This window comes from Marmota monax, unplaced genomic scaffold (assembly GCF_021218885.2).
Source record: "Marmota monax isolate L192 unplaced genomic scaffold, Marmota_monax_Labrador192_F-V1.1 WCK01_AAM20220418_F8-fsc00482, whole genome shotgun sequence".
Taxonomy (NCBI): Eukaryota; Metazoa; Chordata; class Mammalia; order Rodentia; family Sciuridae; genus Marmota; species Marmota monax.
Window position 1 is genome coordinate 250958 of NW_026694066.1, and position 72089 is coordinate 323046.

The window sequence follows — 72089 nt, forward strand, 5'->3', positions numbered from 1 at the left end:
CCTTAGTCACACTAATGAAGAGAAGGAGAGAGAGAACTTAAATCACCAGCCTACGTGATGAAAAAAGGTAATATTGGGGCTGGGGATGTGGCTCAAGCGATAGTACACTCGCCTGGCATGCGCCGGGCGCTGGGTTCAATCCTCAGTACCACATAAAAATAAAAATATAAAGATGTTGTGTCCACTGAAAACTAAACAATAAATATTAAAAATTCTCTCTCTCTCTTTCTCTCTCTCTCTCTCTCTCTCTCTCTCTCTCTCTCTCTCTCTCTATCTTTAAAAAAGGTAATATCACAACAGACACTACAGAAATACAGAGGATAATTAGAAATTATTTTGAAATCTTATACTCCAATAAGATAGAAGACATTGAAGGCATTGACAAATTTCTTAAGTCATACAATTTGCCCAGATTGCTTCAGGAAGATATACACAATTTAAACAGACCAATATCAAGTGAGGAAATAGAAGACTCCATCAGAAGCTTACCAACCAAAAAAAAGCCCAGGACCAGATGGATACACAGCCGAGTTCTACAAGACCTTTAAAGAAGAACTAATACCAATACTCTTCAATTTATTTCAGGAAATAGAAAAAGAGGCAGTAATTCCAAACTCATTCTGTGAGGTCAGTATGACCCTGATCCCCAAACCAGGCAAAGACACATCAAATAAAGAAAACTTCAAACCAATATCTCTAATGAATGTAGATGCAAAAATTCTCAATAAAATTCTGGCAAATCAAATACAAAAACATATCAAAAAGATTGTGCACCATGATCAAGTGGGATTCATCCCAGGGATGCAAGGTTGGTTCAACATATGGAAATCAATAAATGTAACATCAATAAACTTAAAGATAAGAATCATATCATCATCTTGATAGATGCAGAAAAAGCATTTGAAAAAATACAGCACCCCTTTATATTCAAAACATTTACAAAATTTTCTAGAGAATTTTTGCCATTATTTTTCACTGCTCAGCATTGCCCCCCCCCCTTTTTAAGCAAGTTTTGAGACATCATTGTCAGGCCCTGCACTAAATGGAACTTTATTACCCATTGTTAACTTTTCACACTCTGAATTGGTAGCACTGTATTGCCCATTATTAATATTTTACAGTCAAAAGACTGCTGGCCCAGAGGACATGGACAGCTACTGAGTGGGTGGATATCATCTCGACCACCATGTCTGGACTGTAAATCTCCTTCTCAGACTGTGCCCCCTCCTCCTGCCAAAGAAACTGAAAGACCCAGATACTCATTGTTATGCACTGAATTATGTTTCCACAAAATTCATATGTGGAAGCCTCAATACTGACTAAGAATGTATTAGAGATTAGACCTTTAAAGAGGTGATTCAGTTGAAACAGGGTCTTTTGTGTGTCTCTCATCCAAAATGACCTGTGTTCATGTTAGAAGAGGAGATTAGGGCCCAGACAAGAGGCGGGCCATGTGAGAACACAGTGAGAAGATGACCAACTGCAAGCCAAGGAGAGAGGCTCAGGAGAACCCAAAGCTGCTGACACCTGGATATTTGGCTTAAATCCTCCAGAATTGTGAGAAAATTTTTTTGTTGTTTAGGTCACTGGATCTGTGGTATTTTGTAGTACAATCCTAGCAAAATGGCACTTCATGTATGCAGTCTACTGTGCAGGTGGTTGTGGGTACTTGACTGGGACCCAGGAGTCAGGGGCATCATTTCCAATGCTTACTCAGGAGCCAGTTATGGAATAAATGAAAGATTCAGAGTTTCCTTTGGGGCAGTGGGAGTAATTACAATAACACAGGATGACAGGGCTGCAGAGACAGTGGAATTGCAGCTGCCTGAGCAGCCTTGCAGGCACCACCTGCAGAGTCCAGGGCTCAGAATAGGAACCCATGGATGCTCAGAGGAGGGCTTCTCCAGACTTATTTTCTGTGCTGTGTTGATTTGGTAGATTTGAGCCCAGTTCCCTGAACCTATTGGGGATTTTCAGGCAAACCTGGTATTCACTAATTTGTTCCTTTTTAATTTAATCAAATCACAGTCCATTTCATTCTCACAAAATAAAAACTCTGTCTTATATACTTTCACTCCAACATTAGGCAAAAAAAAAAGTCAGATCATCTTGAAGATACATTTGTAGAAATTGTAAGAGTGGCAAACTTAACAGTGCTTCTCAAAGGTATCCAGTAGTTTCTGGGTGCTGACATCCTTCCTTCATTGAGTTCTTACCAGAAATCAACTGTATCTACTTTTACTCTAAGCCAGAACCAGAATTCTATGCAGCCAGAGAATGGACTTTATTTCAGGTTCCTTCTGCATCAGTTCTGCGCACTTCACCATCCAGAGCCCATTCCATCAGAGGGATAATGTTGCCACCACCAGATGTCAGTATCTCCCTCTTCTTAGATCTTCTTTGAATCTGTGTGTGTATGTATATGTGTGTGTGTGTGTGTGTGTGCACGCACACACACATGTGCCCTTGCTTGCTTGCTTGCTGTTTGCATGTGTGTTCAAAACAAAGGATTGAGTTTGCTGCTGACTGGGTAAAATCGAGACTCTGGGAGTGGACTGGAAGACTAGATAAATGTTCAATAATGGGAATTCTTCTGACTGAGGGACTTGGCTCCTTTTTAGGTGCCAGAGTTGTGCCTCCTGTAATCCCAATAAGGAAGGAAGATGCAGAAACTCCTGGGAGTGTGTTTGGTGACTCTGTGGCTTCAGCTGGCCAGTGAGTGAGGGGCTGGTGGAGATGGGAATAGGGAGACCAGATTTGGAGGTAAAATCTTCCTATGATTTGGGGAATAGGATTTAAAAGTTCAGTAGTGACTTCTGGTCTCTGGCCTCATTTCTGCCTAGGGGTGAACAGCCAACAAGAAGAAGAGAGCCCTCGGGTCCTGAGCATCCAGGAGGGTGGAAATGCCACCATGAACTGCAGTTACAAAAGTAGTACTACCACTCTGCAGTGGTACAGACAGGACTCAGGTAAAGGTCCTGCATTGGTGATTTTAATACGTTCAAATGAGAAAGAAAAACACAGTGGAAGACTAACAGCCACCCTGGACACCTCCACCCAAAGAAGCGTCCTGTCCATCACGGCTTCCCAGACTACAGATGCTGCCACTTACTTATGTGCTACAGATGCACAGTGATCAGCAGGCACCTGCAGCCCTGATGAACACCCTGCCAGGGCTGCTTCCCAGAGGCCCTAACCATGGGTGGACGTGATGGTTTCACATCCTCCATGCAGTGGGAAGAAAGTCCGTTCAGATTTGTGGGGGTTTTTTAAAGCATTTTGGAATAGTCATGAGATATGGAAAGGGAACAGCAATGCCAGGCTCAGCTCTGCCCATCTTGGCTCCATGTCCTCAGGCTCATCCTCAGTGTAGGTGCCTTCTATATCCTAAGGTGACTTGAAGGATTTTTATCACCGACTCCAAATGATTCTTTTTATTCTAATTTTATCAGGAAAAAAGTAAGCCCTGAATACCAGCAGAGGACCAGGAAGGACTGCTCAGTATTGGAAGGTGTTTTGTTCAGTTGTTTTTTTTTTTTTTTTTTTTTTTTGCTGTGACTAAAAAATCTGACCAGAACAATTTTAGAGAAGGAAAAACTTATTTGGGGACTCACAGTTTCAGAGGACTCAGTCCATAAAAGTCTGGCTCTTTTCCTTGATGCTTGATGTAAGGCAGAACATCATGGCAGAATAGTGTGGCAGAAGGAAGTGGCTCACATGATTAGGAAGCAGAGAGAGACTCCACTCACCAGAAACAAAATATATATTCCAGTGCCAAACCCCCAAAGTCACACCTCCTCCAGCTGCACACTACCCACCTTCAGTTGCCACTTAGTTAATCACTATCAGGGGATTAATTCACTGATTGGGTTGAGGCTCTCACCACCCCATCATTTCTCCTGTAAACATTCTTGCATTGTTTCACATGTGAGGTTTTGGGGGACACCTCACATCTGGCTCTGACATTGAAACCTAATGTAAACTACACATTCTGGCTGACAGCGATGGGTCCATGAAGTTTCTTAAGTTACAACAAATGTATCTCTCTTTTGCAGGATGTTGATAGAGGGAAGCTATGTATGAAGGGGTCAATGTCAGTTTGTGACTCAAGAGACATGATATGAAATTATTCATTAATAATACAGTATTTCTGGTGATTTTTGCCAGATTCCATGACTGGCAAGGTAGGACGAAATGTTGAGACTAAAAGTTTTACCTTCTTGTTAGAGAATCCAAACTCTGTTTTTACATTTTACCTTAATACCATCTGTAGGAAAAAAAAAGGCATATGGAAGACCAAAAGACATATGACCATGATAGCCCATGACTAGAGTTCATAATAACTTTAAGTCTTCCATTTTACATCAAAGAATATATTAAATTTTACTAAGATAAAGCAGCTGCTCAGAGTTGTCAGGCATCTCCCACTATACAGGAAGCATGAGACAGGACCCAGGCAAACCTGCCCCATATCTGCTAACTGCATTTCCTGTTAGAGCAGATGCAGTGCATATCCCAGTAACTTTGCTTGTACCTCTTGAGCACCAGGTGCAGAATTAAGATCTGGATTTGGGACAAAACGGAACATTTCTCTCGGGGAAGAGCTACCACTATGCTGGCCACCAGCCTGCTGGGAGCAGCCATCGCCTCCATCTGTCTTGGTAAGGATGTGCACAAGCACAGGGCTCAGGCTCTTCTCAGCCCTTAAGGTCTGCAGAGACAATCTTTGTTTTCTGATGAGGTTCTGAGGGATGAATAAAAGGCAATTGGATCAGAGTGCTGGGTCCTTAGTCACTCTATCTTTTTGACACACATAGCTCCAGATAAAGGATTAGTCTATTTCTTCTTCTCTCCTGCAGGAACCAGCATGGCCCAGAAGGTAATTCAAGCTCAGACTGCAATTTCTGTGTTGGAGAAGGAGGCTGTGACCTTGGACTGTGTGTATGAAACCAGTGATCCTACTTATTACTTATTCTGGTACAAACAACTACCCAGTGGGAAACTGACTCTCCTTATTCATCAGGGCTCTTACAATGAGCAAAACACAAAAGAGGGTCGCTATTCCCTCAACTTTCAGAAGGCATCCAGTTCCATCCAGCTCACCATCAAAGCTTCACAGCTCATGGATGCAGCAGTGTATTTCTGTGCCCTGAGAGAGGCCACAGTGTGAGGGCTGCCTGTGGGAGTCCCACAAAAACCTCAAGAAGAGCTAGGGCCTCTGGGGGGAGACCCCACCACAGACAGGGAGGAGCAGGGTCTGTGTCAGCACAGGTGGGGGTTTGGCAAGGAAACCTGAGAGCTGTTCATATAGAATGTCCAGATGTTCACTTGTGAGAAGGATGTGTAGCTCATGTTCTATGTGATAGATTGAGATAGAACATCATGTTTTATAGCACATAAAAATTATTTTCAAAATAAAATTTAATGAGACCTTATTAATCTTATATTGATTTTATTGAGTTGAAAAAGTTTTCAAATTACCTTTATACCAAATGTATGATTTGCATTTGAGACATTTTATTGATGAGTTGTTAAATTTTTAAAATCGTAAATGCATTTATACATTCATTAGTATGTAGAAAGTTTAACCCACTTGTAAAACAAATGCCTTTCCTTTTTTTTCTGGAGAAATTTTCTTAGTATTTTTTTTCTCAAAAATAATTAATCAAGTAGAATAAGTTGGTAATCAATCAAGTAGACTAAATTAAGTTAGAACTTTTCCCATAATACACTAGCACCCTTTTCTACAAACAGAGTAGTCTTACAATGTTCCCAAAGTTACCACTGTCTAGCTTCTCTCTTTTGTGATATGATTATGATTTTGTAAAAGCATCTAACTTTATTGCTGCATACAAAAGGAGATGGTTAGTTGAAAAATTGACCTGACCTATGGATTCTCTTGTCTTCATCCTTTCTCTTCAAATTACTGCCAGTTTGAACATAAGAAGAGATCAAGGCCAGAATGACAGCTGTCATAGCAGCCAACACCGTTTTATTTCTTTTTCTCCACATATGTTTTTCAAAAACCTCTGAATTTGATTGTCATCATTTAAAACTCAAATATCATAATAAGAACAAGATTTCCTGCTTACCTAAAAAAATGGGAGATCTATGAATGCTAGGTCCTCTGGGGTAGAAGACAAATGTTCTGTTCGAACATGTAAAGACTTTAATGAATTTTAAAGACTTTTATGAATATTTAATGGATATTCATTTCAAAATATGCAAATTCACCATTTATTTCATAATATAAATTTATCTAAATTTAAAATGTTAAATTATTAGTTACAAAAATTATTTGTATCTATAAACAAATCCATAAGACAGACAAATCTGACTTAACATTTTATTACACTACATCTGTTTTTCCACATGATTTCATGTATCACCCTGTATATTCCAGTCTGGAAACTTAAGTGGAAGATATTTATCAAGGTATAATTAATTTGAAAGATATTTAGTTTCTATGGTAGGTGTTAGAAAATCATTAGGTAACAAGATTCCTGCCTTTATAGATGTCATATTCAGTGGGTATAGTGGTATCTAGTATAGAATATCAGGCAGAAAGAACACTGAACTGAAGTTTTAAAGATCATTACATAAACAACTAATGTGACCTTAAGGCAATTAACTTCTTTGAACATCTGTTTCCTTAGCTGCAAAGTGTGGAGGTTTAAAATAGGCAGTGCTATTGAATAGTTCTTTCCAAAAATTTGCTGGCCTCACAAATCACTTATTTCACCTTTTTTTTTTTTTTGAGTTCCTAATACCTATTAGCTACCCCTCTATATTTGGAAGAAGACAACTGAGTGTCATATAAACTTTTATAGTACTCTACCCACTGCAGGATAGTGTAACAGGAATAACCAGAAGCCAGAGGGAGTGGGGAGAGAGGAGAGTGACCTGGGAAGTCACCTGCTATCAATGCACAGGTGTCACTGTTCTAAGTCGGTATAAAAGAGAGGAAGAGGAAGAAGGAGAAGAGAAAGGGAGGGAAGAAAGTAGAAAGAGTAGGGTAAGGGAAAGAGGAAAGGAGAGAGAGAAGGAGGAGGAAGGATGAAATTGAGGGACCAGAGGAGGAACAAAGGAAAGAAGAAGAAGGAGGAAGGAAGAGAACAGGTTTTCACTCAATAAAGCAGCTTCTATTTAAATATGCTGTTGTGGTCTCTTTCACAATTCACCAGACACACTTTCTTTCTTCTGTGTGGGAGAATCAGGATGTGTAGAAGATGCCCATTTGACAAACATGAGGTAACTGACATTTGCCAGCTAGCTGGAGCTCCAGATGACACACCCTCTCGAGAAGTCCTAAGGTAGATGGAGAGACAGGCATTTTAAATCATAGCAGTGCCAAATGTCCCTTGTAAAGTGAAGACAATTCCCTGTTCCTAAAGGAACTAAGAACTTTGTGGATAGTTGGGCCTCCTTCAGCCTCAGAGCCCTATTAGAGCTGGGTTGCAAAGGCTGATGCTCACAGGTGTTTACAGGAGACTGGACATCATTTTATTAAACAGATGTAGTTTAATAAAATAGATGTAGCTGTCTAGGTATTTGAAGAAGAGGGGAAACCTGATGCTGTATCAACTGGCACTGGACCTTACTGTCAAAAGATGAAAGAAAGTGACATGGTAAACTCAACATTCTCTAAAGTACAGTGGGGCTGCCAATAGGTTATCCTGCTAAGAGCCAAGTATATGATGCATGCCATTTTTGGTCGAAAGGTGACACCAGCTAGCCATTGAGATGATATGATTATGTTAAGATTTGCATTCATATGGATACTGGACTCCTGCTGTTCACCTTGGCCTGCTACTGGACTCCTGGAGAGTTCCCATTGGTTGGGGAAGCACAGTAGGAGGGAGTTCCGGGGGAGGAACTCTCTCTGGAGTTTCTGGGAGAAGGTGCTGTGGGTGGATCGCGATCTTCCCGGGGGCGTACAAAACATTGGCGGCAGTTTCAAAAAATAAAGTTTGTTTCTGCTTGAGTGGCTCGTGATTTTGTGCCCAGCCAGACTGCGGCATTATCCAAGATTGAAGGTTTTTTCACGTTGTCCCTGATTCCCATCTGAGTCAGGCTGCAAGCTTATTGCAGGTGGAAAGGCACGGTGAAGAAGGTGATTGATAATGACCATTAGGCTCCAGCCCTGTTGCCTCCTTTACAGGTGCTCTCTGAAATTAGTCAAAATTAGTGAAACAAATTCTGCAGGACAAAAAACTCTGATTTTTTCAACAATAATCTTCAGAGAATGAAATGGAAGGAGGAGACCTAGAGATTAATGGGTCTGAAAATGAATCAGTTAATCACACTCTGTGGCCCTTAGGTATATGCTGAATCAAACAAACTATAAAATAATTGAAAAATTGGGGGCTGTGCTTGTGGTTCAGTGATATAGCACTCGTCTAGCATGCATGAGGCCCTGGGTTCAATCCTCAGCACCACATATAAATAAATAAAATAAAGATATTGTGTCCAACTACAACTAAAAAAAATCAAAAGAAAAATTGAACACATTGGAAATTCAATTGTATTAAGGAATTAATATTAATTTTTAGGTGTGATTGGCCTTGTGATTGTTTTAAAAAGTAAAAATTTAGAGATTTGTAGCACAAGTATTAATGACACAATTTTATAGCTGGAACTTTAAAAATGGTTTAGGAAAAAGTAGTTGGGTAATAAGTGAAACAAGTTGGGTTATAAATTAATAATTGATGAAACTGAGTGATGGGTACATGGGGCTTAATATTCCATGCAGTATACTTTTGAATATATTTGAAATTATCCTTAATATAATAAAAAAATAGAAATTGGCTAAATTCAAACCATATCATCTTGATTGCAGAATGACCTTTGATATATTCTTTAATTCTTATTGATGGCTCAATTTCCTCCTTTGTGAAATAGTAATATGTAAATTATCTTGTGGAGTTGAGTTGGGAATCAAACAAAATCAGAAGACTATATAAATTATGTGTATCTATCTATATCAGTTATGTATACACAATATATGTACATCAATATAAATTATCATATATATACACACACTATATATGTGTGTGTACTAACAAGCATGAGCATAGAAAGTTTTAACAGAGGTACACAACATGAATTTTTTTTTTTTTTGGATTACTGGAGATTGAACCTAGGACCTCACACATGCTAGGTAAGGATTTACCACTGAGCTATTTAATTTTTTTTTTTTTAATTTTGAGACAGTGTTATCAAATTGCCCAGGCTGGCCTTGAGCTTGAGATCATCCTCTCACAGGCTCCCAAATAGTTAGGATTACAGGTGTGTGCCACCATACACAGCATGACATCTTGACACAGTGGGAACTCAATTCATGCTAGCCATTATTAATATAAAGGCTAGAGGTGGCTCTTGGACCAGCATCATAATTTCAATCAGGTACTCTTTTCATTACACTATACTGCTCATTGACATGGTTTCAAAGCAGAGAACAAATAAGGGAGGAGTTCCTGGCACAGTCTGAAAAAAAACACCCCAGCAGGGAAATTGTCCCTTGGTAAGTTCCCCATCCACAGCTGCCCTTCCACCAGCATCTACCCTCCCAATAACTCAGGTCCTGTCAGAGAAGCAGCTTAATATGATATAGTCAATATTCACACCAGCATTCATACTGATCTGGTTTCAGCCTTTATACTACTGAAATAAACAACTCATCAATGTTTCACAACAAGATAAAATCTAACAAGTAATGGTATCTTTTCCCCTGAGAAATATAGAACTGACAGATGAGTTCCAAGACACTAAATCTCTATAGGTCATGGAGTTTTCCCCTCCTCTTATTTTAAGAGTAGATTAATACTTTTTCAATATACTTGAAAAATCACTGATAGCTTTAATTACTTCTTCCCTAAGATGAGGCGATTATTGGTAGAAGAAATTCTCATCCTGTACCCAGTTTCAGCACTAGCCATCTTGGGAATGGGATGGGGTTTATAACCTGCTTCAGGAAGACATGAAAAGGCTCACTCACTCCCAGAAAAAGACACTTCTTTGTTCCCTGCTCAGGAACAAGAAATTGGGGGCCACTTTGGTCACAGATTTGTGTCCTCTGCTTAAAATGTTCCCATTAAACAAGGGTAGTCTCTCCATCTCTGATGGCTGTACTTCTGCCTCAACCTCCTGTGACTCTACTTTCTGGGAGAAGGAACACAACAGGTAAGGAAGGATGCCTGTTTTGCTGATTGGTAGTCTGAGAGACGTGGTCTAAACTCAAATCATTGTCATTTTACAATTATAAGTACACTATAAAGTCATAGAGTGGCACTGGAGAATGCATAGTTGCCATTCTTATCTCAGGACTTAGGTCTCTTGACATAAGCACAAGAGGTGAATTCCTCCATTTCTAAACTTCCAAATCATTCTTTAATACTTATTAGTACTTGCCACTTGACCCTTTGCATAATTTTAAAATTTTATATACATGAACATCATATCTAAAGTGAGAAATACTGACAGCAATAAGAGTTGGCAAAAACATGGGGCAATAGGAACTATCATAATCTGCTAGAAGGAATGGGAACTGGCCCAACATTGAAATCCATATGGAAGCATCTACTGAAACTGAATATATTTATTTCCTATGATCTAACAATTCTAATTCTAGGCATATGTTCAATAATAGACAACATATATTTATTCATAAAATATATATACAAGAATTAGAAAATTTATTGCATCTGTAATTATAATACCCAAATCTGGAAAATAACCCAGATATCTGTCATCAGTTTCAATGGTATCTAAGTTATGATAATGGAATAGAACAGAAATGGAAATGAATTAAGTTGCTATATACTCCATGTGTAATGAATCCCACAAATATTATAGGTTTAAAGATGTTAGATACAAAAGAAGTTTGAAAATAAGTTTTGAGTAGGACACTGGGGTGGGGTGCTTTTATGAAGAGATAGTTGCTAGTCACTAGGAGTTAGGACAAAGGAGGCTCCTGGAATGTTGGTAATGGTCATTTTCTCTATTCCTGGATAATTACACAGGTGGGTTCACATTGTGACAATTCACCAAACTCTGCACTTAGATTTTGTGCTTGTTTTTGAATGTATGTTATACTTGATTTTTAAATTATTCCTTATCTTCCTCATCGATTAAATTCTGAAATATTTCATATTGAATCTGCCTTCACATTTTTGTTTCCCCTCATGCTGTGCCCTCTTTTAAGCAATGCTGAAAAAATGTTCACCCAATAAAGGACTTGACTGTTGCTATGTTTATTTGCAAAGATGCCCTGCTCCCAGTCCCAAGAAACGAAAATATTACCAGGTGGGCTGGAACTTCGCTCTGCTGCCTGCTGAATACTTCCCAGTTCAGACTCGCAGAGTCTCTGGTGTTCAGTAACAGCATATGAACTGGCCTCCCAATTTCCAGGGTCTCCATCACTAGTCCATCCCATTTCCCTCTAAATGGTTTATTCTTGCAGAAAGCACAGTACGAATCACATATGTCACCTGTTTGACATCATTCAGTAGCCATCCTCTGCTCATGGAGTAAGGTAGGCCTCTTGATGAGGCTCTCCATAGTCTCTATAATTTTGTTATGGTTTAGATATGAGGTGCCCCCTCTATCCCCCACAAAATTTCATATGAGAGACAATACTAGAACATTCAGACATGAAATGGTTGGGTTATGAGATCCTTAACACAATCAGTGAATTAATCCCCTGATAGGACTTTACTAGGTGGTAATTGAAGGCAGGTAGGGTGTGGCTGGAGGAGGTGGGTCATTGGGGTCATGCCTTTGGAGTGTATATTTTGTCCATGGTGAGACAAGCACTCTCTCTGCTTCCTGATTGCCATGTCCTTAGCTGCTTTCCTCTGCCACGCCCATCTGTCCTGGTGTTCTGCCTTACCTCAGGCATGGAACAATGAAGTTGGCCACTCATGGACTCAGATCTCTGGAGTGGTGAGCCCAAAATACATTTTTCCTCCTCTCCATTGTTCTTGTCAGGTCTTTTGGTCACAACAATAGAAAAGCTAAACAATTTTTTTCATGTCCTTTCTCCTTTAGCAAATGAAGTCTAACTTAAGAATGAGGCAGGGAAACACCCTCTGTCCTCCATCACCAGCTCTGCCTATGGCCCCTTGCTCCCATCATCACTGCTGTCTGAATGCTTGCCGTCATTCTTCCTCCTGACCCCAGATACTGTCCAGTCATTCTTGCCTCATGAAGAATCCCTGATCTCTCCTGCCCACAGCATCTCTCCCTTCTTACAGTAAGTCCTGCCACTCAACTGCTGCTTCTGATAAATCATCCAATTTTAAAAAATATTTCAGTTATGCCACCTAAATTTACAATGCACTGCTATAAGCATTATCTCATTTACTCCTCAGGATACCTTTGAGAACAAGGCAGAGTACAGAGAATTAAACACATTTCATAAATAAAACTGTTGTTCAGAGAGGTGAAGTGACTTGATCCAGTGAACTCAGTCTAGTTAGAGCCTGTTCTAGTCCTCTAGGTTCCTACAGCAAATTCCCAGTGTTTGAGCTTATGTCTTATAACCCCAAAATAATATGGGTCTTTTGAAACATGCCTACACATTTATATCCCTCACAGCACTAAAAAGGTCACCTGGGCTGTTTTGCAGAGGTGATTAATTTCTTTCAGCATTGTCCTCACTCAGCTGAAGGACAGACTTTGGCACGCCACCTCTGCTCCATGGCACTTGTGGAGCAAAGGCTGAATGTTGGATGAAACCTATCACTGCAGCTCCAAAGTATTTAGCTTTGGGGAGTAGGGAAGACATATGTGAACCAGCCTTTTAAGGCGAGGGCAGCCTTGATTTTACCTCTGAATCCTGGGCTTAAATTGAAAACTGGCTTAAGGGAGGCTAGCAGAAGGAGTGACAATAGGTTCCAAGAATCACCATTTTTATCACAATTAAATCTTAAAGCTTTAGGTAGATTGAAGTCCAGAAATCATTCCCTGAATAATTCTATTTGGAAGTAAAATGGAGAACTTTTAGATGTTGAAATTGTTTAATAAAATTAGAAGGTATTAATATGAAATTTAACCTTTGTCCCAAGTGTTAGACAATATAAAATATATCTGAAAGCATTTAATAACTAATGTGGTAAAACAGAGAGAATGGAGAATGCAGCAGGAAGATGCCTGGGTAAGCCCTGAGGTTAAGCTGCCTCCTCCCACAGCATGCTCCATCCTGCTCAGTGGGGTCAGAGTCCATCAGGACAGCAGGCCTAAGAGAAGGAAGGGAAGTGGAAGGACAAAAGCAAATCTAAAGACTGGAACAAGATATTCAGACAGGCTTTCCTTCATTTTCAATAAGTCCATCAGCTATCTATTTCCAGTCCTTTTCCTCATTCCACACACCAGGGCCAGGCTAGTGAGAGCACTGGTGTGGAATAGGATTCATTTTATTTACCTCATTTTCACTGTGCAAAAAGCAATTTGCTTTTTTTGTGGATAGTGGTGGGGGACCAGGAATTGAACTCAGGGGCACTCAACCACTGAGCCACATCCCCAGCCCTATTCTGTATTTTATTTAGAGACATGGTCTCACTGAGTTGCTTAGTGTCTTGCTTTTGTTGAGGCTGGCTTTGAACTCAAGATCCTCCTGACTCAGACTTCTGAACCACTGGGATTACAGGTGTGGCCTTTTTAAAAATTTTATTTTAATTTTATTTTTTTAACAGACTTTATACATCGTAGGTAACTCTGTCAGATTCTGGAATGAATGCTTGAGTTTAGGGCTTCCTGAGCATGCACAACAGTGTGAGAGCAGCTGGGTCATCTGCTTATCAGAGAATCTTGCCTATGTAGTAATTATATTCTAGGTGATAATTTAAGTAACAGTTAAATGGTCTAAGTTCATATGAATTGGAGTAAAAACCCACTTAGAGAAAGTATTTATCATCTGGAGATGACTGTTGTGTTAACTGATTGTAGTCATGGCCACTGTTTTTACCTGGGTAGCAGAACCCCTCAGAGTCATGTTGAAAAACAGCATAGCTGTCTGCAGTAGTCAAGTTTCAGGGCTTCAAAAATGGTTTATGTAAGCAGAGAGCCACACCATGGCTTCCTCCTATGATATGATCATCTCTTGCATAAATAAAATTCAATCCTAGAGAAGCAATGAGCTCTGAAATTAGTCTTCTTAATTCTTCTACTGAGCTGGTTTCACTAGCATGAATAGCTACAAAGCAATTACCCAACAGAAGAACAGACACCAAGAAAACAGTAACTTTAATTGAGATTCATGAGACCCCTAATAAAACAAATAAAAGGGGGACAGTTAAATACCAGACAGTACCAAATGAAGAGAGCCTGGCTTGTCACATTAAGCCTCGAAAACCCAGATTCCAAAGAAAATACTTATTTGAATTATAGCAGAATCATGACCTACCTGTCAAGGCTGTAGGAGAGGTTTGCTGCCATCCAGGTGTGGCCAGGGACACCTAGGGAGACCTTTGCATGGCAACTGTTTGTATAATGGCATCAAAGCAGTGTCTGCTTCTTTCTTATGCACTCTCACAGGTGTTTATGCACATTTTCCAGAGTCCCCATGTGATGTGGATGACTGCCTTGCTCTGATGGTTGATGGAATTTACCTCCATCTCCACTCCATCCCGCATGAAAAAAACCTCCCTGTTGGAGCCTCTTTCTGACACCACACAGGGATCCTCAAACCCAGACGTTTGACAGCTGATGGTTCAGAGGCTGTGCATTTAACTTATCCCTGTCTGACTTTAAATAGTACTTCACCCCTTTACATGAAGTGCAGGACACACAGCATTCCTCCTCCAACCTTTTTCCTGCTGTTGCCACCCACTTTTCTTTGTGTATGTTAAAAACCGATAATGCAGTTTTATAATTTTGCCTTTTAAACAATCATCTTTTGGAGGATGTTTCCTCTTAGCCCTTTAGTTAGGTTCTGATGTGTGCATTGTTCTGGTTAAAAGCCAAAAGTCATTCTTAGCTTTGATCCTCTGTTTCCTTTCCATTTTCTCCCTACCTGAACACAGCTGATTTTTAAAATTTTTCTCTTTATTACTGGGTTTCAGAAACTTCATTTACTTGTTTTCTTATAGTTTGAATGTGAAATGTCCCCCAAAAGCTCATGTGCTGAAGGCTTGGTCCCCTATACAGTGATGTCCAGAGGTGGGGTTTTAGAAAGTGATAGGGTCCTGAGGGCTCTGACCTCATCAGTAGATTAATACACTTGATGGATCAATAATTTTAATGGACTAGTGGGAGTAGGGTAAAACTGGGGCAGGTGGGCCTGGTTGGGTTAAGTAGGTCACTGTGGTGTGCCCTTGGGGACTATGTATGTTCCCTATCTCCTTCCCCACTCTTCTCTCTCTCCTTCTCCAGTCCCTGGCTGTCCTGACCTGAGCAGCTGTCCTCCACCACGCCCTCGACCATGATGTTCTGCCTCACCTCAGGCCCAATGCAGTGGAGTCAACCTTGGGCTGGAACCTCTGAAACAGCGAGCCAGACTAAATCTCCCTGCTCTAAGCTTTGTCCTCAGATGTTTGTCACAGCAACAAAAAAGTGACTATCACATTTGAATGTGCTTGTCCCCACTGAAGCTCATCTTGAGGCTTGATCCCCAGTGTGGCAGAGTGGGAGTGGTGCCTTTTAGGGATGAATAGATCACCACAGCACAGCTCCCATGAATTGATTCAGGTTTTTCTTGAGAGAAGAGGTCAGTTTTCCCAGGAATGGATTAGACTGAACTGGGTCTCTCAGGAGTGAGTTAGGTCTGGCAGGACTTGGTTAGTTACTGTGAGGCTGGTTGCTAGAAAATGACTTTGGCTTCTTTGCTTGCTGCCTTGCTTCATCTTGCCATTGAAGCTTTTTCACACATCACTGCCCACTTTAATACCTAATTCTGTGGTGTGATGTGGCTAGAGGGGCTTTGCCAGATGTTTAGATTTTCAGAATTTTCAGATGTTAAACATCAGAATTGTGGGCCCAGTGAACCTTATTACTTTTAAAGCAACTAGTGTCATGTATTTTGTTATAACAAAACAAAATTAACTAGACAATCATAATTGAACTTGGAAAAAATTTGTTCTTTTTATTCTGTCTTGTATTGGTGGTTTAATAATTAAATCTGGAACATTTTAGCTGTTATTTCTTTAAATATTTTTATTTCCCCCTGCCCTTTCTTCTTCTCAGGCTTCAGTTATACATATATAAGACCACTTGACTTTTTACCACAGCTATGGGTTATATTCCTTTATATTCAGTTTGTTTTCTGTTTGCTTCAGTTTTAACAATTTTTATTGCTTTTTCTTCAGGATCACTGAAAATTTTCTTCAATTTCCACTATACTTTATTATCATGTTTTTTCTGTGGTTTTTAATCTTCTACTAACTCTATTCAAGTTATTTTTCAATTTATTAAAGATTTTCATCTGTATAAGACCCATTTGGATACTTATATTTCCTCTGTTTTTTCTCTTCCTAATTTGCCTATATTTTTTATATCACTTAATATATTTTATTACAGGTAATTTTGATAAATTATAATAATTGTATCCTTTTATAATATTTTATTGTCTGTGTCATTTTTAGATCTGTTTTTATTTGTTGATTTTTCTCCTGACTATAGATTACATTTCCCTGCTCATTCTCATTTCTGATAATTTTGATGATGCTACATATGTGCACTTTACATTTTTGGATGCTGAATTTTGTTAAACTACTTTAAAGTTTATTGGACATTGCCAAGCCAGTGAAGTAATTTGCTCATCAGTTTGATGAGTTGCTTTAGTCTTTACCTGGACTGACTCTATTCTGGAATTCTCTTAGCCTACTGCTAATGTATCAGCCTTCTGAGTGCCTGCCCCATATATTAAAATGTCTCTTGAATCCTGGCTGCTGTGAACACATACAATGCCCAGCATGTGTGAACTCTAGAAATTATTTTACCTATTACTTTCTCTTTGTCTTGGGGAGGTTCCTCCACATGTGTGCAAATCAATCCAGGATTAAATGTGAGGGTGAAGGTCAATCCCTAGAGCACTCTACCTTTATCAGTGAATCAGACATCTCAGAAACTTGTTTTTATTGTATTTACAAATGTATCAGTCCATGATGTGTTGAGAAAACACTGGTCCTTCTCTGTAGATTGAGGATCACATTATGGAATGTTTCCTATGAGATGGCATGCTGACTGGGGGGATGGGGTGAAGGTAATGTTGGGTTGGAGGAGAGGGAGGGGACTTTCCAGGCACCCAACGGACCCACAGGGATGTGCACAGGAAGAGGCCTCAGACTATTTCACTTCAAAGTTGTGTGTGTCTGGGATTATTTGAAGCTAGAGATCTCATCATGAAGAGAATGCTGAAGTAATGATGGAACATTATTCCAAGTCTGCTTGGAATATATAAACAAATGCTGAATGCTTTCTTCTTCAGAGTGCTATGTCATCCTCCTTCTTTATCTACCTTCCTGTGAAGCTGGTTTACAATACCCCTCCCTTATAGAATATTTTGCTTTCAACAGTTTCAGTTCCCTGCTGTCAAGTGTAATATGAAGATATTAACTGGAAATTTCCAAAAATAAACAATTCTTATTTCAAAATGCATTCCATTCTGAGTAGTTCGAGGAAATCTTGCACTGTCCTGCTCTCTGTCACCAGGATTAAATCATCCCTTGGTCCTGTCTATTCATGCTATACAACTACCTGCTTTTTAGCCCCTGTTTTTAGTCAGTTTGTGTTTTGAAGTTACACATCAAACTGCAAAAGTTACAACCACAATACACGACAAGTGCTTAGCTAATGAGGTAAAGGCACTGCAATCGTGGGTGGAAGACATGAACACAAAACATGTTCCAGTTGACAGCAATGTGTTGTACCAGAGAACAATGTGACTAGTTATCAAAGCATGTATGCATAGGGAAACACAGAGTTCAGTACTATCTGTGTTTTCAGGTATCCACTGGAGATCTGGGAATACAACTGCTATGGATGAAGAGGCTGAAAGCACTGTATTATTAAAAATGAAGTCTGTCAAGATTGGGGTGCAGTTTGCAGAAAAACCACAAGAGGGAGCAACTTTCCTCAATGTGGGTTCAGTTTTGCTTTTAGGTGGTGGTTCAACATACCTACTATCTTTGTAGTCATAACTGCTTTTATGCAAAAAGGGGCTCTTGCTCAGGAGTGAAGAGTTTCTATAAGATCCATCTGGAGACTGGCTCCAGGTGACTTGGTGTATTGCATGTAGTAAAGATCATTTCCTTCGCTCAACATGCTTTATGTCACTGTTTCAGTTCTCCTGACCCTCTTAATGTTCAGTAAGTAACATTTTATTCTAACCATTAACGATATTTCATTTTTGTACATTTCTGACAACTTTAACCTCTCCCTCCATATAACAAAGTATTTTTCTTTTTCTTTTAGGGAGGATCAATGGAGACTCAGTGACTCAGACAGCAGGCCTGGTTACTCTTACAGAGGGGGCACCTGTGATCTTGAACTGTACTTACCAGACCACTTATTCAGTATCTTTTCTTTTCTGGTATGTCCAGTATCTTGATAAAGCTCCTCAGCTGCTCCTGAAGAGTGCAACAGAAAACCAGAGGACAGACAGCCAAGGTTTTCATGCCACTCTTGTTAAGAAGGAGAACTCCTTCCACCTGCAGAAACCTGCAGTCCAACCCTCAGACTCAGCTGTGTACTACTGCGCTGTGGGAGACACAGTGAGGGCAACTGCAGGGGGAGCTGAGCACAAACCCATAGGGGCACAGGAAGGCCTGGGAGGGGAGGGTTATTTTCTCTTCCTGGGCAGTGTTTATTTTCCTCCAGAATAAGAGCCAAACTCAGGTTGAATTCCTAGAAACCTAGGAGATCTTGAATTACCCTGAGGTAGGGTAGGATGGATGGCAGGGTTAAAGAAAACCCAAGTGTTGATCTTCATTAGTTCCAGAAGAGCCTGCAGGCTTCTCTCTCCTTCAGACCATTGTACCTCTCAGAGTAATTTCCAGGAAAAACTCTGACATAGGATTGATCTCTACCAAGATGTCTCACCTACTGAGCTATTTAAAATCTCCCCCCATATTCAATTTCTCATGCAGATATTTATGAATCAAATGAGGTCCATAGAAGTTGGTCTTATTATCCTGTTTAGAGCTTCATGACTAAGGTGGGCTCTGCTTCTCCTTGGTCCATGCTGCAGAAATTTCAGCCCAACCGCCCCTCCCCAGCCCTTCACTTTATGAAGCTGCTCAGGAGACACTGATGTGGGGAAGTGCTTAAGAACTGACACCTTTTTCCGTCCTCACCACACACTAGGTGGGAGGCAGCGACATCAGGAAGGCTGTGTCCAAGGAGTTTTCCCTCTTCATGTCTGGGCTCCTCTGCCCTCACCCTGACCTTTAAATCCCTAGGATGTGGTATGGTCATGCACCTGGGGTTGGGCTTGTGTTTTCTGATAATTCATCTGATATAGGAGAAAGGAGGCCAAGTTTTAAAAATCTCAGCTCTTTCAGCAAAGCATTACCTTAAACTAAATCTATTAATATTCTTATGTTTTTTTTTTTTTTGGAAGGTAAGAAAGATCGGAATGCAAAGACCATAGATTCCTGTCACAAGAAGGACCCATGTTTGTCTGTGTGTAAAAGAGCAGAAAAGATGTACACTCTCCCTTATTGACCAAGGAGTCAAATCCCATGTTTCTGACTTCCAAAATTGAGCTAACGTAGCAATACATGGAAAAATAAGGGTCTCTAACATGAACACTCATCAAACTTCAGACCCCAGGCTGAACTCTGAGTTCTGATAAGAAACACTATTCATTTCTCTTGGGTTGTTATGATGGGCCTTATGACTCAGCTGCCCTGTGAATTGAGGACTTCACTGAGATGGGAAAAAGGACACTCAGGGTTCAGCCCTTGTCTTGCTAGTGATTCTATTGCTGGTTTTTCTTGTGCTTTCCCTTTTATCCTAATCTATTCTTCCTCTCTCTCTGTCCTACTCCTTATAGTAGTAATTCAACCTCTATGAACAGAATCACCAGGCTTCTTTTGCTTTTTGACATCTTACTACATTCAGCCTTTGCATAGGTACTAGCAAGAGATATGTGGGAAGGGAGATAGAGAAGTTGAGCATCCTTGCCCCTCACCTACTATAGAGAGGGATAAGGGGAAATCAGCCAAATGTTTATGGAATCCTAAAGGCCATCTTTTGACTGGTATGAGAGATTAGAATTAAGAGGAGCTGCATCCTCTGAGCAAGTCTATAGCCTCCATCAAGCTTCTCAGGTATCTTCATGGTAAACAGGCAGGACTCTGAGGCCTTGGGAAAGAACTGGAGAGTGAGAAAAAAGCCTCTGGGAAAGATTGATAATAGTACACGAGAAAAATTTTAAAAAATGGTGCTAATCAAGATAATATTAGGAAAAATCTATGAGAAATCCAAAGTTTGAAATAATATTTCAGAAATGTAGAAAAAGATGATTTCTAGAATATAAAAAACCTCTCTAAAATAAATGATAAAAGACTACACAATTATAAAATACATAAACCAAATTACAAGTACTGCTGTTGGCTAAATGTCTCCCCCCAAATTCATATGTTAGAACCTATTGTGATTTTAATTTGTTGGGATGTTTTCAATATTTTTTAATTTGTTCTAATTAATTATATATGATAGTGGAATACATTTTGACACATCATGCATAAATGGAGTATTAACTTATTCTTCTGGTTGTACTTGATGTAGAATCACACCAGTCATGTAGTCATATATGTACTCAGGGTACTAATGTCTGATGCACTCTACTATTATTACTACCCCCATACACTCCCATTCTTTCACTCCCCTCTATTTTTTCCCTAGCCCCCACCCCCTTATTGTAGGAGTTCTGTATTTGAGATTGGGAACTCTGATAAACTTTGTGACTGCGGCATGCTTGGGGACTAGGAAGTTTCTGTGCAGACACGGAATGCCTGGCTGCTGGGAAACTCCTGTGCAGAGACACGGGGTGCCTGGCTGCTATAGCAATGTCCTTCATGAGGAAACTCAGTGCTGGAGTCTTAACAGTTTTGACCTTCACCTCAAGCACACAGCTCCTGGGAATATAGGTACTTGTAGGTATTCTGACTGTGGAAATAAATGTATAGGGAAGGTTTTTCTGGTAAGCAAACTCCTCCCGGGGAACAAGCACTCTGTCTGCCACCCTTGGAATGCTCAGCAGTTTCTCTTTGAAGCTAGTGAAATAACTATACAGGTGCAGTATCTAGTTACTGCTGCAGTCTGGCTGGGCAAAATAATGGGGGAGGGGGTGACAAGCAACTTGTGAAGGTTGAAACAGTGGGAGTCGCTTTATTATGGGACAGCAGAGGTATATATCCAACTAATTACACATAGCTTAACTTAATTAACATCATATAGATACAGCAGTCAGTCATTAAGGAATCCTCATCATCTTAACGGCTCGCTGGTTACTTCACAAACCACTCCTCCTGGCAAACTGCCAGGTGCCATCTTGACTTGGTTGTGGCCCTCAACATCTCCCCCTTTTGTTTAATTAAACAACAAGTATATGGCTTAGGGACAGTGCCTGTTTTAGGTTGTCCAATACTACATATGGTCCTTACCCATCATTGGATGGTCTGACCTCAAATCGTCAGCCTCCTGTCTTAGGTTGGTATCATTGTAATTGGATCTTACCTGTCTTTGACTACTGGCCCAACACACTTAGCCATACTTGCGGATAACGACCATAGTGGTTTTTACATATACACATAAACAATCTGCTACAAGCAGAAAGGGGAGGATACAAAATGCCACGATACCAAGCCAATTGACAGCTCCTTTTTGAAAAATTGTACCACTGATGACACCATCAGCAAAGATACCCCGTACTACCACAATTCCTTGCATCAACAGATAGTTCACAATGCATATAAGTGATACACAGTCCAGGCAAGTTCTGCAAGCAGTTTAAAGCAAAGGAATCCATTAATATGTCCATTTCCTCCTAAAGTAAATCGACTCTTTGACTGAGCATCACTTGTTGAGTTACATTATTCATTCATACATCAGTTTATACAGTTTGTTGTGATAGCCATCGCAGAAGCTCTAGTAGCAGCAGCAGAAACAGCAACAGCTGTGATGATGCTAACTGTAATTCTGAAGTCTCGTTTGGTTTTCAGTAAAGCAGAGGAATCCATTAATATGTCCATTTCCTCTTAAAGTACATTTGAAATAGGCCTTAATGGTGCTCATTATTCATTAGCCTCCAGGTGTGGGAGAACCATTATCGCAGATGTAAGGATCTTTTTGAAATCGCTTGATCTATAGAAATCGCTTTAGTTAGTCTCTCTGGAATCCAAATCCGCTGCTGTTCTCCCTGTGGAAACACACAAAGAGACCCCGGACTCCAGACAATCAGGTCAGGACCTTTAATGATAATAACTGTAAGCTGATGCAGCTGTGGTGAAAGCTGTAAATGCTATCACCATAATTGAAAACTGGAGTTCAGCTGTTATGGATTTGAGATATTGCTAACCCTGCATTTATCCACAGGAATAGCGAGGAGTCCCATGGAAGCACCTGCAGCAAATAGGGAAAAACTGAGGACTCATTAGTTATTGGCATTGGAAATGGCCAAACTTCAGTTTATGCAACCACTTAGGGAAACAATTAGCCTTAACTAGTTAAAAAGATACAAATCTAAAAATCCAGCCATTCCAATTCCTGATATTTACACTAAAGAAATTCATATTTGTGAACAGGAGACATTTATGAGAATAGAGCAGTATTTTAAAATAACAAGAAAAATCAATCGATAGTGGAATGGTCAATGGTAGTTTACTCATACAATGCAAATACACAGCTATATCAAGCAAAGAAGTAGTTTCCCAAAAATTTTCATAAGATGAATCTTAAAAATATCGTGTTGAGTAAGTAATGTCAAAGAGTGATATATCGCGGTGGAACTATTTAGGAGAAACCTCAAAACGCAAACACAACTCGAGGTATTGTTTAATGATAAATAGCTGTAAGGGTAAAATGTGAAAGGACCTGTAGGGAACCTTCCCAGTTGTGACTAATTCTTTGGAAAAGAAGAAGGAAAAGCAGACATTCCATTAGCTCTGTCTGTAATGCTTGAGAAAACGTGAAAAAAAAGAGAGAAAACATAACAAAATTAACTGTGTGTTTACTCATGTTTCTAGATAAAAAGGAGTCCATTAAGTTATTTTCTATACTTTTTTTATGTAGGACTTATGTAATAAAATTAAAAAAAAACATTAAGTGGATAGCAACAACCACAGTTTTTATGATCTCCATCTGCTCACCAAATGGAGAAGGGAATCCTTATTAACTATCTTTTTGCAAGATGTATTGTCATTAGGCTACATACATATCAAAAAAATTTCTTTGAGAAAATAAATTTTAATGCGTTTATGAATTAAAAGATACCCAGCTGGTGGGGTGGAGTGCCCCTACAGTTCCAGCCACTCTGGAGGCCTAGGCAGGAAGATCTCAGGTCCAGGGCTCCAAGGCCAGCCAGGTCAACAAAGTGAGAGCCTGTCTCAAAACAAAACAAAATGTGAAGGATGGTCCCCCTGAAAGACTCAAACCAGAAGCTCCCTGCCCAGTCCACAGTGCACAGTTTTTTAATATATCGAAAGAGAAAATGAAAAAGAAAAACCAAATCAATTGGCTCTTACCAATAGGAGATGTGCCATAGACACTGTATGTGAACTTCCTTGACTTGCAGTTTGTTTTACAGTCTTTTTTAGGAGTTTTAAAAGTTGGATAATGAATTTGGAATAATTTTTACATATGATTGGAGTAGCTTTCATTGTTTTGAAATATATAAGAATAAAATAGTGTGCAATGCTTAGTTGGAATTTGTGGTCAGCATTAGAGCTGAGGCATTACCAAAGATGTAAAAGGTGGGGAGATTTGAGATGATCTGGGAAACTTACTACTGATTCTGTGCCTTCATGTGGTATGTGGGTTTGGGAACTTTGTAAAGGAACCAGGGAGAGGCTGAGTACAGATTTCCATGGAATAAGTTAAGTGTTTCCATTTGGGCTTCTTTATGGGGCAGTCAAACAAAAGTAAATATTTGAAATTTGGAAGTTAACAGAAACTTCTTCTCCAAATGAATTTTCAGCTTAAACTGGAGGAGAATCTTTACTCAATTCAATGTCCAAAGGAGGAAATATTTTTATTTTGGACAATATTTACACAATTATCCGTTTTAAATGTTTCTCAGATGAAATGGCATTCAGGGAGAGGTTTTGTCTTCCTGAAAACTCTAACCACATGGCTGCATGCTGGGATTTAGGGGTCCACCACTCCCCCTTCCCTCTTCCTTCCAGGACTTCTAATTAAATTAAGCACAGAGTTACATTATAAATAATATGACGGTACTTCTGCTGCCATTGTCACTGGAGAGATTTCAGAACCCAGGAACCTGTTTGGATCTCCTTTGTCTGAGCAGATGCTGTGCCTCTGTGAAGGTTCCAGTCCCCATGGTTTGGGTGAGTGGGAAGGACAGGGCTTCTGTCGGGAAACCAAGAAATGGTATGAGTGTTTCACCACAAGATGTGACCAGAGATCAACCAAAACGAGTGAAAATTTGCAGTTACAGCCAGAATTCGTATTTTATTTCAGAGAAATCCCTGAGATCTCTGGTTAATTAACTAATCTTATAGATTTTTCAATGATCACTTTCCTTCAAATACTTCTTCAGATATTAAGCTGTATACTTTACCAAATACTACCTGTCAATTACATCCCAAGAAAGGGCAAAACAGTGTCAAGGATGGGACAAACTCTGCAACTGAAGTGTCAGCACATCCAAACAAGACCCATCTGGAAACCACATTTCAGAGGCAGTTGCCACTTGCTGCTGAGACCCTGTACCTCCAACTGCCAGCAGCACAGAGAAGGAACAGATGAACAAAGGGTAATTCTGCAGTCATGCTGCTCTCCTGGCTTTGGTGGACATCCCAGTGTCCAACTGCTTCAGGATAAATGCCATAAAATTGCAAACCAGCTGCTTATGCATACCTAGAGAGGAATAGGACAGAGAAGTATAGCTCAATTTATTATACATTCTTCCCTGCACCACAAACTGATCTGATATTTAAACCTGTACCAAGGAACTGGAGCTGTTATAAAAACATGTCTGTAACTTTCTTCTCTATTGGCTTTCTGATCTCTTTATATTCATTCACGCAGTAAAACAATGGGACCAAAAGGAAGATCAACAGCTATGTTCCACACCATCATATAGCAGCTTGCCGAAATTCAGTCACCAAGTTCTGTGGTGTTGACAGGCCAATAAATCATTGTAGTCAATCAGCACATTCTGCAGGATTAGATTATAGCCTTGTGTCACAGAAAGACTTGGCATTCTTATGAGGATGTTATTTTACAAATAAAAGTGTAGAAAAAATATACACAATTTAGCAAGTGAGGGTGAATAATTCAGATCAATGGGATAGAAAGTGTAGTATAAAAACAGTTCTTCAAAACACAATATAATAAGTTAAATTCCTTTTGTGGAGGTAGCAGGATTAAACATCTTCATCCTTTTAGAATATCGTAAATAAAATGCAACATCACATTTTGAAAAAATAATAATTTATTCCTGTTGTACATTTACAAAAACATAATCAATGAATACCTGCTAAAAGTCAGAAGGACTGACCTTTATCATTGACTTAGATGTATCTTTATTAATTCTAGAATTTAAATAGGCAGCAGAACTCCGTAAGGAAGAAGAAAATGATTATGTAATTATTTTGGTTAACATTGCCTTTCATGGAGAAAGACAAAGGCCCAGGATGATTTTCTTCTTTTAAATTTCATTAGGTTCTGAATGGAGAAAAGTAAATATGTGTTAAATTTGTGACCCATAAATAGATTACAAAGAGACTCTATGACTCATAATAAATTCTACTTTAAATGGATGCTCCAAATTATTCCACTGAATAACATCAACGTGTGTAAACCAGTTCTGTCTGCAGCTCCCTCATCTCTAACCCTCAACACTAATGACTTTTCTCATGATCCCTGTGTAGCTTCTGTCTAACTTAGTTACCAGGGAAAGAGAAGTAGGCAAAGTAACAGTTTGGGGTGAACCACACTTTTTCTCTCATCTGTGCACAGACCTTGTGGTCTACAAATGTAATAACCCCATTTCCTAATGGGGGTGTAGCATGGGAACCCAGGAAGTACATATGTACACTGCCAGGCTCTCAGGCACTGAACTCTGGGTCTGAGGTAGAAATAACACTTTCGTGCAGAGGAATATGAGCCACACGCCACTCTCCCACCTTCTGTGGGTGTCCATGGCCTTAATCTACTCCTACTCTGGTAGGTTGGGTTCAAACATGGCTAAGGATGTTAAGGAGGAAAGGACTGCACAGGGGAATATGGTGCTCCCCTTGGAAGAAAGGGGGAATGGAGAAAAGCAATCTATGGCTCCAGTTTGTTTTGGTTTTGTGTCCTAATTAGTCTAATGTTTATAATGTTTTAATCACTACATCAGAGGATCAGCCCTGTTTTCTGATTGTTCCCACAGGATTCAGTGTGGCCCAGAAAGTGATTCAAGGCCAGCCAGCCACATCTGCTCAGGAAGGAGAAGCAGTCACCCTGGGCTGTTCATATGGAACGAGTTGGAGTGCATATGATTTACTTTGGTACAAACAACTTCCCAGTGGAGAGATCATTTTCCTTATTCGTCAGGGCTCTTCTGGTGCAAATGAAATCAGAGGTCGCTATTCTATCCAGTTTAGGAGAGCAGTTAAATCCATTAGCCTTACCATTTCACCCTTAAAGCAGGAAGACTCAGCAAAGTATTTCTGTGCTCTCTGGGAACCCACAGTGTTTGAATTGATGGTAAAAGCTGAACAAAAACTCAGGAGCTCCATGGGAGATGGGTCCTGCTGCAGAAGCCAGCTGAGATGCACCTGCAGATTCCATACAAGAAGGTAGTGACTGTGGCTTCCTCCTCTGTGGTTTAGATCAGAAGATTCAATTCTAAGTAAAAATTGCTTCTATCCCATTTGGAAAGAGGTCTCTGCAGCAAATTTCTTCTATGTTTGACTTAAAATGAATTATACAGAACATGCTTAAAGTTGTCTAAAGTTGAAATAACTTGCCCCATCATAGTTTACAGAGGTAGTTTCACTTACAATTGCTCACAGCATGAATCTTGATCTACATATTTGGAATAGAAAAGAAAATTTATTTTTTAGCCCTTTCCCCTTAGGCTATGTGTTAGTTAGCTATTTCATCAAAGAATAACCACCATGTTGGAGAATAAGATTACTTGTAAGGATTAGATGTCAGCCAATATCTGGCACTGGTGGTAGAGTCTGTGCAAAGCTGTTGTCTTTGCAACTATTATTGAGCCTGAGTTTACCAAAGGTCTGCTGGACTATATTTGGGAAGGAAAGATGGAGGAGAACATGAACTTGGTTGTACTGTGACTTGTAAGGATATAGTGGATCCCCTGAGGACAATGGGAAGGTACAAGAACAAACTAAAACTTTTCTGTCCCTTAACTCCTTCAGTCTTATTTGGTCTATGACTTTTAGGTGAAGCAGTTCATTTGCCATCACACTACAGGGCAAAGAGGAGCTGCAGGAGGAAGTGTGGTGGGAATTGAAGCAGCTGTAAATCCACAGGAAGATGAGCTGGCAGATCACAGCACGTGTTTGAGCTGCCTCAGTGGCTAAAGACCACCTTACAGGTCTTTTGCATTTCTTTAGTGGACAATGCTAAGCCAGAACAATATTGGGAAGCAAGTATTGAGAAAATATTTCCATATACTTTAGCTGAGAAAATATAAAGCTGCCATAACACTCCCTTGCCAACTTGGCATCCATATGAACCTTCTTTAATGACACTTACAGTTCAAATAGACAATGAAAATACTATTCCACCAGTTTATATGATGTAACTACTCCTCCCTCAATCAAAAACAAGCTAACCCTCTCCCCCAAGGATACAGAGTTCATTTATCTATCTCAGGGTCATAGTTATTCCTCTTTTCTCTGTATCACACTGTTCCACTGATATTCTACAGCTTAACTAATAGATATAAGAAGATATAAGATTTACTCTCTTTAGTAAATCTTATGGCAGTACATGAAAGAAAATAAACCATGCTCTCTATATATCAGAATATATTCATGTTAAAATGAAAAATAAGTTTCACAACTCTTATAGTCCTTGGTTCCACAAATGATCATGTGACTTCACCTGGCTTTTAACTATCTATTCTGTTACCCATTCCATAATCTTTGCCCATAACCAGCATCTCCACCCACAGACAAACTTGATCTTCTTCAGTCAGGAACAATCCTATGTGTGAGGTCAGAAAGTTGAATAAGAAATTCTGTAAGTCCACTACTCTGGTTTTGAAAAGAGAATGAATTCAAATCCACATTTGGGGTACCCAGTTAAGACAAAATGACAACTAAAATCTTGCCAACAAGGCAGAGAAAGTTTGTACAGTATGTTCTCAGAAACAACATTATGAATAATGCCTGACTTCTCATTAGAAGCAGTAGAAGTCATTGTAGAAACATTGTTTTTGTAGAAACATTGTTTCTACAAAAAAGCATTTTTAAACTAACTAAATAAAGATAACTAAAACCTTCAAGTTAACTTCCTATGAACATGAAATATATTTTAAATTGTCTTTTGTTAGGAATTAGTCTTAAACCAGGGCACAGCAGCCCATGTTAGCATATGCCTGTGCCAGTACAAATCCAGCCTGAATAATTTAGCCAGATTCTGTATCAAAAAACAATCACTTTTTTCACTTTTAAAATTAATTCATTTTAGTTATACGTAATAATAGGGTTCATTTAGACATAATTATACATGCATAGAATATATTTTGTTTTAATTCAATCCCTAGTACTTCCCCTTTCCCTCCACTCCTCCTTCTCCTTGTTCCTTTTCCTCCACTGATCTTTCTTTTATCTATTTATCGTTTTCTTTTTCTTGTAATTAGTGCCTTGTAGATATACATAAAGGTAAGATTCACTGTGGTATATTCATTTATGTACATAGGAAATTTGGGTCAGACACATTACACAGTTCTTCCCTTCTCCCATCTCTCCTCCTTCCCCTCAAATCCCCTTCCTGTATTCCACTGATCTCTCTTCTATTTTCACAGGATTTCCTTCTCCTCCTTTTTCTTTTCCCCCTTATTTTGGTTCAACTTCCTCATATCAGAAAAAAAACTTGTTACCTTTCACTTTCTAGGTCCAGCTTATTTCACTTAACCTGATGGTCTCTGGTTCCATCCATTTATTGGCAAATTCCATAATTTCATTTTCTTTATTGCTAATACTCCATTGTGTACATATATCACATTTTCTTTATCCATCTATTGATGGGAATCTGAGTAGTTTCCATAGCTTGCTTATTGTGAATTGCTTTGCTATAAACATTGATGTGCCTGTATCCCTATAGCATGATGATTTTAGTTTATATATACATATATATAGTTAATAGCTGTCCCATATGGTGGTTCTATTCCTATTTTTTTGAGGAAATTCCAAACTGCTTTCTAGAGTGGTTGTACTAATTTTCAGTTTTACCAAAAATGTAGGAGTGTATTCACTCCCCAGCATCCTCACCAACATTTTTTTTATTATTTGTATTCTTGATAATTGCCTTTCTGACTGAAATGAGATGAAATCTCAGTGAAATTTTGATTTACATTTCCCTGATTGTTAGTGATGTTGAACATTTTTTCATATACTCATTGGTCATATTTATATTTCTTCTTTTGAGAAGTGTCTGTTTAGATCTTTTGCTCATTTATTAATTGTGTGTGTGTTGAGTTTTTTGAGTTACTTATGTATTCTGGATATTAATTACCTGTATGAGGAGTAGTTGGCCTAGATCTTCCCCCATTCTGTAAGCTCTGTCTTCACACTCTTAATTGTTTCCTTTGTGGTGCAGAAGCTTTCTAATTTGATGTACCATTGTGACTCTTGGTTTTATTTCTTGTGCTTTAAGAGTCTTGTTAAGGAAGTTGATACCTGTGCCAAAATGTGAGCCTATGTTCACTTCTAACAGTTGCAGAATTTCTGAACTTATTCCGAGATCTTTGATTCACCTTGAATTGACTTTTGTGTAGGATGGCAGATAGAGATCAAGTTTAATTCTTTACAAATAGATGTCCAGTTTCCCTAGCAACATTTGTTAAAAAGGTTGTCTTTTCTCCAACATGTGTTTTTGGCACCTTTATGAGCACCAGGTGACTGTATTTACATGGGTTTGTCTGTTTGTCTTCTATTCTATTCCATTGATCTTTGTAATCTGTTTTGGTGCGAATACCATGCTGTTGTTGTTACTATAGCTCTGTAGTATAATTTGGAGTCTGGTATTGTGATGTCTTCAGTCTGGTATTGTGATGCCTTCAGCATCCTTTTGCTCAGGATTGTTAAGCTATTCTGGGTCTCTTATTCTTGTGTTTTAAAACTGATTTTTTGGTGACCACTGACAGAAAAGGCCCAGTGGCCCGCGGAGGGACAGAGCTTCCAATCACTCCTGCAAGGTAGGCGGGCCTGTGACCCACCGGCAGAAGAGGAGCAGCGGCCTGCTGAGAGGCAGAGCCGCCCCCTCCCCCTGCGCCGGCAAGGTAGACGGAACTGTGACCACCCACAGAGCAGGCCCAGCGGCCTGCTGAGGGGCAGAGCCACCCCCCCCCACGCGCCTGCCAGGTAGGCGGAACTGTGACCACCAACAGAAAAGGCCCAGTGGCCCGCAGAGCGGCAGAGCTTCCAATCACTCCTGCAAGGTAGGCGGGCCTGCGACCCACCGGCAGAAGAGGAGCAGCGGCCTGCTGAGAGGCAGAGCCGCCCACTCCCCCTGCGCCTGCAAGGTAGACGGAACTGTGACCACCAACAGAACAGGCCAGACCTACAACCGACAGACAGAACAGGCCCAGTGGCCTGAGGAAGGGTAGAGCCGCACCCCCCCCCACGCCTGCAAGGTAGGCGGACCTGCGACCCACTGGCAGAACAGCCCCAGAGGACTGCAGAGGGGCAGTGCCGCTGCCTGCGCCTGCAAAGTAGGCAGAACTGCGACCACCGACAGAACAAGCCTAGCGGCCCGCAGAGGGACAGAGCCGCAGCCCGCGCCTCCAAGGTAAGCGGACCTGCTACCGACCGGCAGAGCAGGCCCAGCAGCCTGCCGGCGTGGTAGGCACATTGCCCCAATTGGAGGAGGGGCAGAGCCGCCGCCCGCGCCTGCGAGGGAGACTTTGCAACTATACAAGACCAATATAAATATATAGGGGGAAAATTCAATAGCACAACAGTTTCACCAAGTAGAAAGGAACGTGAAGAGTATGAAGAGACAAGGTAAGAAAGGACCACAAGCAATGCAGGTCAACTCAACGTTAGAAGAGGTAATAGCTGCAGCAGATGGAATGTCAGATAAAGAATTCAGGATATACATGCTTCAGATGATCTGGAGTCTCAAGGAAGACATCAGACAGCAAAATCAGACAATGAAAGATCACCTCAACAATGAATTACATAAACAAATCCAAGAAGCAAAAGATCAACTATACAGGGAGATAGAGGTTATAAAAAACAAACAAACAGAAATCCTAGAAATGCAGGAAGCAATAAACCAACTTAAAAACTCAATGGAGAATACTACCAGCAGAGTAGAACACTTAGAAGATAGAATATCAGACAATGAAGATAAAGTATTTCAACTGGAAAAGAACATAGACAGCTCAGCAAGACTGTTAAGAAACCATGAGCAGAACATCCAAGAAATATGGGATAACATAAAGAGACCAAATTTAAGAGTCATTGGGATACAGGAAGGGACAGAGTTTCAAACCAAAGGAATGAGCAATCTATTCAATGAAATAATACGAGAAAACTTCCCAGACTTGAAGAATGAGACAGAATCCCAAATCCTAGAAGCCTACAGGACGCCGAATGTGCAAAATCATAAGAGATCCACACCTAGACACATTATAATGAAGATGCCCAACATACAGAATAAGGAGAGAATTTTAAAAGCTACAAGAGAAAGGAAGCAGATCACATTTAGGGGTAAGCCAATCAGGATAACAGCTGATCTTTCAACACAGACTCTGAAAGCTAGAAGATCCTGGAATAACATATTTCAAACACTGAAAGAAAATGGGTTCCAACCAAGAATTGTGTTTCCAGTGAAATTAAGCTTCAGGATGGAAGATGAAATTAAAACCTTCCACGATAAACAAAAGTTAAAAGAATTTGCAGCTAGAAAACCATCTCTTCAAAACATCCTTGGCAAAACATTACAGGAAGAGGAAATGGAAAATAACAATGAAAACCAACAGTGGGAGGTAGGACAGTAAAGGGGGGAAAATAATCAAAGAGGAAAACAAACCATGTTTAGTAACATAAATAAACAAATATGGCTGGAAGAACAACCCATATCTCAATAATAACCCTAAATGTTAATGGCTTAAACTCACCAATCAAGAGACACAGGCTAGTAGAATGGATCACAAAACAAGACCCAACAATATGCTGCTTACAGGAGACGCATTTGATAGGAAAAGACATACATAGGCTGAAGGTGAAAGGTTGGGAAAAATCATATCACTCATATGGACTTCGGAAACAAGCAGGAGTGTCCATACTCATATCAAATAGAATAGATTTCAAGCCAAAGTTAATCAAAAGGGATAAAGAGGGACACTACATACTGCTCAAGGGAACCATACACCAACAAGACATAACAATCATAAATATATATGCCCCAAACAATGGTGCAGCTATGTTAATCAAACAAACTCTTCTCAAGTTCAAGAGTCTAATAGACCACCATACAATAATCATGGGAGACTTCAACACACCTCTCTCGCCACTGGACAGATCTTCCAAACAAAAGTTGAATAAGGAAACTATAGAACTCAATAACACAATTAATAACCTAGACTTAATTGACATATATAGAATATACCACCCAACATCAAGCAGTTACACTTTTTTCTCAGCAGCACATGGATCCTTCTCAAAAATAGATCATATATTATGTCACAGGGAAACTCTTAGACAATATAAAGGAGTAGAGATAATACCATGCATCCTATCTGATCATAATGGAATGGAACTGAAAATCAACGATAAAAGAAGGAAGGAAAAATAATACATCACTTGGAGAATGAACAATAGGTTACTGAATGATCAATGGGTTATAGAAGACATCAAGGAGGAAATTAAAAAATTCTTAGAGATTAATGAAAACACAGACACAAAATATCGGAATCTATGGGACACATTGAAAGCAGTTCTAAGAGGAAAATTCATTGCTTGGAGTTCATTCCTTAAAAAAAGAAAAAACCAACAAATAAATGATCTCATACTTCATCTCAAAATCCTAGAAAAAGAAGAGCAAAACAACAGCAAAAGAAGTAGAAGGCAAGAAATAATTAAAATCAGAGCTGAAAAAAGAAACAATTGAAAAAATTGACAAAACTAAAAGTTGGTTCTTTGAAAAAATAAACAAAATCGACAGACCCTTAGCCATGCTAGCGAAGAGAAGAAGAGAGAGAACTCAAATTACTAACATACGGGATGAAAGAGGCAATATCACAACAGACACTTCAGAAATACAGAAGATAATCAAAAATTATTTTGAATCCTTATACTCCAATAAATTAGAAGATAGTGAAGGCATAGATAAATTTCTTAAGTCATATGATCTGCCCAGATTGAGTCAGGAGGATATGGACAACCTAAACAGACCAATATCAATTGAGGAAATAGAAGAAACCATCAAAAGACTACCAACTAAGAAAAGCCCAGGACCGGATGGGTATACAGCAGAGTTTTACAAAACCTTTAAAGAGGAACTAATACCAATACTTTTCAAGCTACTTCAGGAAATAGAAAAAGAGGGAGAACTTCCAAATTCATTCTATGAGGCCAACATCACCCTGATACCTAAACCAGACAAAGACACTTCAAAGAAAGAAAACTACAGACCAATATCTCTAATGAACCTAGATGCAAAAATCCTCAATAAAATTCTGGCGAATTCTATACAAAAACATATCAAAAAAATTGTGCACCATGATCAAGTAGGATTCATCCCTGGGATGCAAGGCTGGTTCAATATACGGAAATCAATAAATGTTATTCACCACATCAATAGACTTAAAAATAAGAACCATATGATCATCTCGATAGATGCGGAAAAAGCATTCGACAAAGTACAGCATCCCTTTATGTTCAAAACTCTAGAAAAACTAGGGATAACAGGAACATACCTCAATATTGTAAAAGCAATCTATGCTAAGCCTCAGGCTAGCATCATTCTGAATGGAGAAAAATTGAAGGCATTCCCTCTAAAATCTGGAACAAGACAAGGATGCCCTCTCTCACCACTTATGTTCAACATAGTTCTCGAAACACTGGCCAGAGCAATTAGACAGACGAAAGAAATTAAAGGCATCAAAATAGGAAAAGAAGAACTTAAATTATCACTATTTGTGGATGATATGCTAATATATCTAACAGACCCAAAAGGGTCTACAAAGAAACTATTAGAGCTAATAAATGAATTCAGCAAAGTGGCAGGATATAAAATCAACACGCATAAATCAAAGGCATTCCTGTATATCAGCGACAAATCCTCTGAAATGGAAATGAGGACAACCACTCCATTCACAATATCTTCAAAAAAAATAAAATACTTGGGAATCAACCTAACAAAAGAGGTGAAAGACTTATACAATGAAAACTACAGAAAGAACCCTAAAGAGAGAAATAGAAGAAGATCTTAGAAGATGGAAAAATATACCCTGTTCATGGATAGGCAGAACTAACATCATCAAAATGGCGATATTACCAAAAGTTCTCTATAGGTTTACTGCAATGCCAATCAAAATCCCAACGGCATTTCTTGTAGAAATAGAGAAAGCAATCATGAAATTCATATGGAAAAATAAACGACCCAGAATAGCAAAAACAATGCTAAGCAGGAAGTGTGAATCAGGCGGTATAGCGATACCAGACTTCAAACTATACTACAGAGCAATAGTAACAAAAACAGCATGGTACTGGTACCAAAACAGGCGGGTGGACCAATGGTACAGAATAGAGGACACAGAAACCAATCCACAAAACTACAACTATCTTATATTTGATAAAGGGGCTAAAAGCATGCAATGGAGGAAGGATAGCATCTTCAACAAATGGTGCTGGGAAAACTGGAAATCCATATGCAACAAAATGAAACTGAATCCCTTTCTCTTGCCATGCACAAAAGTTAATTCAAAATGGATCAAGGAGCTTGATATCAAATCAGAGACACGCCGTCTGATAGAAGAAAAAGTTGGCTACGATCTACATTCGGTGGGGTCGGGCTCCAAATTCCTCAATAGGACACCCATAGCACAAAAGTTAATAACTAGAATCAACAAATGGGACTTACTCAAAGTAAAAAGTTTTTTTCTCAGCAAAAGAAACAATAAGAGAGGTAAATAGAGAGCCTACATCCTGGGAACAAATCTTTACTCCTCACACTTCAGATAGAGCCCTAATATCCAGAGTATACCAAGAACTCAAAAAATTAGACAATAAGAGAACAAACAACCCAATCAACAAATGGGCCAAGGACCTGAACAGACACTTCTCAGAGGAGGACATACAATCAATCAACAAGTACATGAAAAAATGCTCACCATCTCTAGCAGTCAGAGAAATGCAAATCAAAACCACCCTAAGATACCATCTCACTCCAGTTAGATTGGCAGCCATTATGAAGTCAAACAACAACAAGTGCTGGCGAGGATGTGGGGAAAAGAGTACACTTGTACATTGCTGGTGGGACTGCAAATTGGTGCAGCCAATTTGGAAAGCAGTATGGAGATTTATTGGAAAGCTGGGAATGGAGCCACCATTTGACCCAGCTATTCCCCTTCTCGGTCTATTCCCTAAAGACCTAAAAAGAGCATGCTACAGGGACACTGCTACATCGATGTTCATAGCAGCACAATTCACAATAGCAAGACTGTGGAACCAACCTAGATGCTCTTCAATAGATGAATGGATAAAAAAAATGTGGCATTTATACACAATGGAGTATTACTCTGCATTAAAAAATGACAAAATCATAGAATTTACAGGGAAATGGATGGCATTAGAGCAGATTATGCTAAGTGAAGCTAGCCAATCCCTAAAAAACAAATGCCAAATGTCTTCTTTGATATAAGGAGAGTAACTAAGAACAGAGTAGGGTCGAAGAGCATGAGAAGAAGATTAACATTAAACAGGGATGAGAGGTGGGAGGGAAAGGGAGAGAGAAGGGAAATTGCATGGAAATGGAAGGAGACCCTCAGAGTTATACAAAAGTACATACAAGAGGAAGTGAGGGGAAAGGGAAAAATAATACAAGGGGGACAAATGAATGTCAGTAGAGGGGGCAGAGAGAGAAGAGGGGAGGGGAGGGGAGGGGAGGGGGGATAGTAGAGGATAGGAAAGGCAATAGAACACAACAGACACTAGTATGGCAATATGTAAATCAATGGATGTGTAACTGATGTGATTCTGCAATCTGTATATGGGGTAAAAATGGGAGCTCATAACCCACTTGAATCAAAGTGTGAAATATGATATATCAAGAACTATGTAATGTTTTGAACAGCCAACAATAAAAAATTTTAAAAAAAAGTAAAAAATAAAACTGTTTTTTCTAGTTCTGTAAAGAATGACATTATTAAGTCCAACCTTAATACTGCAAATTCCATTTCAAGCACTGAGACTCAGCAGGCTTGCTACTTACAGATGTGCTCTGAGAACCAGCATCATCAGCATCTCCAGAAAACTTGATAAAACTTGGACTGTCCACCACCACACCAGACCTAATGGGATAGGATCTTTTCCTCTTAACAAAATCCCCAGGTGATTCCTATGCTCATCCTCTGAGACGCCTTGCTCTTGAGCCTATCCTGTTAGCCTAACAACCCTCTGAACACAAGAGGGCAGAGTTTCCTAATACCCCAGAGCCTTTCTCAATTTTTAAAAATTGTACAGACTTGTTGGGGTGGAGTGTTGCAATTGGATACATGGACACAATGTGCTATGATCAGATCAAGGTAGTTAACATTCCATCAGCTTAAACATTTAAAACAATTTTGATTAGCAAGTAATAATTGGACATATGAGGAAAAGTATGATATTTCAATTCATGTATATAATATATACTAATCAAAAGGGTTATTAATATTTACATCTCCAATCACTACTTTTTATTTGAAGCTTTTCTCTTTTCTAATTATTCAGAAAACATATAATGAGATATAGTGAACCAAAGTCACCCCACTGTGACTACTACCTCAACTTTACTGTATTTTGGTACCCAATATCCAATCTCCCTCTATAACTCACATTTCCCAGTTTTTAGTAGTCAGTGTTATATTTTCCAAAGGACTTTTTAAAGAATCTATATATAGAAGAGAGCACTTGGTATTTTTCTTTTTTTTGTCTGATATATTTCAGTTAACATAATGTCTTCGGTTTCAACCATTTTGCAAATTTATGGGATATCTTTGCTTTTCATAGCTGAATAATAATATATTTGTATGCATACTACATTTTTAATCCATATATTCATTAATGCATCTAGGTTGATTCTGTTTCTTCACTATTGTGCATGATCAGCATAAATATGGGCATAAAGATGTCTCTTTGATTGCCTGATATCATTTATTTTCAATATATACTCAGAAATGGGATAGCTGGATCTTACTGTAGATCTATTTTAGTTTTTGCAGAAACATCCACATTGTTCTCCATAGTAGCTATTCTAGTTTTCTACACAGCAAGGGAAACTATCCACAATGTGAAAAGGCAAACTAGAGAATAGGGAAAAATGTTTACCAACTATTCAGTTGTCAAAGTAGTATATAAGGAACTTAATAAAAAATGAATAATTCAATTCAAAGTGGCCTAAGGATATGAATAGACACTTGTCAGAAGACATTCAGTTGGGTAACAAATTTATGAAATATGGTCAACTGCACAGTCAGGTAAATACAAGTCAAAACCATGTTGAGATATCATGTCAGTCCATTTAGAATGATAAATAACAAATGCTGATGAAGAAGTGGAGATAAAGGACTCTTACACACTGTTGGTGGGAATGTCAATTCATCCAGCCTTTCTCAAGTTTGGAAAGAAGCTCCCTCTGAAGTTGGATTTGGCCAGTGAGTGTAAACAAAAGGCTGAATATGCTGATTGGTTGGTAGGAAGGTAGAAGCTTCTTCCTAGGGATAGAAGAACCTCAGTAGCATCCACTGCTGAAGACAATAGCTTCTAACTGAGGCTGAGTTCACAAACCAGGCCACATTCCCTGGAGGTTTTCTGGTGATTCTGGTGATGCTGTGGCTTCATGTGGACAGTGAGTTGGTGGTTTCCTGGTGAGAGGGACAGAGAGATCCAGGGACATAGCACCACACAGAACAGAGGGGATGGGCCAGGGTTTGTTGTAGTTCATCTTTGGTTGTATCTGGGGTTATGGGAAGAAAGCTGACTCCTAGGGTTGTTAAATGTGGTGACTAACCCTCCTTTCTGGCATTGTGCTCTCTCCAGGGGCTGATGGCCAAAAGGTGGAACAGAATCCTCAGGTCTGCAGCATCCAGGAGGGTGAAAATGTTTCTCTGACCTGTCACTATACAAATTATTCTCCAGAATCTTTCCAATGGTACCGACAAGATACAGGTGGAGGCCTCTTCTTCTTGATACTAGTGCATAAAAATGAGGGTGAAAAACAGAAAGGAAGACTGAGAGTCACCTTTGATACCACACAAAACAGAGTGCCTTGCATATCCCAGCCTCCCAGCCTGAAGACTCAGCCACCTACCTCTTTGATTGCCTGATATTATTTATTTTCAATATATACCTCTGTGCCCTGGCTCACAGCAGCATCCTGGCAACAGCTTCCTATATGCAAACTTGTAACTTCTTCCAGTCAACAGAGCTGGTGACTGTGCTGTCCCCAAAGACTTGCCACATTTCCTGCAAATAAAGGGGTGGGGGAGCTCATTTGAAAGGCACAAAGTGTTGGGGAAGGGCTTTGGGTTGTCCAGGAGCAGGGGATCCTCCATCAGTCTCAGAACTACGATGCTGACTGCATGACTGAAAAACTTGTGAGGTTTGGAGGTCTCAGCTTTCTCATCTGAAAACAATGGGCTCAAATATGTGGTTCTCAAGTAGCTCTGAGGTTCAGAATCTAATTTTTCTAAAACAAGCAACATCCTAAAGAATGCCAGAGAGCAGGGATGTAGGATATGCTTTTTTTTTTTTACCCAGTAAGACATTTTTTGGTGAGTTATAATTATACATGATTGTGGGATTCATTATGTCATATTCATGTATACATATAACATAATTTGATCAATCTGTTTTCCCAGTACCTCCCCTTTCCCTCGCCTTCTCCTTCTCCTTCTCCTAATCCATTAATTCTATTCTACTGATCTGCCTTCTATTATTATTTTTTAATTAGTGCATTATATATATTCACTATTCCTTGTGGTCAATGTGTCAGATTCATTGTGGTATAGTCATCCATAGACATAGCATAGTTTGTTAGATTTCATTCCCCCGTTACTTTCCCATGGCCTCACCTCTTATCCCCTTCATCTACTCCTTTGGTGTTCTTTCCTCATTTTCAAAAGAACCCTCCTTTTAAATTCCATTTCCCTAATTTCTCTCTAGCTTCCACATTTGAGAGAAAACATTTGACCCTTGTTTTCCTGAATCTGGCTTACTTCACTTAGCATGGCATTCTCCAGGTCCATTTATTCACAAATGACAGAATTTCATTCTTCATTATGGCTGAGTAAAACTTCATTGTGTATATATGCCCCAGTTTCTTTATCCAGTCATCCATTGACAGGCACCTAAGTTGATTCATAGCTATTATGAATTTTGTTGCTATAAACATTGGTATGCATAAATTGCTATAATATGTTGCTTTAGGATCTTCTGGATAAATACCAAAGAGTGGGAGAGCTGGAACATGTGGTGGTTCTATTCCTAATCTTTTGAGGAATGTCCACACTGATTTTGAAAATGGTTGTCCTAATTTGCATTTTTATCAACACTGTATAAGTGTACCATTCCCCCCACACCCTTGTGAGCAATTAATGTTCTTTTTATTTATTTATTTTATTTTTATTAGCTATTCATGATATTACAATGATCTTGGCAATTCATACATTTAAACAATTGGGAGATAATTTCTCATTTTTCTAATTGTACAGATTGCAGAATCACACTGGTCATAGAGTCACCTATATACATACAGCAATCATAATGTCTATTCTATTCTGCTGCCCTTCCTATCCCCCTACTCCTCCCCTTAATGTTCTTTGTATTCTTGATGGATGCCATTCTAACTGGAGTGAGATGAAACCTGTGTTGTTTTGATTTGTATTTTCCTCATTGCTTGGGATGTTGAAAGTTTTTTTTTTTTTTTTTCATTTATTTGTTGATCATTTGTATTTCTTCTTTTTAGAAATTATATTTAGAATTTTTTCCCATTTATTAATTTGGTTATTAAATGAGTTTTTTTGGTGTTAAGGTTTTTGAGTTCTTTATTTATTCTGAATTTTAAGCCCCCGTTGGAGGACTAGCTGGCAAGATTTTCCTCTGTTTTGTAGGTTCTGTCTTCATGCTCTTAATTGTTTCCTTCACTGTGCAGAAGCTTTTTAATTTAATTCCATCCCACTTATTGAATTTTGGTTTTCTTTCTTGAGCTTTAGGAGTCTTTTTAAGGAGGTTGATGCTTATGCCAATATGTTGGAGTGTTGTCTCTATGCTTTCTTCTGGCAGACACAGTGTTTCTCTTAATTCATTCATCCGATTTTCTTTTAATTTATTAATCATTTTAATAATCTATTTTTGGTAGTGTTTCTCTTGAATTTCATACCTCTTCACATCTGTTGACTCCTTTGCTGAAGGATTGTAAATTTGAATCAAATGTATGAAATGTCAAGATCATTGTATTGTCTTGAGCAATTAATTAAAAAAATTAAAAGAAAATAAATAAATAAATAAATTAGTATTGGAACTTGTGGAAAAAAAAGGATTGTAAATTTTATGGGGAGACTTATTTGCATGTTTCCAGAGTTCTTGGGTTTGTGCATCTGTTAAGATGGATTTCTCTTCCTCTTTTATGAGGGTGTCTTTTGGTGTAGGTTATCTCTTTTGCAATAAGTCCTGCACTGTTGCTCTAACTTAATTTCAACACCTAGGAACTGCATAATCCAAGTTTAATTGCCTATCTCACAATTTGCTACTGCAGAACCGCTAATTTAATTCAGTCTTGGAGAGCTGCTGCAACATGTGAGTTCTTCTGAGCCTTTGTCTTGAAATCTCTGTTTTTGTTGTAGGATCAGATGACTGGGACCTGAGGTCCTCCCCAGCTCTCCCTACTTTATTCTTGGTTGTTGGTTTGGGGTTTTCTTTCTTTCTTTCTTTCTTTCTTTCTTTCTTTCTTTCTTTCTTTCTTTCTTTCTTTCTTTCTTTCTTTCTTTCTCTTTCTTCTTCCCTATTCTGTGTGTTAAAGTATTTCTGAAGCTTGAGGTGGGTTGATTTGTTTGTGGAACAAGTGTGCTGTCCCCTGGCTGAGCTATGAATACAGCTCAGCAGCAAAGTGTCTACACTGTGAACTTGTAGTTTCTCAGATACTTCCCAGCCCCCCTCAGAAAAAAGGAAAACAACAGCAAGAACAGCAGTGAACAACATACAGCATTAAAATAAATACCAGGTGCCCACTATGACATCTACAAAAAGAGCAAAGGCAGAGTCATTCATTAAAATTCCAGCTGAAGAAAAACACACTCACATTTTCAATCCCCATTACCTTGTTCTGTTTTTCCACAGCACTTACTACTAACAGGCTATAAAATTGATTTTTATCACATTTTTGTTTACTCTGTTTCCTCAGTAAAGTGAAAGCTCTAGGAGAGCAGAAATTTCAGTCTGATTTATTCACTAATGTATCCTATCATACATAACAGAGCCTGGTGCTTAACAGGGCCTCACAGGAACTCAATGCTGTTTATTAATCATAATAGTCTAGTTGGTGATACACAGACAGCTTATATATACTGACTCAATCTATCCTTATTTGCTGATGACGATTCTATATTTAGAAGACCTGAAAAATGACACTAGAAAGCTTTTAGAACTCATGAGTGAATTCAGCAAAGTAGCAGGATATAAAATTAACACCCTGTCATGAGCTCTGTTGGAGGAACTAGGCTAGAGTCAGGTGCTTTTCAAATGCAGGTATATTGAACACACTCTTAACACACAGAGAACAGTACTATTCTCATTCCACCTTGGCAGCAAGTGCCTCAGAATTAACAGACCATGTTCCACCTGGAAATGGACGTCTCTTGGCTGCTGAGATGTCAGATGCTTGTAGCTCTGTGGGGAACAGGAGTGGCAGCTGATTTCGCAGTGACAGCAGAGTAGCATGGATGGTATTGTGGGAGAGTGCTTCTGTAGTCACCTCCCTCCATGAGTTGACCAGACAGCAGCGCTGGGGGAGAGTGCTCCTGCCATGGTAGCAGGCTTCAGGGAGTCTCCAAGTGTTGGCCTCCCTGAGTGATTCTCTCCAGGGAGTTGTGCTTCTGTGAGGCTTATATAGGTCCCCTCCCAGCTGCATTGCCTCGCTGTCATCCTTATGGCCATCCTACCTTCTGCTACTTGCAGAAGGGGCACAAGGATAAGGGGACAGGTGGGTCATTGCTAAGAGCCATAGCCAAGTAGTAGTGATGCATGGCATTTTTGGTTGAAAGGTGACACCTGCAAGCCATTGAGATGATATTATTATGTTAAGATCTGCATTCAAATGGATATTAGACCCCTGCTGTCCAACTCAGCCTGCTAAGGGACTCCTGGAGAGTTCCCATTGGTTGGGGAAGTGCAGTAGGAGGGAATTCCGGAGGAGGGATTTCCTGTTGGTGTGTGTGTCCTGGAGAAGGCGCATGTGTAGGTCAGCATATTTCCTGGGAGCATACAAGGCATTGGCAGGAGTTTCAAAATAAAGTTTGTTCCTGTTTGAGTGGCTCGTGATTTTGTGCCCAGCCAGACTGCAGCAGGTCATCACATGTCTAAGTTAGCTTTCAGCTCCTGCTGTCTGCATGCTTGCTTCTTAGAGTGCTCCTTACATATCCATAAATGAATTGTGTTCCTATGCATCACTGATGAATCAACTGAAAGAGAAATTAGGAAAACTACCTCCTTTACAATAGACTCAAAAAATAAATAAATAAATTATGTGGGAATCAATCTAACAAAAGAGGTGAAAGACCTCTACAGAACACTAAAGAAAGACATTGAAGACCACAGAAGATGGAAAGAGCTCCTATGTTCTTGGATAAGCAGAATTAATATTGTCAAAATGGCCATACTACCAAAAGCACTATACAGATGTAATGCAATTCCTATTAAAATTCCAATGATATTCTTGATAGAAATAGAAAAAGCAGTTATGCAAAACATTTGGAAACATCAGAGGCCCAGAATAGCCAAAGCAATCCTTAGTAAGAAAAGTGAAGCAGGAAGCAAATTTTCACACCTCACCCATCAGACAGAGCACTAATCTCTAGGGTATATAAAGAACTCAAAAAGCTAAACACCAAAAAACAAATCAAAACAAAAAAACAAAAGACAAAACAAAACAACAACAAAAACAAATAACCCAACCAATAACCAATAAATGGGCCAAGGACCTGAACAGATACTCTCAGAAGAGGATATACAATCCATCAACAAATATATGAAAAAGTGTTCATCATCTCCAGCAATTAGAGAAATGCAAATAAAAACTACTCTAAGATATCATCTCACTCCAGTGAGAATGGCAGCTATTAAAAATACAAACAATAATAAGTGTTGACGAGGATTTGGGGAAAAATCACACTCATACATTTCTGGTGGGATTGCAAACTGGTGCAGCCAATATGGAAAACTGGGGATGGAACCACTATTTAACCCAGCTATCCCTCTCCTTGGTCTATACCCAAAGGACTTAAAAACATCATATTATAGGGACACAGCCACATCAATGTTTATAGCAGCACAATTCACAATAACTAAACTATGGAACCAACCTAGATGCCCCTCAGTAAATGAATGGATAAAAACAATGTGGCATATATATACAATGGAATTTTCTCAGCAATAAAAGAGAATAAAATCATGGCATTTGCATGTAAATGGATACCATTGGTGAAGATAATGCTAAGTGAAGTAAGCCAATCCCCAAAAACCAAATGCCCCAATTTTTTCTTTGATATAAGGAGACTGATTCATAGTGGGGTAGGCAGGGGGAGCATGGGATGAATAGACAAACTCTAGACAGGGCAGAGGGGTGGGAGGGTAAGGGAGGTGGCAGGGGGTTAGAAATGATGGTGGAATGTGATGAACATCATTATCCAAAGTACATGTATGAAGACACGAACTGGTGTGAATATACTATATATACAACCAGAAATATGAAAATATGTTTTCTATAAGTATAATATGAATTATAATGCATTCTGCTGTCATATATAAAAAATCAATTAATAAAATGATAAAAAGGAAAAAAAAGAAAAGCAGGAAGGATAACAATACTGGACTTTAAATTATGCACAGAGCTATAGTTACACAAAAGGTCATGATATTGGCACCAAAACATACACATAGACCAATGATATAGTATAGAAGACACAGAGACAGACCCACATAAATACAGTTATTTTATACTAGACAGATGCATACATTGGAGAAAAGATAGCCTCTTGAACAAATAGTGCTGGAAAGACTGGAAATTCATATGTAACAAATTGAAATCAGACCTCTATCTCTCACCCTGCACAAAACTCAACTCAAAGTGGATATGGAACTACAAATTAGACCAGAGACCCTGAGCCTAGTAGAAGAAAAAGCAGGCCCAACTCTCCATCATGTTGGCTCAGGGACTGACTCCTTCGATAAAGCTCGTAATGCAAAAGAAGCAAAGCCAAGAATCAATAAATGGGATGGTATAAAACTAAAAATCTTCTTCACAGCAATGGAAACAATCAATAACATAAACAGAGAGCCTACAGAATGCAAGAAAATCTTTACCATCTGCACCTTGGATAGAGAATTAACCTCCAGGATATCCAAAAAACTAAACAAACTTAATGTCAAAAAAAAAAACAACCACAAATGACTTAATCAATAAATGGACAAAGGAACTGAACAGGCCCTTCATAGAAGAAGAAATACGAATGTTCAACAAATATACAAAACAATGTTCAACATCTCTAGCACTTAGAGAAATGCAAATTTATACTGAGGTTTTGTCTCACTCTAGTCAGAATGGCAATTATCAAGAACATAAGTAACAATAAATGTTGGTGAGGATGTGGGGAAAAAGGTACACTCATATATTGCTTGTAGGACTGTACATTGGTACAACCACTCTGGAAAGCAGTATGGAGATTTCTCAGAAAAAATTGAAATGGAACTTCCATTTGACCCAGTTATCCCACTCCTCAGTTTATACTCAAAGTTACAGCATATGTAATGGTGTGGCTACATCAATGTTTATTGTAGCTCACCTCACAATAGCTAACCTATGGAACCTATTTAGGTGACCTTCAAGAGATAAATGGATAAAGAAAATGTGATATATATATATATATATATATATATATATATATATATATATATATATATATATACATACATACACTCAGCCTTAAAGAAGAAAGAAATTACTGCATTGCCAGTAAATGGATGGAACTGGAGATTATCACACTAACTGAAATAAGCCAATCCACTTAAAACCAAAGGATGAATGTTCTCTCTCTGATAGGAAGATGTTGACTCACAATAGGAGGAGGGAGTGGAGGTTCACTGGATTGGACAAGGTGGAGTGGGACAAAGGGGAGATGGGAATGGGAAAGATAGTAGAATGCATTGGACATAACTTTCCTATTTTCATATATGATTCACCACCAATGTAACTCCACATGATGTACACCCACAAAAATGGGACATTATATTCCATGTATATATGATATGACAAAATGCATTCTGCTGTCAGAAAAAGAACAAATAAAAAAATTTAAAAAAGAACCAGCTTCTTGGCTGGTACTCACCTCAGATCAATTACTTCAGAATCCCCAGCAGCTGGGCCCTGGCATGCTGTGCTCCTCAGAGGTGTATATAATGTGTGGGCAGGAGAACACTGTAATTGGCAAATTCTTCAACCATAGCTTCTGGAGGCTCTTAGAGTTTCAGATGTTGTGCTGAGGCTCTTGTTTTAAGTTGCTTTTTATATTAAAAGCAATGTGAAACACCAGTGGAGGCTCAGCTGATCATTGGGCTACAGCCCTGGGGGGCCTAAGAGCATGAAAATAGGAGCCACAAGTCTAAAGCCATAACAGTTCAATAACATTGAATGGTTTCTGATTGATGGATTTCCAAGTAAGATGATGTGCAGGGTAAAAATGAGCTTGTAAAAAAAAACCTATTCTTTAGAATTACAAAGGACCAATTGACAGATGACAAGTGTCTTAGAAAAGAAGACAGAGGCAGAGTTACAGTACTGACTTGAGAGAATAGGTCAACAATATGCTGAGTTTCTCACCTTACCCACAAGGGGGTGCATCTTCTAAAACACACACACACACACACACACACACACACACTATCCTGTTTCACTTCTGAGCTCACATGCATCCTTTCACTGTGACCTGAACCTTTTCTTACACTATGAAGTTAAGATACAAGGATTGCGGAGGATGTGGGGAGGGGAAGGTACACTTGTATATTACAGTGGGACTACAAATTGGTGCAACCACTCTGGAAAGCAGTATGGAGATTCCTCAGAAAACTTGGAATGGAAACTCCCATTTGACCCAGCTATCCCACACCTTGGTTTATACCCAAAGGACTTAAAATCAGCATACTACAGTTGCACAGTCACATCAATGTTTATAGCAACTCAAATCACAATAGCTAAGCTATGGAACCATCTTAGGTGCCCTTCAAAAGGTGAATGGATAAAGAAAATGTGGTATATATACACAATTCAAAATTACTTAGCCACAAAGAAGAATAAAATTATGGCATTTCCAGTAAATGGATGCATATGAAGACTATAATGCTAAATGAAATAAGCCAATCCCCCAAAAACCCAAGGTCAAATGTTCTCTATGACATGCAGATTCTAACACACAATAAGGGTGGGGGGAGAATAGGAATTCACAGGACTAGACAAAGGGGAATGATGGGAAGGGAGCAGGGATGGGAATAGGAAAGACAGTAGAATGAATTGAACATAATCTTCCTATGTTCATATTTGAATATGCCACCTATGAAATTCTACATCATGTACAACCGCAAGAATGATATCTTAATTAGAATAAGTTATACTCCATGTGTCTATAATATGTCAAAATTCACTCTTCTATCATGTATATCTAAAAAGAATAAATAAAATTCAAAGAATGATCATTTTAATAGAAATGGTCTAGTTTCAACTTAATCCCCATCAAAATACTAATGACATTAGAAAACTAATGAACTAGAAACAACAATCCTAAAATCCATATGGAAGCACAGAAGACCCCGAATCCTGAGTAAAAAGTGCTGGCAGCATCACAGCATCTGACTTCAACATATCCCACAGAGTCATAGTAACAACAACTGTGTAATATTGGTGTAAAAGCAGATGTAGACCAATGAAATAGATTAGAGGACCCAGAAAGAAACCCACAGTCTACAGCCAACTGGTTCTCAACAAAGGAGACAAAAATACTCATTGTGGAGAAGGCAGCCGCTTTTACAAATGGTGCTGGTAAAACTGGACATCCACATGCAGAAGAATGAGACTAGATCCCCCTCTCCTACCCTCTACAAAATCAACTCAAAATGAATCAAAGACCTTAGTGTTAGATGAGAACCTTTGAAATCACTAGAGGAAAGCAGGGGAAATACTTCAAAATATAGGCACAGGTAAGTATTTTCTGAATAGCACTCCAATTATTCATGAACTGAACTCAAGAATTGACAAATGGGATTATATTAAATTTAAAACCTTCTGCACAGCAAAGGAAACAATCAACAGAGTGAAGAGTGAAGACACAACATGCAGAATGGGGAAAACATTTGACAGCTATTCACTTCACAGGGGATTAATATCCAGAATATATTAAAAAAACCCAAAGTTCTCAATAACGGAACAAGCAATTCAGTCCATAAATAGACAAATCATCTGAACAGATACTTCTCAAAAGAAGTACAGATGGCCAGTGTCTCGAGCCATCCATGGGCTGTGAGTGTGAGCTATGTGGATTGGAGCGATATGAGGGGACAGGTATGGCGTTGCACACTGATTGGAATGTGCAACTCAAGTGCGCCTTTCCTCTCACTCTGCCTGTGATCCCACACAGCACCTGAGATGGGTGTGACTTGCCAAGATGTCAATCAATCTGCTGACCACAAGACATGAGGAAGCAAGATTCCACCTTTTGAAACCCAATCCCCTGCCTTATTTGGTGAAGAACATTCCATCAAAGCCCCTTTGTGTGTTTCCTCTATAAAATAAAGAGATCCCTGGTACATGCTCTCTCTCTTTCCAGCTCTGTCCAGTGTGGAGGCTGACCCTTAAGATCGCAGCGCAGTCCTACCCTCGACCTGAGAAACTCATGTCCATGTGTTGCGTGATTTCTTTGCCGTTTTCTTAGTTTAATGTTGCAGTCTGCTCCTTTGAGCTCAGCTCATCTCGGCAGAGCAGGCAGCTGGAAAAAGGCCAGTAAACACAGGGAGAAATGGTTAACCTCTTCAGCCATCAGGGAAACAGAAATCAAAAGTACATTCAGATTCTTCCTTATCTCAGTCAGCATGGATATTATCAAATAAAACACAACAAAACAAAATAATAACAAGCACCACCATGACCATCCCAAATGCTGACAGAGATGGGAGAAAAGGAACCTTCATATCTTGGGAAGAAATTGATGGTGAAATGTAAACTACTACAGCCACTGTGGAGAATAGTGTGGAGAATCCTGAAAAAACTAAAAGTAGGATCCAGGTAAAGTCACATACAAAGAGACACCCACATGCCTATCTAAACTATCCACAATAGCCCAGCTATGGAACCAGCCTAGGTGCCCATCACTGGAAGAAGCTGTAAAGAAAACATGGTGTGTATACACAATGGATTTTTTAAAATTAGAGCTTCATAGTTATACAGAGTAGTGGGTTCATCCTGATAAACTCATACGTGCATTGAACTAGATTTTGGTTCATGATCCCACCTTTTTGGCTCCCTACTCCCTCCTCCCCTTCTCCTTCCTCTACTCTACTAGGCTTCCTTCCACTCATCTGTTGATTCTTTATGAAATGTTGTTCTTTATGAAATCTTATCTTTCCCTCCCCCTTTCCTTTATTTTACTCTAGCTTCTACATATGAGAGAAAACATCTGTCCTTTGTGTTTTTGAGTTTGGCTGATTTCACTTAGCATGGTATTTTATTCTTTTTCATGGCTGAGTAGAACTCCATTGTGTGTGTGTGTGTATCTCACAATTTCTTTTGTTTATTTTTTCTTTTTCTTTTCTTTTTCAATTTTTCTAATTAGTTATACATGACAGTAGAATGCATTTTGACACATTGTACACAAATGGACACAACTTCTACTTCTTCTGGCTGTACATGGTACCTAGTCATATTGATAATGTAATCATACATGAAAATAGGTTAATAATGTTTGTCTCATTTCACTGTCTTTCCCAGTCTCTCCTCTCTCCTCAGTTCCCTCTGCACAATCCAAAGTTCCTTCATTCTTCTCTAACCTGCCCCCCATTATACATCAGCATTCACTTATCAGAGAAAATATTCAGTCTTTGAATTTTGGATTTGGCTTATTTCACTTAGCATGCTATTCTCCAGATCCATCCATTCACCTTCAGAGTCCATGATTTCATTCTCTTTAATACTGAGTGTTATTCTGTTGTGTATATCCACCACATTTTCTTTATCCTTTCATTGGTTGAAGGGCATCTAGATAGAGCACCTAATACTTGAACATGATAATAAATGATTATATTATTGTGTTTATGTAAAGTGGTTTGTTTTTATTCCTATGCAATCTAGGCAGTCCTTTTCTTTTCTGACCATCTGCATCTTTTGCATCATCAAGTGAGTGGAGCTGGGTTGAGTGACTGCTGAGGACTTGGTTGGTCTTAAGTGACCTGTGTTGTTGGTTTCAGTCCACCAGGGGGCACCCCAGGCTACACCAGGAATGACTTTTCTGAAGATCTCAGTGAGTAGAAGAGAGAGAGGAGACCAGAGAACATGGGATCCAGTCAGGTCAGAGGCAGGGGGCAGGGGGTGCTGGTGTAAATTCAGCTCAGGTCTTCAGCTCTTCTGTTCTATATAAAACCTCAGAAGGCTGGAGCCCATTTCTATATTCACTGGAGCCCTTCTGTGTAAATCCATTGGGAGAGTGACTTTCTGAGCAGAGGGGAGGGAACTGGAATTTTACTGGGCACTCCGAACATAGAAGCTTGATAGAAATTATCCCCATCGTCTGTTTTCATTAATTTTTTATGAATAAAATTCCCCAAAATTGATGATCTAGAAATTATTCTAATAAATCTGACATTCAGTCTTTTCCTGTACTTTCTTGGGGAATAGAAGGAACATAAATAAATAGATGAGAAGAATAATAGGGAAAAAAAAAAACAGAACAAAACTAGAAGAAGAAAAGGGAGAGGACACTATTAACCTGTGTCATGGTCAGAGACTGCTGAGTATAGGGAAAGGGTTGGATAGGAAAAGGGGAAAGGTAGAGAATTTTATTTTAATTAACCTAACTCTTGTTGCAAATGTTTATGCAGATCACGATTTTTTGGTGGTTGAGGGGTACCGGGGATTGAACTCAGGGCACTCAACCACTGAGCTACATCCCCAGTTCTATTTTATATTTTATTTAGAGTCAGGGTCTCAATGAGTTGCTTAGTGCCTAGCCTTTGCTATGGATGACTCTGAACTCTCCTGCTTCAACCTCCCCAGCTGCTGGGATTACAGGCGTGCACCACTGTGCCCAGCAGATGATGATATTTTTATTTCAAGAAATTATGTTTATTTATTAATATACAATTCTTAATTTTATATAATTCATTTCTGAAAATTACTGTCGAACTACGTAACATGAGCAATGGGCTTTCTCTTCCTGTGATTCTTACAGGCTCTACTTAGTTTCCTGTTGGGGGCAGGACAAAGCTCAGATGTGACTGGTGCTCAGGGAGTCAGGTGGAACCTGTTGCCTGGAAGAACAAGCTTGTCTGGCCCAAGACCTGACACCTGCAGAGCAGGGAGAAGACCCAGCAGCCAGGCCAGCAGCCATGCAGAGGGGACTGGGGGCTCTGCTGGGGCTTCTGTGGGTGCAGCTTTGCTGTGAGTCGGGTTCCTCCCAGAGGGGGCTGGGGGTGTTGTAGGGCTGACAGTGTGAGGGAGGGCAGGGAGAGCTGGCACGAAGCCCCCTCCCTGTGCTCCATCCTCAGGGTGTTTCCTGGGATATTCTGCAGGTTTGTGAACTGGTCATGGATTCCCCAGTGACACCAGCTGCATTTGCTTTTCTCTTTCCAAGCAGGGGTGAGAGGGCAGCAGGTGGAGCAGAGTCCTCCAGCCCTGAGGCTCCAGGAGGGAGCCAGCCCTACTCTGAGGTGCAATTTTTCCACCTTGATGGACAGTGTGCAGTGGTTCCGACAGAATCTTGGGGGCAGCCTCATCAGTCTATTTTTCCTGGCTTCAGGGACAAAGCAGGAGGGAAGGTTAAAGGCAACAATGAATTTTCAGGAGCAATACAGCACCCTGAACATCTCTATCTCCCATCTGGAAGACTCAGGCACCTACCTCTGTGCAGGTAGGCACAGTGCTCCCAGGGGACCAGCAGCCTGTCCCCAAACTGCAGCTGCACCTGCAGCCACAGCCTCTTCCTCAGGGAGGACTTTCCCAGCAGCCTCTGCACAGCTATGGGTGTCCTGATTCATGTCATAGCACTGTCACCTCTTCTAACAGGAGACTTCTCAGCAGTGTCATCCCACTTGGGTTGGACCCTTTTTCTCCTAGAAACATTTTGCAGGAAAAATTTCTAATAAGGAAACACCGAAACAACTAATGAGGATGTCAGGACCTCAAGGTACTGTTAAAACAGATCCCCTGGCTGAGCTTATAAATGACATCTAAATTACTGTGATGAAAAAGACTTGATTGTTAACAAAATTAAAAAGGGATGTCTCAATGCATTCTAGCAAATAGAAGATTGTTCTATTTCCAGGAGAAAATGTGCACTTTTTCTCTTTCTCAATGTCTTTGTGTACATGTATATATTTGTTCTCAATGTTAGTATTCAGATTTTTCACTCCTGAAACCCATAATATATATAAAATTTTGGCCTGTCTTGGAGTGTTTGGCACCCTCTCTAGGTTGTTACATATATCACTCTAGTACTGACAATATTTGTTTACTTTGCACACAAACCAGGAAAGAGCAGAAGTGATTTCCCAACTTGTAAAGTTGGGGTGGGATTCCCACTCAGAAATCTGACAACAGAGCTTGCGCTCTCAGCTAGCTAGTGTAGAAGACTCAAATATGTAGATCATATCTATTGACAAAATTTTAAAATGTGTTCACATACACCACTGATGAAAATATTCTTTTAATCATTTCTAAATAGCATCCTTTAAGGGAAAACTGCTGAAATTTTTCCTTTTGTTATATGAAAATCCACTGCTCTTCCTGTATTTTTGAATGAATCTGTTGCTCATGATTTTCTGACCTCATTTAGGGTCTGGGGAAGGGAGGAAAAATCTTCCAGCACTACCACCAAAGTAACTTTCATCTGCCATAGTCACATGCCAAGACTTCTCATAACCAACCACAAAGTTTAAACCTGCACTTGGATCAATTACAATGTGAATCTAATTTCCACCTTGCTGTCTTTTATGTTAATGTAAGGGATCAACTAGGAAGCACTAGGACCCTGAGATTAAGGCAAAGACATTTAGGCAATTCCAGTGATGCTGGAAGCAGGATCAGCTTTCTGGGCATGTGACCTGTAAGGTTTCACAGGGCCTGCCACTCAGAAACGGGAAGATGCTTGATTTAATGTTCTGTTATTGCTGTTCTGCAGTGCTTAATAATTTTGTCTTTGAAAGTATGTTTTGTAACTCAAGTCTGTTGAGAGGATGGAGCATGTGCATGAGTAGAGGAGATTCATGGGGCTCTAGGACAGGAGCACATGGAAGTTCATGTTCAAGGGCACAGTTCTTCCACCCATTCCAAGTGCAGGTGCCCACTATAGGCTTTCTGGTGCTCTGTGGGACCTCAATGTGTGTGGCAATATACATTTTCAGTAAATTTGTACAAATTGAAAACATAAAAATGGACATTGCAATAAAACATTTAGGAGAATTGTTAGAATCCTTGGAAAAGTTTAGAAACTCTAATTTTGAAAATTGAGGCTGCATTTCACAATGAATATCTATGGGCTTAGAAACATAAATTAAATGTAATGATAGCTATTTGATGAAGAATAATGTTTTCATGTGAAATTTTGAATGAACCAATTATTAACACAGAAGATAACCTCAATATTAATTTCACTGGAATTGAAAGAACAGTGATGGGATGCATAGAAAACCATTATTTATTATACACAAATCATCAGTTTCTACAAATTACAGAAAATGCTAGCAGAAACATTAAAATGCTGCCCTACAAATCAAATTTCAGAAAAAGCTAGAAATATTTTATGGTCAAGGTATAATATTTACAAAGTAACATCAGTTGTCATTTATATAAGCTTATGACACTGACTTTGTAAGTTGGTGTTGCTACTTGTGTATTATTGCAAACTCTATTGTGTTTATAATTAATATAATATTTTGTAAAGCAGACTTTGTATTATATTACTCACTTGTAATTTTTCATGCTTTTTGAACAATGGACTCCAAATTTTCAATTTGCATTGGGTCCCACAAATTTATAACCAGCCCTGTTTGGGAATCTTGGTCCCCCAAGCTCTAGTTGGAAGGAAGGCACTTTGAAGTCAGAAAGAGATTGGGATGTTTGAGGAAGTGTTTTTTTCTCAGATTTGTTTGTGTGTTCTTCCTACAGGAATGACACGTTACAGAGATAAGTATAAGAGATCTTTAGAAAGGAGCATTCTGTTCACCCATGGCTTAGTCATGGAGTCACCCTCAGATCACTAACTATAATAGTTCTTTACTTAGTAAAGTCCCAACTTATTCCATTATACTGTGGATGTAGTCTTTCCTTGATCTGGCATCCCTTATTGATGTTACAGGAGTAATGGAAACCCAGAGAGGAACTCATCCTGAGGATCCTGTTTATTTCTGCTTCTGAAGAGGCCCAAGAACTGTTTAAGGGAACCTCAGACACAGTAGGTTGCATGTGAACATGAAAATGGTGCAGGACACTCCACTCACAGTCTCATACCACCCCACGCCTCACACACCCAGTCCTCAATGAACAGTGTCTCTGTTAAATAGTGTAAAAAAGTTTCAGAGCCAGAAAATCCTGTAGAAATCCTTCAGTGAACTCCACTTTACAAAGGCAGAAACTATGTGCAAGTTGCTAGTATAAAATAGCTAGAGAATGGGTGGAATTAGAAGGAAATGATATTTTCTCACTTCTCCTTAGCATATTTTCTCACTTCTCCAGTCCCATTTCTGTAGAACCAGATTGCTGAGCAAAGAGAAACTCCCCCATGGATCCCAGGCTCCATGAGTTTTGCAGTGTGGGTCTGGGAAAGCCTTGGTTCAAACAGTTTGACTTGCCAAATAGAGAGCTCGAAATTGTAAAAATGTTTGACACTTCAGGGACTAAAGGAGACTCAGGTTGAACTAGTTTTTCTACCATCACCTCAGTCCACCACACACTGCTGCTGTTGAAGTGAGCAAGTGGTGGGCCATCCTCAACACCCAGATGAGTCTATGGCCTTTCCTAAGATGAGTAATCCCAGATGGACAGGTCCTGGAGGAGGGACAACAGCATAATGAGATCACTCAAACACTGTCAGCAAAAATGGTCAGTGAAATCCAGAGACTAAGGGGAGGGAACCCTGTCCTTCTGCAACTGAGAGTCTCTGAAGATGCTAAAATAATCCTTTTCTTTGTGCCATAACTGAAAAGGGCAAGCATTGACCTAAAGTATCTGCATCTAGCTGGGCAGAATTGCACATGCCTGTAGGAGGTGGGGGCAGGAGGATCACAAGTTTAATGCCAGTCTCAACAATTTAACAAGACTATAAGTAATTTAGTGAGACTCTAGGTAATTTTGCAAGACTGTCTCAAAGTTAAAAAAAAGTATCCAGCAATACTGTAAATAATTTATTGAAACTCTAGGTAATTTAGTGAAATGCTATCTCAAAGTAAAAAAAAAAAAAATAGAAATCTACCTGTAGCTGAGAAAGGGGAAATTCATCCAAGGAAGGATATAATAATTCCAGCATATGTTGAATGAGTGATAAAATAGAAGATCTTAGAATGGATATATATATATATATATATATATACACACACATATCACACATATACATGTATGTACACACACATATATAGTATACAAACACATAATATATATTATATATAATATTTTATGTATGAACACATAGTATATATGATGTATACATAACACATTTTTTATATACACATATATATTTTGAGTTGAGTGTTTTCATCACAGCTGTCCTTAATCTTTAAGCCTGTGAGAGGTGACCAAGTGATTAGATTTACTCTCCATAGTTACTGAGTACTAGTGAGTACAAGTACAAGAAAGAGGCCTTGACTTCTGAAATGAGGTCATCTTGTTTGGGCAGAAACTATTGATTATGTTTAGTTCTTGAGGTCTGTTTCCCATTTGTACTATCCTATAGCAGACACAAGCAGTAGTTAGGCTTCCCTGGATAGAAACACTCAGAAAATATCAAATTAAAGCATATGAGAAAAGGTCTTTGGCAGAGGGAGATAACCCTAAAAATTTATAGAACTGAAGGATTCTTACAATGTTTTGGGGAAAGAACTTTGTAGTGGAAAGTGGGAGAAAAATCATTGGTCAAGGCAGCAGAAATCCATGCCAGGAGGATTGGCTCATGATTTAGAGGAAATTCCAGGGACAATATGTCAGTCATTGACGTTTAGGACATATTGTATATTTTGGGAGCAGAAAATGAAAGCACATCAAGAATAAACTTACATGTGGTCATATATTTTGAATCTGTAGCCTGATGTTTTTTGAGAGTCTCTACTTTTTCTTTCAGGACCTTGCAGAACACAAGTCACATAGCAATATAAAGATTTCTTCATTCATTTCATATTTCTCATTGTAAATCAACTCAATCTATGGGTTAAACATTCCTAAAGGCTGTAATATTAATAACAGCAGAACTTATCCCCCTGCTCCCTTACTTTTGAACTTGATCATTAGTTTTTATCATCTTTGCTGAGGGAAGACACCATGGTTTGATTGTTGGTACTGTCCATTTTTGCGAATGGCAAGTCATGAGCAAGATCAGGCTTGGACTAGTGACTTGGAGATAATATACATTTTAATGTTAATTGCATATTTCAATATGCAATGAAATATCCAGTAGTCTTCTCTCTTTCTCTAATCCTTGGATTACATATTGCTTTAAGAAAAAAGATTGTCTTTGTAACAGAAAAATCTCAAAGACAGATTTGGTTGAAAAGGAAAGTATTCTATTTTTCCATGTGAACATGAATCACAGTGCTTCCTTGATTTCAAATATGTAAACTGAGCCCATCATTGCATAAACACCAATAGCATCTACATCTTTCCAGTTTATTAAAAATGACCCAGTAGTGTGTACAAATATCAATATTGATATCCATATACTTATTTTGCATTCGATCTCTTATCTGAGAGTTTCTTTTTTATACGTATTGCTGCATTTATGTGTCTGAATCACCCATGAAGACCACTTAACCTGAGAGTTCAGTAGTTAGGGATGTGGCCACAAGGTGGCAGTCTACCCCAGCTGGTGCAGAAAAAGTGGTGGGTTCATTGAAGTGAACTCAGAATAAAGAGGTTTATAGTAGAAGTGGAACCTTTTTCTTATTGGTTGAGTAGACAATATGAGAAGCTGCTATAATTGTTAGAGACAGAAAGTGGCAAACTGATAACAGAAATAGCTCTCCTGGCTAGAGATAACAAGTCTATGGTCCAAAGGGAAGAACAATGGAGACATTGATTTATGCTTTATTCATATTCTTGTGGCTGCATCTGAGCTGTGAGTTGAGGACTGGGGGAATAATAGAGATTCTACTGGATGTTCTTTTGATGTCCAGGGAGAAGACTGGCTTTATTCAGAGCTCCTCCATATCCTGTTAAAAAAGAAAATTCTAGAGAGTAATGACCTGACAAACTTCTTGTTTTCTTTTTCTTTCCCAGGGGTCAGCCAAGGAGAGAAGGTGGAGCAGCATCCTTCTACCCTGAGCATCCAAGAGGGAGACAGCGCTGTTATCAACTGTACTTATTCAGACAGTGCTTCAACCTACTTCCCTTGGTATAAGCAAGAAGTCAGAAAAGGTCCCCAGCATATTATAGACATTCGTTCAAATAAGGAGATAAATCAAATCCAAAGATTCATTGTTGAGTTGGATAAGAAAACCAAACACTTCTCCCTGAACATCACAGCCACCCATCCTGGAGACTCAGCTGTCTACTTCTGTGCAGCCAGAACACGATGCTTCACAGACACCTGCAGCCTGTACTCAAACTTGCCACTGGGCTGAGCCCCACCTGCTTCCTTTTTGGCAAAGACCTCCTAGTATTGCATTTTACTTATTGTTTTTTTCTTGCAAGTGGAACTAGCATATAGGCATTCAAAGTATAGAATACATACAGTAGGTTCAAGATGACCCAGAGAGGGTCAGAACATTTTGTTAGCTGATTGTTACTTGATGGATTCCTAATTTTTCTATTTATTGTACATATTTAAAGTACACAATGTGATGTTTTGATATACATATGCATTGTGAAAGTGAAGGTCTAGGTGAAGTGATGTGAGATGAAGAGGGCGAGGTCTGGCACAGAACTTCATGCCCACTCTGGGCTCCTCATACCCAGGTGCCCTCACATCTTCAGCTACACTAAAGCTTCACATAATGGATTCTTCCAGGGAAATAATGATGCTTTGTTTTGCAAGCCAGGTTTTAAAGATGAATTAACATTTGCTATTTTGACTCCTCTTCTATAAATATCCCTTTAGTATCAGTATCAAAATCCTTGTCAGATATGGGCTACTGACTCTTTAGAAAATTATACATGTTATTTTTCTGATTAGAAAACACTACATGTTAAACATAGAAAATATGTAAAATATAATATATGAAATTCCTTATTCTGATAAGTGTTGCTGATATTTAGTCAAAGGTTATTGAAATGCAGTAGATAGATAGAATCATCACATTTGGAGATGAAATATAAAATCTAAGGACTATAGTTAATAAAAGTATACTGTGTTAAATAGTTTTTTTAGCTATTGTCAACTGTACAAAAAATTATATAAGATGATAGATCTGTAAATTTGTTTCACTATATAACCACTTCATTACCTATGTGTACCCTATAATATCCTGTTGTAAATCTTGAAAATACACAGGAAAATTAACTTAAAGAAACAAATTATTTCTCTCTACTTATTTATGTCTTTCTTTCTTGATAAAGTTCTATTGTTTTGAGATGATTAAATTTATTCCTAGACATTTAGTTTTTATTGCTTCCTTATAATTCTGCAATAAGTGGGATGGAATAAAATTAAAAGCTTCTATATAGCAAAGAAAATAGGACCATGAAAAGAGAATCTAAAAAATAGGCAAAAATCTTTGTCAGATAATCCTCCAACAGTATTGACACCCAGAATATACAAAGAACATTAAAAATTTAATATCAATAATAACTCAAATAATCCAATCAATAAATGGGAAAAAGAAACAGACATTTCTTAAAAGAAGAAATACAAATGGCCAACAAATATATGAAAATATGTTAAACATCCTGAAATCAGGGAAATGCAAATCAAAATTACATTGAGATTTTATCTCATTCCAGTTAAAATTACAATAATCAATAGTATAAATAATAATAAATACTGGCAAAGATGTGGGGGAAATGATACACTCATACATTGGTGGTGAGATAGCAAATTAGTATAACCACTTTGGAAAACAGTATGGAGATTCCTCAAAAAATCTAGGAATGAAAACAACAAATGACCCAGCTCTTCCCCTCCTTGGTATTTATTAAAAATTTAATCACTTAATCAGAGTACTATAGCCATACAGGCACATCAGTGTTCATAATAGCACAATTCACAATAGCCAAGTTATGAAATAGGTCCAGGTGCCTATCAACAGATGAATGGATAAAGAGAATGGAGTTTGAAAATTATGTCATCTACGAATAGATGATACTGGAGGGCATCATGCTAAGTGAAATAGGACAGACTCAGAAAGTTAAGAATCAAATGTTTACTTTCATATGCAGAAGTTAGAGAGAAATAATGAAAAAAAAGGAGGGGGATCCTATGAAGACAGAAAGGAGGTCAGTGGAGTACGGGAAGGGTATTGAGGGTGAGGGAGGAAGAACAGGAAAAGGGAGGAAACATGGAAAGAAATTGAACAAAATATGCTATGCACATATATGAACATACCACAGTGAATTTCACCTTTATGTGTATCTATAAAGCACCAAATAAGAAAAAGCAAATAAACCAAGGAAGACCAGTAGAGTTGGACAAAAGGAGAGACAAGGGGAGAAAAAAAGGAAATAATAGGGACTGAAATGAAAAAAATTATATTTTATGCACACATTATTATATCAAAATGAATCCCATTATTATATATTATAATGCACTAATAAATTTTTTAAAATTGAAACATAAATATTTATTTTAGCAGATTGATACAGTGCTTTATTTAAACCATGTGAAGAAAATAATATGCATCCTATCATATGCGTATAAAAATACTAAGGATGTACACTGTGCAAAACAGTTTTTTGTAGTTATTTCACACCCTTGTGGGTCATATACTTAAGAAAGAAATGGTCTTAGTCTGACCAACAGTAACAGCAAATCAGTTTCTTGGGTTCATATTTGTCTCTGTTTAAAATCCTTAACCAGATGACTAGATTTTGTGTAGATCTAAAAAAAGAACTAGCAAGGTCAAGAAATGTCACAAACTATAAACTACAGAGAGGTAACTGCCAATTTAAATATTTTCTTTTTATTTAAATAAACATATTATATTTCTTGGTTGCCTGTAAATCACAACCAAGAGCAAGATAAGAAGATTCTACTGAAGACAGTACCAAGGGTAGCAGCACAGTGTGTGCATTGAGGTGTGGTATGTAGCCCCTGCAGTTAATAAGGAAGGTCCTTACTTTTGTGGTCTAGGAGAAGTGAGTGGCCCCTGTAAGAAAAGTCAGTCTTAAGAAGCCAGAAATCATGTATGGGAAAAGGAAAAACATATTGGAATAATGCTATGGAATTAGTGGAGAAAGCAAAACAGTGAGCAATCCTCCCAGCAATCCATGCAGAAGTGACAATTTCCTTCAAGGTGGCTGCATTATGATGAGAGGTCAAACTTCAGAACAATTAGTATGAGCTGGAGTCCTCAAAGTTTGAACTCTACTTAGATAGGATGATTGTAGGTATCACATTGTTCCACCTGCCAGGATCCAAAACTATAACTGTGGGCAAACAGGGAAGTTTTGGAATCTCTCTCCATGTACTTTCTGTGTTCCATTATGTCTCAATGCTCCCAGCTGACATCCGGGAGTGAAAAGAAGGGATTCTTGAAATTGAAGCCAAACCCACACATTATTTGACACTGAAAAGCCATGGAGAGGATGACTGAGCCCTACACATGGCAGGGGGTTGTGAGCAGTGGCCAACCTGGGACACTGTTAGTCCCTCTAATTAATCTTCAGGCAACATCCTTGCCCAAGGTTATGGAAATCACCATAAGATGTAGGGAAAACCCCACAACAACAAAAAGCCACATACTTAGTGTACTGTTATGCTTTCCCACTGAAGGACAAATGCTCTGAAGGAAGCCAGTCTCAGCTTCCTTCTCTTCCTAAGACCTGTTATAAGATGAATGCAAGACAACTCTAAGGAGAAACCTAGTTTATTTTCTTGTCAATGTGGGACATTCAACAAATTCTAAGTGAAAAAAGAATTAGATTACTGATGTAAGAATAGACTACCAGGGCTGGGGCTCAGGCTCAGTGGTAGACCACTTGCCTCGCATGTATGAGACACTGGGTTTGATCTCCAGCACAACATTAAAACAACAACAACAACAACAACAACAACAACAACAAAAAAAAAACAATAAAGGTATTGTCCATCTACAACTAAAAATATTTTTTAAAAAAAGAGAGAATGGACTACCATTTACTGTAACTTCCTACTTAATACTAAGGATAAAACTTACTCAAGTAGAAATAAAAAAAAATTATATAAACTCTGTCTGAATATATATTAGCTGCCTGAGTAAAATGTCCTTCATTTACCTTCCCCAGTGGCCTGCCCACCACCAGCAGTGGTTCCAGAGCTCTAAGTCCACAATTCCAACCTCAAGAGGATGACATCTGCATATGAACATGATCCATCCTATGTCAAAAGTCACTTGCTTTTTCATTCAATGCAATTGAAATACTATGCCATGCTGTAGTCTTCTGTTTGGTAGCTTTCAGTTTATCTAGAATACATTTCCTTGATCACCTCACAGGGTGGGATGCCCTCCTGCTTGCCACAACATGAAGCCCTCCCCTTGAGCTTCTTGAACTGCTTTGGAAAATGTCAGCTCCTAGCTCCACAGGTTTTAATCTGAAAGTCATCATTAATGAAGGAGAAAGACAAGGTTTTCATACACGTCCCCTCTCTGTTGGGATTTGGAGACAGGAATGTATGCAGAACAATAAAAGCTAGAGGTGTTCTTTTTTGCTTTGTTTTGCATGCTACTTTACTTCAGTGATAAATGTACTTTGATTAGAATAAATACGCCAGGTTCTTATCCTTCACTGCCTACTTTGTAAATACTCTCAATGTGTTCATTTTGCCAAATGAAGTTCATTTCTCATCATCATTCTAGTCTCAATTTTCTTCATTACATTTTGTTGCCAGGCTGTCCTAGCATTTCACTTCTCAAGTGAGAAAACATTAATATTTATTTGTTTCATTGAACCCTTTGCACAGAATTGGGGATTTTTTTCATTTTTAGCACCAAGGGGTTAAATGATAGTGTCTCTTCTCCCAAAGGCAAATTATAGTCAATCAGTACAATTTCCTAGCCTTGTCAATTTTCTTTTACACAGGAGAAAAAGTGCATGATTGTTGTTGTTGTATTGCCAATTCTATATATGGCCTCTGATTCAGAGAGATGGCTCTGGACCCATGAACCTTGACCTCTCCCCTAGTTGTTCCAAACCCAAAAGCTCAAAGACTCCTCAGGGGACCCATGGGCTCTGCTTTCCTTACACTTCCTAGTAGGATAGGCATGTCTTTGTCTCTTTTCTTGGAGTAGGAATTCATTTTACCTTTCTGACTGCAGCCCCTCCCTGGTTCTTATTGAAAAGTAATGTCCTTTGGCAGTTGCTTCTATAACAGTACCAGGGGCTTTAGTTGTCTATTTTCCTTTCATCCACTCCTGATGCTATTAAATCCACACCAATCTACTCATAGGAGACTCAGTCCTCCTACTCTTGGCTGGGTTTTACAGACTCTTTTTCTGTTGTCACCTTTGTGTCTCCACTGTGTCCACCATCAGGTGTGCTGTTTCCTGCAGGGGCCGCCCTGCTAGTGGGGATCATATTAGTACCATGTGTAACACTGCGAGCTTCATTCCAGAAGTAAGTCATAGTGTCTGCTCCTGGGAAAGACTGCTCCTAAGTAGCATGTTTCACTTCCAGTCCACACAAATAGCTCTGTGGTTCTTCCATGGAGGTTCATATACCTCTGGGCAGAGGACAACCTCCTGAATTTGGCCACATCACTAGCAGCCAAGGTAGTAATGACCCCACACTTAATCAGTGTCACTGCTAAAGCCCATTTCTGGGCCCCCCTTCCTTCCTCCTTCTCCCACAGAGATTTTGGCCCACTGGAGCCTGGTGCACTAGGCCTAGGGCAAGAGGGCAGGTCAAGGACACCAGGTTGCAGAACCAGAGCCAACAGTGGTTGACCTTAGACCTGATTTTAGAAAAGTCTATTTCTAATATTCATTATGCTATTCATTAAGGCACTGCTTTTGCTAATAAGCCCGATATCTGACAGTCCCTGTGATGTTTAACAGTAGTTAAGGCTTCAATCAAGACGTGGGTGGCTGAATTGTGGTTTCCTCTGTTTTGGCTTCTGTTACAGTGGTAGCTGCCTCCCCTGGAGTTTGATTTCTTCTTCTTCTTTTTTTAATATTTATTTTTTAGCTGTAGTTGGCACAATACCTTTATTTTATTTATTTATTTTTATGTGGTGCTGAGGATTGAATACAGGGCCTCACACGCTCTACTACTGAGCCACAACCCCAACCCCTGGAGGTTGCTTTCTTGACCAGGTCAATTGACTTGCCTTATAGCAGCAACTAAGTTGAACATACTCCATATCCCATGGTCTGTGTTGAAAAAAATTCATGTTAGTTAAATACATTAATATTTTGATATATTACTTCTTTCTTGGTAATCAGATACTCTGAACAATTCTTAGACAATGATTTCTGTTAAGTTCTGAAGATTTACAAATCATGAAATTTCAGTCTTGTTTTCAGCAGTTATTTCAGAGTACTATTCAAAAGCACTTTGCTACAGATAGTGAATAGTAAAATATTGAAAAGCTTATGTAACATAGGAAGAAAATTTAATATCAAATACACCACCCAATACAAATTTTGAATATTCTTAGCACTTTAGCACAGTTGTTTGGATAATTTGACCTTGAGACTTAATTCTTAATATCAATGACAAAAGAGCACTTTTTTTGGGGGGGGGGTACTGGGAATTGAACATGAGAGTGCTTAACTAGTGGGTTTGAACCCAGGAGTCCTTAACTGCAGAGCCACATCTTCAGCCCTTTTTATTTTTTATTTTAAGCCAGGTTCTCACTAAGTTGTAAAGGACCTCACTAAATTGCAAGGCTTGTTTTGAACTTGTGACCCTCCTGCCTCAATCTCCCCAGGTTCTGGGATTACAGGTGTGCACCACCAAGCTCAGGAGAACACTTTTCTTTAGGAATCAAGTACACTAAAACATAGGCATATGAAATAGAGTGTAGAAATGTTGAAGGTACTTTACATGTTTAGTTTTGATTCAAAATTGCTTTTTGTGACTGGCTTCATTATGTAAAAGGATATTAAAAATGGACTCTTGCTTTCGTTTTCCAGGGCTGCCGTAATAAAATGCCATAGATAGTGTGGTTTAAACAACAGACCTTTATTTTCTCCAAGTTCTGGAGACTGGAAATCCAAGGTCAAGGTATCAGCTGGATTAGTTCTCCTGAGGCCTCTCTCCTTGGCAAGCAGGTGACACCTTCTCAGTGAGTCCTCATGGGGTCTTTCTCTGAGGATGTGTCCAAATTTCCTCCTCTGCTGAGAACACCAGTCATTTTGAAAATCAATTATACATGACAGTAGAAAGTGCTTTGATTCATTGTACACAAATGGAGCAGAATTTTTCACTTCTCTGGTTGTACATGCCTTAGTTAGTGCTTTAATGACATTTTCTTCAAGGACTATCACATTCTGAGGTTCTTAGGGTTAGGCCTTCAACATTTTGGGTGGGACACAATTCAGTTCATAACTGTTCACAATTCTGTTCACAATTCACACCTGTTGACATCTCCCTGATTCAATATTGCATGAACCTGAGGTGCACACAATCATCTAATACATAATTCTGATGGAGAGCTTTCCCTGCCTCAGTGTGTTTTTGAGGAACTAGAAACCCACAATTATGAATAATTTATAAAATATTCCAAACTGTAAAATAATGGAAGTAGAGGATCCAGTAATACAAATTTAAAAGCTGTTATTCAGATGTGGCTTTTTTCTTTTCTGCTCTCTCAGGATGCGGAATTTTCTCATTTGTAGTTTTCTCCTTTTCTGTGGCCAAATCTTCACATATTCTAGTGTTTTGTTCCTGCCTATTTTATTTTCTTTTCCAATCTTGTTTCCCTCTGAATGCGAATCTTCCTTCCTTTCTCTTTCCCCTTCTTCCCTCCTTCCCTTCCTTAAGACCCTTTTCCCTTCTGATCAGATTTCACCTCTGCAGGAGCTAATGAAGCTGAATAACTTTCTGTTCTCCCACAGTGTGTCTCCTTTATCACCAGAATTGACCTGCTTTTGGGACATCTTTTTGGGGGATGTGTGGTTTAGTGGTTGTGGGTGGGATTCAGTCCTTGCACACAAGGTACCAGGAAGAACCCCATCCTATATGCCCAGCTTTCTCTTCTCAAGTAGTATATAGGAAGTGAGTCCTCATGTGGTCTTCCTGTGAGGATGTGCATGCCTGTGCCCGAATTTCGACTCAACCAGAGAACTTCTTGTTAATATGTTCTGAGGACTGATATGCTTGGATTCAGCTTTATTATTCTGATGTCTCTTAATGTAGTGTTGACTTTTTACTTTCTTCTTTTTAGGCTGTCTTCTGTTGAATTGATAAAGTTTTCATTTTACTCTTTTATGTTTTAGAAAATGTAAAGTACATTTCTCTTTCTTATAAGCATGGTTTACATATATATATATATATATATATATATATAAAATTATATTTATATATATATAATCCAAATATATGTTATGCATGTGAATTTCTCTTCTTTCACTTCTTCCTTCCTTTTCTCTCAGTTCTGGGGATCAGACCCAGGGCCTTGCACATGCTATTGAACTATAGTTCCAGCCCTTTTAATCATTTTATTTTAAGACAGGGTCTTGCTAAGTTGACCAGGCTGGCCTTGAAGTTGTGATCTTCCTGCCTCAGCCTCCACAGTAGCTGGGAATACAGGGTGTCCTATGGCACCTAACTCTGATTTTTTCTATGCCCCATATTAAATTTTGCTTTCCACAGTGTTTTTCTACTTCATTTCTCCTTGCATATCCCACTTCTTACTCTAGCTGATTTACTATCATTAGATAGTAATGATATTAGATCATTAGAGTGATCTCAGTGGCTGGTTGGTGGAAACTACACACCAGCTAATGTAGGACAATTATTTCAAAGTTTATCAAGTTACCTGAAAAGCTACAGCTCTAATGCACAGACTAAAAAAGCAACAAAAATGCAAGCCAAGCACACAATAATCAGAACATGAATTTACCCCCTTCTTCCTCAAAGTCTTTGTCTCTGGTCTTCCCACTTCCCTGGAATGCTTCTTCCTGCTGGTCACGTGGATGGCTTTTGCTTGCCCTTGTCTCTGCTCCTAGGGAAACATGGCACGTGTGAATAAATTACCCAGTTTACTGCCATGTTATATTTCATAGCAAATAACCAACTACACCTTGAGTGTTCATGAACAGAGGAAGGGTGTATAAGCTAAACATGCCATGATGTGGTAAGGTAGTAGCAGAACTTACCTGTGCTAATGTAATAAGACCTACAGGATTTATCAGAGTTTATAAAGCAAGTTTCAGAAAGTTATGCAGAAGACATAATTTTGTATCAAGTAGAAAACTATAAATGAAATACTATATATTGACTATTATTTCACAAATGTGAATATGCTTGTAAATTTATAGCCAAACCCCTGAGAGCTTTGTCTGCAAATTGAAAGAGGAAGGGAGAGTTGGGGTGATAAGTGCTGAAAGGGCTAGGATTTTAGGGGATGCAGAGGGAGTTTTGGTTCATGTGTAGTGTTTTATTACTTTTAATAATTCATATATTCATAAATTTTTCATAATACTAAAACTAACAAAAAGTCATCAAAGCCATAATAAAGAGTTATTCATATTCTTGTCTTTCTTTCTCATAACAAGGCAGGAGAGGGAGGAGAAAATGTTCAAATTTTTCAGAAGTTTTTTTCTGATCACTGCATATGTAAGTGCTCCCCTGCCTCTGGGATCATGCACCTTCACTTCATGCTCCTCTCAGGGTCCCACTCTTTGATTTCATTAGAGATATGTGTATTTTTGTCTTTTCCAGCAGACTAGTGTCTTCTCCTTTCCTATGTATTCTTTTTTTCCACTTCCAGTACAACATCAATAAATGTTTATATATTAATTTTGAACTAAATTAGAGAAAATGTATTCAACAGCACAAAGAGACAACTGCTAACTTATTTTGAAACAAATATCCATAAAATGGCATTTTAAAAGTGGCCCTGGTCTTCTTTGTGCTGCTGGGGATCAAACCCAGAGCTTCATGCCCTGTGCTCTATCACTGAGCTACACCTGAAATCCTAGAAGTGGTTCATTTTTTAACCCCCATTGACTCTAGAAGGTCTTTTCCCCTCTGACCATCTACATTTCCTGCACCAGGGAACATGCAGTGAGTGGGGCTGTGTTGAGTGACTGCTGAGGACTTGGTTAGTCTTCAGGGATCTATGTTGATGGTTCTGTCCACCAGGGGGCACTCCAGGCTGTAGGAGGAATGACTTTTGAGGATCCCAGAGGGTGCATAGGTAAAGAGAAGAGACCAGAGAACGTGAGCCAGTCATCTCACATACAGTAAAGGGCAGCCTGTGTTTGTGTAAGTTCATCTCAGGTCTTCAGCTCTGCCATTCTATGTAAATCCCCAGAAACCTGCAGCCCATATGCTTATAAATCCATCATATGCATATCCTATTTTTTTAAATTGACTGAATTGTTGTTGGAAACATTTTCAATGCAGATGGTGATCTGTTGACTTCAAGAAATTAATTTACTTCTTAATACTTATAGCATACTATCCAACAGTTTTTTTCTTTTATCAGAATTTTAATATAACTAATCTCCTAAAAATCTCCTGTCAAACTATTTACTTGGGAAATAGGCTTATTATTTTTGTGATGCTTCAGTGTCTCACTTCATCCAGTTGAGACATTGCTCCTCCTCTAAAGCATCATCCTCCTTCCTCACATAAATTTATTTGAAATCACTGTTGTAAGAAAAATATACCCCTTTATCTTCATTCACCTGAAACATCGACCCCTACCCACAGCACTGTGCTCTCACAATTCTGGAGCCACCACTGCTGTCTCCGTGGGCCACTGGGGGTGGATCTCCCTGTTAGGGGAAGGACAGAGCTCAGATGTGACTGGTGCTCAGGGAGTCAGGTGGAACCTGTTGCCTGGAAGAACAAGCTTGTCTGGCCCAAGACCTGACACCTGCAGAGCAGGGAGAAAACCCAGCAGCCAGGCCAGCAGCCATGCAGAGGGGACTGGGGGCTCTGCTGGGGCTTCTGTGGGTGCAGCTTTGCTGTGAGTGGGGTTCCTCCTAGATGGGGCTGGGGGTGTTGTAGGGCTGACAGTGTGAGGGAGGGCAGGGAGAGCTGGCGCCAAGCCCCCTCCCTGTGCTCCATCCTCAGGGTGTTTCCTGGGATATTCTGCAGGTTTGTAAACTGGTCATGGATTCCCCAGTGACACCAGCTGTGTTTGCTTTTCTCTTTCCAAGCAGGGGTGAGAGGGCAGCAGGTGGAGCAGAGTCCTTCAGCCCTGAGGCTCCAGGAGGGAACCAGCCCTACTCTGAGGTGCAATTTTTCCACCACCATGACCAGTGTGCAGTGGTTCCGACAGAATCCTGGGGGTGGCCTCATCAATCTGTTTTACCTGACTCCGGGGACAAAGCAGGAGGGAAGGTTAAAGGCAACAATGAATTTTCAGGAGCGCTACAGCACCCTGCACATCTCCACCTCCCAGCTGGAAGACTCAGGCACCTACCTCTGTGCAGGTAGGCACAGTGCTCCCAGGGGACCAGCAGCCTGTCCCCAAACTGCAGCTGCACCTGCAGCCACAGCCTCTGCCTCAGGCAGGACTTGCACAACTGTCTGTACAGCTGAGTGTCCTGATTCATGTCATCATGTTGTTACCTCTGCTCACAGGAGACATCTCAGCACTTTTGTCACTTGTATTGGACCCTTTTTCTCCTGAAAAATTCATTTCCAAGGAAAAAGATTCTTTTTTTTTAAAGAGAGAGAGAATTTTTATATTTATTATTATTATTATTTTAGTATTCAGCAGACACCACATCTTTCTTTGTATGTGGTGCTGAGGATCGAACCCAGGGCTGCACGCATGCCAGGCGAGCATGCTACCGCTTGAGCCACATCCCCAGCCTGGAGAACGATTCTTTTTTGGAATCACTGGAGGTTCTGAAAAGAATGTCAGGATCCAAGTACTTTTAAAACAGATTCCCTGGCACAGTATATAATTTGCATATAATTTATTGTGTTAAAAAAGCTTGTTAAAATATGATTGTTCATAAGTAGAAAAGAAATGTTCATTTTCCAGTTGATTGCACATTGTTCAATTTTCTAGGAAAAGAGTGAGTGCATGCGGGATATATATGAAATAATCTGTTGTAGACATGTACCAAGTCTTCTCACCACCAAACCCAAAGTTTTAAAAAGCCCAAATATAATTGCATCTCACTGTCTTTCATGTGACTATGAAAAGAAATATGACTAGAAAGTAGTGGGAACTTGAGATCAAGAGGAAGACAACTGGGCAACTCCAGTGACACTGGGAGCAGGACCAGCTTCCTGTGCATGTGACCTGTACAGTTCCACAGGGCCTGGCCCTCAGAAAGGGCTTGGAGCTTGATTTAACATTCTGCTTTCTCTGTCTTAAAATTCGTAAAAATTGTGTCTTTAAACTTGTGTTTTGGAAGTGAAGTCTTATAAGAGGCTGGAGCAGGTCCATGAGCAGAGGAGATACACAGAGTTTGGGAAGGAGCACATACAAGTTCAGGCTCAAGGTCACAGTGCAAGCCCATGACCTGGCAGATGTTTGACTCATTTTAAATGTAGGTGCATTCTCTTTGGTGCTCTGTGTTACCTCCAAATGATTGGAAATCACTGTTGCTAGTAAAGTTTTACAAAATTAAAGGCTATATGTGAACATTGCAATAAAGCATTTTGTTGCAATGTTCACATATAGCCTTTAATGATTTTTGTACTTAGGGTCCCATCTTATTCCATTTTACTGTGGATATAGTCTCTCCTTCATCCATCAGCCAGCAGTTATGTTATAGGGAGAATGAAAACCCAGAGGAATTCATCTCTGCTTTGGAAGAAGCCCAAGGACTGGTTAGGGTAATCTCAGACACAGAAAGTCTTATGTGAACATGAAAATAATCTTGGAGTTCCATGGTGCAGGAAAATTTATCTCCACTCATAGAATTCCATGTTCCACATGACCAGTCTTCCAGAAACATTTTCAATGCTATATTGTGCAAAGGAATTTCACAGCTAGGAGAATTCTTAGAAGTCCTTTATTTCAATCATAATTTACAAAGTAAGAAACTATATGCAATGTGACAGTATGATATGATCATCTAGCATATAAATAGGAATAGAAGGAAACTGTATTTCCTCATTTGCTCCTTTGTATATTCTGTCTGCAGCCTCATTCCTGTAGGACCTTGTTGCTGAACAGAGAGAAACTGCCTCGGAAATTCGGCTACTTGGAGCTCTGCAGTGTGTCTAGGAAAGCCTTGGTCTAATCAGTTTGACAGCCAGAATAGAGAGCTGTAATTTTTGTGTTGTGAAAATGTATGGTACTTTAGGCAGGAAAGTAGTCTCAGGTTAAGCCACAGTTATTCTGCCAACAAATCATTTCACCATTCACTGGCTGCTGTTGGAGTGAGACAAGTAACAGGCCATCCTCAACACCCAGATCATCTCTAAGGCCTTTCCTAGAACTGGCAATGTACAGTAGTTATCCCAGATGGCCATTCCTGAAGGGAAAGGTACCAACATCACCAGCACCACTCCACCATTGATGGTAAAAATGGTCAGTGAAATTGAGATACTAAGGGGGACAGTTTCCTCCCACAATTGGGTGTCTGTGTAGGTGTTTGAAAAATCTTTTTTTTTTTTTTTTAATGCCACAACTGAGAAGGGCAAACCATACCTAAAGTATCTGTATTGGAGAAAGAAGTTCACCCAGTGAAGAAGTTGAGAATGTGGAAATTGAACGGCAGAAAAGAAGAACCTTAGAATGGAAAAATTTCATATATGTGAAAATATATATTTTATATGTAAAAATATGAAATTCTTATATAGAGTTGAGGGATATTCTCACAGCTGTCCTCAAATATTTAAGTGTATATGATGTGACTGAGGGATTAGATTTATTCTGTATACTTCTGGGTACCAGTGAGTACCTATCACAGGGAAGGTTCCATCACTTCTGGAAATGAGGTTATCTCTGTTTGCAGAATGCACTTTTCATGGTTAGTCTTTTGGGTCAGTTTCCTTAATTATACAATCCCTATAGCAGGCATAGACAATATTTAGGCTTTACTGGATTTATTCTTACAGAAGCAATCAGAAAATATCAATAAATTAAAGTAGGTGAAAAGGATTTGGGGCAGAGGGAGAGAATCTTTGAACTTTATAGGACTGAAAGACTGGATGTTTTGTGGGAAAGACCATTGTAGTAGACTTTGAGAGAAAGTTCAGTGGTCAAGATAAGAATTCAGGCCTCAAGGATTGACTCATATTTTGGAGGACCACAGAAAATAAAAACACATAGTTTAAATTTTGAATCTGTAGCCTGTAGATTTTTGAGAATTTCAACTCTTTCTTTCAGTACTTTGCAGAATACAAGCCACACAGCAATAGGAAAAGACTTCTTAATTCATGTCAAATTTATCATTATAAATCAACCCACTCTGCCAAACTCTTTCTAAACTTTGAGCACTAGTAACTCAAGAAATTATTCCCCTGTTCTCTAATCATTGAGATTATATCTTTGCCTTTTTTTAAAGAGAGAGAGAGAGAGAATTTTTTTAATATTTATTTTTTAGTTTTCGGTGGACACAACATCT

The 72089-nt window shown here is 39.1% G+C and overlaps 3 gene segments (V, D, J or C); all 3 read left to right on the plus strand.

Annotated features, from left to right (window-relative positions):
- The first annotated feature begins 4506 nt into the window (after window positions 1–4506).
- LOC124106599 (T cell receptor alpha variable 19-like) lies at window positions 4507–5170 on the plus strand. The segment is given in 2 exon segments: window positions 4507–4661; window positions 4860–5170. Coding segments are annotated over 2 exon segments (360 nt in total).
- Window positions 5171–18259: 13089 nt separating this feature from the next.
- On the plus strand, window positions 18260–18821 carry LOC124106600 (T cell receptor alpha variable 18-like). The segment is given in 2 exon segments: window positions 18260–18305; window positions 18412–18821. Coding segments are annotated over 2 exon segments (456 nt in total).
- Window positions 18822–51873: 33052 nt separating this feature from the next.
- On the plus strand, window positions 51874–57866 carry LOC124106612 (T cell receptor alpha variable 13-1-like). The segment is given in 2 exon segments: window positions 51874–51952; window positions 57523–57866. Coding segments are annotated over 2 exon segments (423 nt in total).
- The last annotated feature ends 14223 nt before the right edge of the window (window positions 57867–72089 follow it).